The sequence below is a fragment of the Agelaius phoeniceus genome, chromosome 4 (assembly GCF_051311805.1).
Source record: "Agelaius phoeniceus isolate bAgePho1 chromosome 4, bAgePho1.hap1, whole genome shotgun sequence".
Taxonomy (NCBI): Eukaryota; Metazoa; Chordata; class Aves; order Passeriformes; family Icteridae; genus Agelaius; species Agelaius phoeniceus.
The window spans coordinates 14,359,178-14,425,407 of record NC_135268.1 but is presented as its reverse complement, the minus strand read 5'-3'; the positions used below and the strand labels follow the sequence as shown (position 1 = coordinate 14,425,407).

Below are 66,230 nucleotides of genomic sequence, written 5' to 3'. Positions count from 1 at the left end.
GTGTGATGGCACTCCCAACTGCTTAAACCCAGATGGATGATCCCTGGCAATGCAGAAAAATGCATTTTTAGCCTGAGAAAGGCCGCTCCTGTGTCACCCAGTGCAGTTACAGACAGTTCTTGCAGATGCTCAGGTTTGAAAAGGAATGGTGCTGCACCTCCAACAGCACATGGCTTAGGGCAGCACAGGAGCCTGGAAACAAACTGCCCTTCTTTGAAAACCTCTCCCACCAGGGCTCTGGGCCTGGAGAGCGACTGGGTGGGGAAAGGTGAGGGCTGGCAGCAGGAATGAGGCAGGGAAGCTGCCATTGTGCAAAGCTGCGCCTAAGCTAGCATTTGCTCTGTTAGTCAGAGGGAGCAGAGGTCATTTGCCAGAGCACATATAAAGCATGAGAACCAGGAAAAGGAGACGTGTCTGCTGGGACAAGGACAGCTTGGAAAGTACGTGTGGCATGGCTTTGCTTTGGTGATGGTATGGAAGCTGCTTGTGGCTGAAGTGGTGATGCTGGGCAAGGGGAAAGGGTGGAAGCAAAGGTGAGGTTTTCTACCTGGAAAGCTGCTTCAGGGTTAACTACGGTGTGGTGGGTGCTGCTGATGACAGATGTGGGGAACAGAGGTGGAGGACAGCAGTTTTTGCACTGTGTTGCTCATATAGTGCACTGTATTTGTGCACATACAGTGCCTATAGATACAATTTTATGACCTTGGCTGTTGGTGAAATGTAGCTGCATGCACCTCAGGATGCTTTTGTCCCCATCAGTCATTCCAGCATGGCTGGTGATGCCGTGGGGGTGTGAATTGTGAAATTGTGATACATTTTTTTTGCTGGGCCTGGCCCATCTCTCAGTAGGTGAGTGTGTGGCAGAGGTTTCTCCTTGCTGCTGCCTGCTCTGTACTGCTGCCACCACCTGTGCAGGAATGTGGTGTGCTCGTACCTGGGGAGGGGAAGGAGAAGTCTGACTGGAGGAATCCTGTCCCTAAAATTTCTCTTGCTGCTGCTGCTCCTGTGCACAATTCTCCCTGTGGTCCCTGTGGTCCTGCCTGCTGCTGAACATCCCTGTCGCTGCATGAGAGCCCCATGCTGGGCTCACCACTGCACAGCCTGTCCATGGTCTGTCTCCTCCCCTGCCCCTCCTGGTTCTTCTTAAATCATTGTGTACAAGGCTTCCTGAAGGGGCTGCTGCTTTGGTGTGCCGGGAGGTGTTACATTGACTGCAGCGGGGATGGGAATTACCTGAGATCTCACAGGTGAACAAACAGGGACAGCTGGCCAAGGCAGGGCCAGGAGGTGTCCGGAGAGGGACAATGGATGCAGTGTCCCCTGCTGCACTCACAGTGTCTCAGATAGGGACAGCCTAGCCATGCTTCCACTGCCTGCAGAAAGCTGCAAAAAGTCAGGAGCAAATCATGTGGAGATTTTTACCAGCTTTCTTCCATCTTACACCGTAATTCAACAACCTTCTTCCTCTTCCTGGGACTGCCAGGAACAAGGGCTCATCCTACAGCAACAGGCTGTTTCTGACAGCTGGGATGTGTCTGTTACGCTGGGGAGTCACAGGAGCTTCCAGCAGAGCCAGCAACCCTTTGCCACCTGTTGCCATTAGTCAGTGCAAATGCAGTGCCACAGCCGGTGCCACTCTGATTTAGGTGATGAGCTCGATGGCATAGTCTGAGTGCTGGGCATAGTAATTGTTCCACCCCATTTCTTGGGTCATTTAATACTTAACTTTGTGTAACTGTGCAATTCTGGTGTGAAAACAATCTTCTTAGAGGTGACTCTCTCAGTCACCTCTAAAGTGGTGCTGAGCTTGAGCAAAGGGCAGGGAGTGTGTCTGCATGGGAGTTCTGTGGGAGAATCCTCAGGTTTTTTTTTTTTTGTTTGTTTTAATGAAAGCTCCAAAACCAAAACTGAGAGTGGCAGAAGCTGGTCCTGTGCCTTGCAGGGGTGGCAGGGAGGGAAGGGGCCACTGATGGAGGTGCAGGTGGAGTTGTTACTTTGGTCAAGTGATTTTGGGGATGGTACTGTGGAGCAGGAGCTTTCCTACTCTCAGAGAACACAGCCCATTGCTGAGGAAGGATGGGATGGAGAGGAACTCCACAGGCCATGGTGACCCCACAAGAGTGAGGAAGAGGAGGATGACGTGTTGGCACAGACAGTTAAGTGGAGGAAGGATAGGAACTGGCGGCAGGGCTCCTGAGAGCTTGGGGAGACTAGAACTGAGCAGTAGTAACTTTGGGAGACTGTGATCATAAACAAAACAAAACAAACCCCCCAAAACCAGCCCAAAATGCAGACAATTTTACACAGACAATTTTACACAGACAATTTTACACAGATATTTTTATGTGATTTTACGCAGGCAATGATGAAAGATGACCTGGAGATGAAAAGACTAGTTTGAGGTGTTGAAGCACTGCAGTTCTGAAGCAGAAGGACCTTTGTTTTTACAGACTTGTTTTACTTGCATAGGGATGATGTGCTGCTGCCTTTGGTGGAAGACTGGTTTTAGAGAGGGCTTTCCTTCAGAAGGTAGTGGCAGCTTCTGGCAGAGCTGTGCCCCCCACTTTGTGGTGAGAGTGGCATTACCCTGGCAGTGGGGACTCCCCAAGGAACTCTCTCTGAATGCAGCAGCCTGAGCAAGACGCCCACTTCAGAAACACCTGCAGAATCTTCCTCTGATGGCTTTTCTTTCCAGACTACAAACTGCCTGGAGGGACCTGAACCCGTGCTGGCAATGGCCTCTCAAACTGTGATCACAGTCCAACCCCAGTTTTCAGCTGTCCAACAGCCAGGGGAGTGGCAAACAGGGCTGCTGGACTGCTGCTCCGATTGCGGTGTTTGTGAGTACATACATAGCCCTCATTCCTGCTGTTGCTTGTGATGTGTTTCCTGCTCCTCCTGCAGCATTACCCCTGCCACAAACCCCACTCCCATGGGTACTGGAGGCAGAGCAGCTCTTGCCTGATGTCAAGAGCCACAGCTCTCAGCTGGCTTTTCCCCCTCTGTATTTGCACCTGTCAGCCAAGTCCACGTCTCACTGTCCCACAGGTCTTTGTGGGATGTTCTGCTTCTTCTGCCTGAACTGCCAGGTGGCTGGGGACATGGATGAGTGCTGCCTGTGTGGCTCTAGTGTGGCCATGAGGACCCTCTACCGCACCAGATACAACATCCCAGTGAGTGACCAGCTTGGGGGCCTGTCCCAACAGCGACAACAGCCATGGGATGGGTGCTGAGGTGGGGGCTCAAGGAAGGAGAAAGGGGTGCCCAAGGGGAAGGGCAGAGGCGAGGAGTTGCATGAGCATCCCAGCTGGCCAGGAGTCAGGGATATATCTGCCTCACCACTGTGAGCTGGAGGGAATCCCAGCACACACTGCTTCATCCCAGTCCTTGCTGGATATGAGCAGCAGGATGCTGCAGGGCCCGGGTGAGCTCTGATGGGGTGCTGATGTAAAATAGAAAGGCTGAAAAGTTTAATGTTTGGTGTGGGAAGGGGTTTTCCATGCAATGTCCCTTGCTCCACAGGGCTCCATCCTGCAAGACTTTTGCTCCATCTGGTGTTGCACCCCATGTGCACTCTGCCAGCTGAAGAGAGACATCAACCGGAGGAGGGCAATGGGCATATTCTGGTAAACTGGGGGTGCTGGCGCTACTTTGTCTCACTGCTGCACAGCACCACTGGCTTCCCGGGGTCTCCCTTTCCTCTGACACCTGACTCCAGACACAGGTTTGCAGCAGTGCTGGAGCAGTAATGGCTGAGTAAAGGGTGATCCTGCTCTCCTATCCCGTTGCAGATGCTGCTGTCTTCAGTGCACCCTGTGGAACCACTGCAGGCAGGAGCTGCTGCTGCCCCAGATGTTGGGACGTGTGCCATGAGGAGTTTGCCTTCACTGTGCTCGATCCCCTTTACTCTTGGTAAAGCCAGCAAGAAAAGCACTGCCTGTCTTCCTGCCTGTGTGTTGTTATTTATGTCTCTGCATCTTTCTGCAGCATCAGAATGGGTGCTGTACTTTTCTAGGCTGTGTGGCCAGAGGTACGATGAGGTTGTCAGGTAAATAAGGCTTTCTCTTGCCCACCCACACTGGAATGAGGCCAGACCAGAAAATTCAGTGAGAAGATAAAACAAAAGCCAAATCTGCTACGGGAATGGAAAAGATAAAACAAAAGCCAAATCTCCTACAGGAACAACTTCTCTGTGTACACCACCAATGTGCAGAGCTGGTGACAGCATTGCCCTCTGCTCAGGGAGGCCCAAGAGCACTTACCCCATCCCTATGGATGCCTGGACTGTCCCCAGCACTAAGACACAAGTGGGGAGTGATGGTGATAGTGTGGGATTCCCAGCCACTCTGCTTTCCCCACACAAACATTGTGAAGAGACCATCACACGGGAATGGCTTCGCTGTGGGTCAGCCCCCTGCAGCTCGTGGGTGTTGGGTGGAAGAGCTGGGACTTGGGGGTGCAAAAGTTTATCCACTGCCTACCATGGTGACAAACAGGGAAGAGATAAGTCTGGGACTGGGGTTGTTCTGGCTCAGATTGGTTTAAAGTTTATTGGTTTGAACAGAGGAAGGTGGGGCTTTGCCCAGAGAGGGCTGCAGGGCGCCCGGGGGCTCTGTCATATCTGTGCTTCTGTGCTGGCACCTGCAGGACAGGACGGGAATTTATTAAAAAAATGCCTTTTCCACTTACCCGTTTCCACCGTCACAACGCCCGCTGCATTTGCCGCCGGTGTGAAGGGGCGAGGCTGTGCCGCTGCTGACGGCGTGTCCCTGTGTGCTCGCACACACCAACATGCGCACAGAGAAGCAGGGGAAAGCGACTGGGCTGTGGTGCCAGGCGGAGCTGGGAGCTGGCAGTGTCCCTGCTGTGGGAACAGATGTCACAGGCGTGCTGGGTCACCTCTGCTTCCTCCTGGCTGCTGGTCCCAAATCCCTGCCGCGTGCACCCTGCCAGCCAGCAGAGCAGGGCTGAGGGCTGGCTCTGAGCCCCCGTCCGCAACACATGCCGCTGCTTGAGGTGGCCAGTTCAGTGACAGCCCTGCTGCTGCAGGAGCCCACGAGTGTGCTGAGAGCACCCAAGATCCGGGATTCTAAGTCACACAGCCAGGAGTGCTGAGGTCCCCTCTTTCCAGGGACAAGTGAGCCCTGTGTCCCCAGAATGGGGCTCCCTGACTGATAAATGCTCCTTGTCCCCATCCCTCCTCCCACAGTGATGGTTGTTTTGGGCTTCCCTGACAGTCATTCCCACTTGGCATCCTTCTACGCCCGTCCTTGATCATGGAATCTCTTCCCTGGGTCTCTGTCTCCTCCAGTGCATGCAGAGTTTGGTCCATTGGGATCAGGGGCCAAAGTCGTGAACTTCCACAGTTACCCATGTCCTCCACAGTGAGCCAGAAGCAGCCAGGAGGCTGCTGAGCAAACACGAGGACACAGAGGTTTTGTTTCTGTGAATTTCTTCATTAGATGTAACTACAAATGACCACTACTAAAGCAAGCATGTACTTAAGATCACTCACCTGTATTCATTATTTAGGGTGCTACCGGCACGACCCTCGCCAAACTGCTGCCAGCAGCGGGCAGGAAGGAAAAGCCTCTTGTGGCAGGTGCTCCACATCATGGAGTGGTAAAGCCTGAAGCTGCACCTGCCCGGATCCCGATCCCGATCCCAGATAGGGCGGTCCCTGGCTGTCGCACGGCTCAGCCACTTGCTGCCGGTGTTCCGCCCTCCTGGCGCACACAAGGAGGCGCAGCAAGCTTGGTATTTCCTCAGGGATCCCGCTTCTCCCGTGAGAGCCCTGCAGGCTGCTCCAGCGCCGTGTGCCAGGACTCCGCGCCTCCTCATCTGTCCTGCCCCAGGAGCACCGGAACTCTCAGGCTGAGCGCTATTGGGATGGCACCACGTCCCAGGGATATCAAGGGACATGGACCTGCCCACAGCACCCCCAGGGGAGGCACCTCCGTGTCCGCAATTCCCGATCGGAGTCACCCCTGGACTGGCAGCAGTCCCCGCGCCCCGCGGCTGCTTACGGCCGAAATAGGGACATTTTCCGGGTCCTGAGGCGTTTCTGTCAGTAATGCTGAACGTTCCTTTCCTGCTTGAGGAGTCCTGCATTGTGCTTTTCCACCTCCCTTCAAGCTGCTGCCAGCCTGCTGGGGCCAGGATGGTTGTGGTTTTCTTGTGATGCCTCCCTCGAGACCAAGATGCTTGTTTTCCTTGCTGATGCTAAGACAGGTCCTTCTTGACACAGCTTTGCCCTTGTGTCCTCATGGGGCTTTGTTTGCATAGGCCGTGCTGTGGAAATGCAGCAAGGAGCCAGGAGCCAGCCCCAAGCCCGGGGGAGAGGCAAAAGTGTCTACCTCATCCAAGGAGTGTCAAGGGACTCAGGAGCTGCAGGCAATGCCTGGTGAGTGCCCAAAGTGATGACCAAACAGCCCCACACCCAGCCATGCTGCCGAGGGGGTTTCTCGCTGCTGGCTAGGCTGGGAGAAGCCCAGCATAACCAGGAAAACCACATTGTGGGTGGTGGATAAGCACTTGAGATCCCCTCTGAGGGCTGGCTGGGTTGGTTCTGTTCCTGCTGACTCTCTTGGCACTGTATGAATATGGGTGGGGGGCAAACAATGCCAGAGGGGGGTCAACACCATCTGGGGAGCTGTCACAGCCCCCCAGACCAAAGCCTCTCCTAGGAGGTTTGTGCCTAATATTTGGGGGCCTGGGATCTTGGAAGGGAGCTCAGGAAAGGTGAACCAAGAGTTGTTGGGGTCTGGCCCAGCTGCACCCCATTTCCAGGAGCTCTGTGTAGTGCTGGGGACAGCCCAGTGTTTGTGGGTACAGCTCCTGTGCACACGGTCAGGGCAAAGTGCACCCTGCTTCACTGAGGGGTTTGTGCAAATGCCCTTCCTGGAGTGCCCTTCTGGGAGAGATGTGACTGTTCTGGATAGGGAGGGGGACAGGCATCTCCTGAGGGTCTCTGGGGTGTGCCACCAGGCGCTCTGAGTGACTGATGTCTCTCCTTTTTTAGCTACAGAGGGGACTCCACTGCCTTGTGCTGCCACCTCACCTGCAGCCACAGCCGGCGGCCCCTCGGAGCAGGGCTGCCCAGAAGAGCCTGGCTCACCCTCATCTCACTTCTGCTGTCAGGAATGGGACTGAGAGAGACCCTTCATGCAGCGAGGAGCATGTGACATGTATTTAATCCACAAGAGAAGAGGCCAGGCTCCTTGCTGGGTAGAGCTCCCTGTAGAGGACAACCCATGTGGCGCCTGGGTGACAGACACCCTGGCTCCAGTTGGTAGACACCCCAGTTAGTTTGGATTAGAGATGCTCCTGTTTCTCACAGCTCTGACTGATAAATGCTCCAGCTGCTTAAAGCTCAAGGTATTTGATGCTCTAAGTGATTTCGACTCCTGCATCTTCCAGCTCCAGGTCACAGTTCTGGCTGCTCTGCTGTTGAGGTCTCTCTTGCCAGCAGACCTCCTCCCCAAGTGTTAGGGACACTTGGGTTCCTCTTGAGTTTCAGGTCATTCCAGCTCCTGGACATGGTGTGCTAATTACAGGCAATGGGTGCTCCACCTCAGGTTATTTGAAACCCTGAGCTATTTTGGCTCCAGCACACACCAGAGGAGAGGTGCTCCCACTGCTTCCGGAGGCAGAAATTAAGTTGGGGGATGTTTGCAAACAGTCTGAAGGGCTCCCAGAAATGGGAGACAGCCTGTCTCACAAAGCATACTGATAAGGTTGGAAAGGCCTCCAAGACTGAGTCCGACTATCAACCTAACACTGCCATGTTCACCACTAAACTACATCCCCAAGTGCCTCATCTACACATTTTGTTAACACTTCCAGGGTTGGTGATTCCACCACTTGGGCAGCCTGTTCTGATGCCTGACCACTCTTTCCATGAAGAAATTTCTCCTAACATCCAATCTAAAGCTCCCCTGGCACAACTTCAGGACATTTCCTTTCATTTCTTTTCATCCTGCCACTTGTTTACCTGGGAGAAGAGACTGACCCCCACCTCTCTACAAACTCCTTCCAGGTAGTTGTAGGGAGCAATAAGGTCTCTCCTGAGCCTCCTTTTTTCCAGGCTAAACATCCCCAGCTCTGCACTGATCCCACAGGGACACGAGATGATGTAGTGGGGCATGACCCTGAGCATCAGATCAGACACTCTCTTCTCTCTTCAAAGCTAATGCAGTGTGAATAGTGATGTAGTGGGTGGTGGTAAAAGCACAACAAATGCAAGCCTCTCCTGATACAGCCTTCCTACATTTCCAGGGTGGTTCTCTATATTTCCAAGAAGCTCTTTTGCTGTTCCTTCATTTTTGGCGCAGAGCTGTGGTGGTTCTGCCTGCATGAACTACAGGGAAATAAACCAGACCACCAAGTTTCACATCCCACACTGTTACTAATGGACAAAATCGATACTATTTCTTTTCTTCCCCAAGGCCTGGCCCCTAAGCTGGTTTGTGTTTCAGGATCATGTGCAGCGTGAGCTGGGAGAGCAGTGTCAGTCACCAGAGGGCACCAGGGAAGAAGGATGCTGAGAGCTCCTCTTGTTTCTCTGCTTCACAGTTCAGCACATGAAGGAGGGACAGTTCTTCGGCACTGCCCTGCTGCTTCTGCTGCTGCTGTTTGTCCACAGGCAATTTCACCATGACAAAACATTTCTGCTCTGGCAAAAGATCACAACAAGTTAGCAGTGAGAAGGAAACATCTCAGTCACTGCTACATATCAGAACAGCCATGAATGGGTGTAAAACCTCTGAGAGTATCTATAAAGTTGTCCTTGCCCTTTGTTTGTGTTCAGGACATTTCACAGAGGGTGCAGTGCTTGCCATTGGGGTGCTTTAACTCCCTCCCTGGGACTTGCTGTCTCAAAGAAATCAGAGAGCTGGGGAGAAAAACATGACTGCAGACATGGAAAGATGTTAGAAGAATCTGGTGTTAACAGCTTAAGAGACTGTTGTGTTCACTGAGAGGAAACAGAGGTCTTAGATATCTCCCAGGTGTGTTAATTCTCAACTAAGCCAGGTTTTGGCCTGCAAAGCAAGGTAGAGTCAACACACCTGTAAGACAAAGCAAGGTTGTGAAGGATTATGGCTCTAAGCCTAAATTCAGGAGGTTGGAATACATCAGTAAAATGCAGGTCACTCTGAGCAACAGGGAACATGCTAAGAAATCTCCCACTCAAGTAAAATTGTGATGTTAATGTCACAGTGATTTAACTGGTACTTTTCTGGGCCACAGTTAAAGTCATTTGTTATGGGAATGTTAAACATTTGTTATGGGAATGTTAATCAACATGCATGTGACATGCATGAAACATCTAAGGCACAAAAGCATAGTTTATTTTTGACTCTAATATTTATAGATTTTTTAAAGTGACCATGGATTGGAGGATGAAATTGCCACTTCTCCAGCTACACTGGTCAAACCAACAGTTTATCAAATTTCTCCTCCTCCAGAAAGGAAAGCAAAACAATCATTATTTACATGAAATGTGCGTGAGAAACTTCATTACAAAAATGTAAACATCAGAAGGCTTAGAAGAACTTAGGAGAACAGGGAGACACCTGAGAGGTTTGACACCAAGCTGGAAATACGGCACAGTATCATGCCAGCCTGATCTGCAGCTCAGCAGAATTCCTGGTGAGCATCATGTTGATCAACATTAGATTCAATGTCTACATCCCTTCCTTGAGGTTTATCACCTTTAGTCTTTCAATAGCAATTACTCATACAAGATGTGTTTTCTTCTCCTTGTAATAAAACTTTATCATGTTGTTAAACAATGCCTCCCAGTGCTGAGGTAAAAGCTCAGAGCTTCATTCAACTCCAAACAAAGGAGGGGCACAGCTCAGGACACACCTTGGCTGGTGTTGCTGCCGTGCAGATTTACCCTTTTATTTTGGTTAATGGACAGCTGGTGGTGACCTTCAGCCAGATTTAATAGTTAAACAGAACATGCAAGCTGCTTGGAAGGACTGTCTGATAAGGTGATACCTTACCTATCAGTCCTGATACATAAGTGATACCTCACTTACGTTGTGTTTAACATCTCAGGGTTTGTGTGTTGTGAACTGACTAAAACTCTCATGCATGTTTGTGGATGTGCCTCACATTTGACCAAGCACAAAACAGAAGTGTGAAAGGTTGAACTCCATATTGAATCCATTGCTAACATTAAGCAATCCTGTGATATACCACAGGTTTGCCCAAAGATAGATGAGGGAAAATTTATGGTAACTTTTTGTGCATTATCTGACAAATAGGCACCTGGGGCAGGCATGGCCTTGGAAACAGTAAGATAGAAAAAGATTTATTAGGGTAGGATTCATTACTGAGTTTTGCACTCCTGAGGGCACAGGTTTCAAGCCGTGCAGCAATTCATGAACCTTGATCCCTGTGGGAGCCCTGCAGCAGCAAAGCTGATGAGACACCAAAGTGTGCTCTGTCTCTCCCTAATGAAATATGTAATCTTATCTCTGAGGAATCATGTTCCTTCAATGCATTCCTTTTATTGCTTATTTGAATGTGAATGGCTCTGTACTATCTTTGTACAGGACCACTAAACATCCTAGCAGCTACCAGAGTTGATAAGATAGTCCCTTCAGACTGTCTATACATGTGTCCTATACATGTGTCTAAGAGAAAAAACTTCCCTGTGAAGTTAAATTGCTCCTGGCCAGCTGCTGAAACTGCAGAAAGGCTGAGCTGCTTTCATTCAATGTTTCAGACTCGAATGCATGCATCAGTTGGGGCTTTCCTTCTCTGGAGTCTGCTCCACTCCTGAAGACAGGAACACCTGTGAATTAACACATTCAGAAACAATCCCAAGGATACCTGTGCCCACAATTAAAAAAAAACCCCAAGTCATATTGGCTCTTAATAGTAGAGCAAATATCTGTGCAAACAAAATAACCACAGTTTTTCATCTCCTTTTGTTGTTGTTGTTGGTTGGTTGGTTTGAGCTGGAGCACCAGTCATCCTGAGAGCAAGAGTCACCTCTCTCTGCATCCTGTGCAAGTGCTCTGGTTTTTCCTAGCTCATGGAAGAATATCCTGAGTTGGAAGGGACCCAAAAAGGATCATAAAGTCCAACTCTTGGCCCATCATAGGCCAGTCACAAGAACCACACCATGTACCTAAGGGTATTGCCCAAAATCTTCTTGAACCCTGTCAGGCTTGGAGCTGTGACCACTTCCCTGGGGAGCCTTTCCAGCTCCCAACCACCCTCTGGGTGAAGAAACTTCTTTCTAATATCCAGTCTAAACCTCCCCTGACACAACTTCATGCTGTTCCCTGTCACTGTCACCACAGAGAAGAGGTCAGTGTCTGCCCCTCCTCTTCCTCTCACAATGAAGCTGTATCTGCAATGGGGTCTCTCCTCAGCTTCCTCTTCTCCAGGCTGAACAGAACAAGTGACCTCAGCCACTCTGGTATGGCTGCCCCTCAAGGCCCTTCACCATCTTTGTTGCCCCCCTTTGGATGCTCTCTATAGTTCATACTTTCTTATATATTGGCACCCCAAACTGCCCCAGCACTTGAGGTGAGGCCAGATCAGAGCAGGACAATCCCCTCCCTTGCCCAGCTGGCAATGCTGTGCCTGATGCCCCCCAGGACAGGGTTGGCCCTCCTGGCTGCCAGGGCACTGACTCACATTCAATTGACCAGCACCCCCAGGTCCCTTTGCACAGTGCTGCTCTCCAGCCTCTCAGTCCCCAGTCTGTCCATACATCCAGGGTTGCCCTGTCCCAGGTGAAAAATACAGCACTTGTCTTTGTTTAAAATTCATGTGGTTGGTGATTTCCCAGCCCTCCAACCTGTCAAGGTCTGTCTGCAGGGCCTTCTAGGGAGTCAACAGCTCATCCTAATGTAGCAACTTATTACACCTTTGAGTCCTGCATCCAAGCTGCCTGGGGAAAAGCAAGATCTGATACTACAAATTGTCTGCTGAGGTTTCCAGCCCAGGCTGCAGATACACTCTCCCTGAACAAGATAACAGTATTTCTGCACCTCTTTGGAGACACGTGCACCTTCTCAAACGCCACTGGGACTATGCAATGATTTTCACTAGCTGGTGGCATGCTTCTAAGTCTTATATAAATACAGTAGAGAGTTAATTATTATAAAGTCATTGATAAAGGAAAGAACAAAGTCTCAGAAGCATGGTTCATGAACAATTGTATACTTACCCCAGGTTACAGCTACACAAAAAGCTCTTGCCCTGTGATGTTTGGTCCAGGAGAGCTCTTATGGGCAGCCTTGATATTTAATAATTAGTGATGAGTCTTGCTAGGAAAAAGAGATGATTTAAAAAATCATGATTTTAAATGGAAACCATCCATAACGTGTACTCTTCTGCATCATCTCCCAAGGAGAAAGATTGTGACTCCATGGGGCCATGCATTTGTCAATGCTCTGGCAGAGCCCTCATGTGGTATAGCACCAACAGAACTGAAGGACTTCCTTCAGTATCCCCCAGAGTTTGCCCAACCTCATCTTTGGGGTTATTGGAAGCTACATTTGTCCTGGAAAGCAAAACTGCATCAGGGAGCACATAGGAGAAGTGGCATACCTGTCAGTGATCCTGCTCCCAGTTAGCACAGCTCCTGGAAATCTGTGGCTGATGCTGTCCAGTAACCTCAGCTGGGGACCAGTGCTCCTACTTTAACAAGGGCTGCCTTACCTTTGGTTCTTTCCACAGCATCAATGTCATACCCACATACTGTCCTGTGAAAACCCCACTCTGATGGGCTCAAAAAAGCCTTTGCATTTTTGCAGGTATTTGGAACCGAAGGAAAACATATCTGTCTCCAGCACACTGGGTGAGAAGATATCACAGCCAACTGAGCCTTGTCTGACACGCCGCACTGGGATTCATCCCACCCTGCCAGCTTTGCCAGCCCTGCTCATGGCTGCAAGCCTTGGGCAGGTGCAGATGCTCTCCCTCACTGACAGTGCCACCACGACCGGCGTGGGCGGGTTGTGGCAGCTTACGAGCTGTTCAGCTAAAAGGAGAAAAGGTGAAAGCAGTGGCTCGCCCTGGCCCTGCCCTCCCCACAAAGGGAGAGGGTGGAGACTCGCCGGGGTGATGGAGCGCAGGGTACCCAGCTGCCAGCTCGTCCCGCAGCAGATGTGAGATCTGCGTGGCACTGCCCAACCCTGCAAGCCGAGCGAGCCCCCGGAGCTGTGCCACACTCCTCCCTTCCCTGGATCCTGCATCCCCCCCAGCGCCCCTGCCACCTCCTCAGCAGCCCTGCAGCGCCGACCCGGACCTGCTGCTGGTGAGTGAATCAGAGGCAGCAGTTCAGCCCTTTTACTCAGATTTAGCTCGGTGTAGTAGTGGCTTGCTCCCTCGTCCGTGAATTGCTTGCACTGCCATTGCTGTGGAATAATATTCAGCAGCTGTTTCTCTCCAATACCTAAGGAAACCACAGCAAAACGCTCACCTGCCTTCTCCCAGCTTTTCAAGGGATTTCACTGGGAAGGCAAAAAATCAATGAAAATATGCTTTATAAAAGGTGGGGGTGTGGAAGCTTCAAGGCATAAATTAAAACCAGTAAAAAGGTGAAAAATGAGAAAATTTTGCGGGAGCTGCCATTCTCAGTGCTCCCTCATGCACGTTAACATTTGTGCTCTTTTCATTGAAGGTAGATTACAAATCCATGGTAAATAGGCTGGCAATTAATTTACAGATTGCCTCAATTGCATTATCCTCATTTACTCAAACAGTTTTGATTTCCTGCACATGTTCCTGAGAAAGAGGAATGTGTGGTCCTGCCCCCTTTGCATCCCCATAGCCATTCTCTGGTCAGTCCACACCCCTGGAAATGGCTAAAGAAGGAGGGGAGAAAAGGTTCTGTGAATTTATATATATTGAAAGGTTACAGCTTCTCTGAATTTATATATATGTCTCAAAAGTCCAAAATGCACGTACAGTACTGTTTCAGCTTGGAGGCTGCAAGACTTAACTTTGTAACCACTAAAAATAAGAGAAATAATAGCACACTTAACTGTGGTTTCTCTGGCATGTTCAAGTATTCAGAAAAAGGAAAAAGACTGTTTTTAAAAAGGGTTTAGGGCATCTTCCTTTAGAAAATTATGCTGAAAGCTGCTTCTGTCTCTAAAACTCTTCCTCCTTATGCAACTTCAATACTTATTCTCTATAGAGATAAAATCTATTGCGCATCTACCTGGATTTTATAAAATGCAAATCTGAATTTTGCTATTCATAATTTTACTACCCCTCCTATAGTATTGTTCTTTATTGTGGGGGTTTTTTTTCTATTTGAACTGAAAATCCCCCTGGTGCCAAAAGCTCTGAAGGAAGACTGACAAGAATAAATGTTCCTTAGTGTTTTATATAGACAATGTATCTTATCCTTCAAGATACATTGTCTACATAAATTCAAACATTTACTGAAACTGTTTGAAAGACTCCACTTTGTTGTGGAGTCAAGCATGTTTGAATCAACTGAACTTTGTAGCACATTTTGTTGTTGTTTGATGGTTTTGTTTAGCTCCCTTTTGTGTGTGTAGGAAAAAATGAAACTTTGTACTTTACAAGAATCAGAAATATACTCAGGAAAATTACTGTACTGAGACATAATTTTATCTGTATTGAAACAGTGGGCAAAGAGATTTCTTGGTTGTTTTAAAGAAAGTAGTTTCAGTTTTCCACTAATAAAAGGTTAAATCTCTACATCCAGTACTTTGTCTCCTGGCAAAATTTTTTGAGACTACATATCTCTGAAGAAAATTATTTTCTATTTGAGCTGAGCTGAAATTATGCTGAAATCAGTGGCAATAGAAATATTTCAAAGCTGTTTGGCAAAACAAGCAAAATTTGCAAAATTTCCAGAGAGTTTATAAATTTTTTATTCTGCTGATGCAAAGTGTACTATACTCACGGCTGATATGATGAGAATATGAAACACTTTATTGAGATTAACAAATACTTCTGAATACAGCAGGAAGTATACGTTGTTATAGAATCTCCTGCTCATATCTGATCTAAAGTAAATATTTGTAAGCCAATGGCAATGAAATTGGAGAAACTTAATTTAAAATTTGCATAGAAATTGATTTGATTAACATTCGTCTTGATTGTTTCTTTGTCCTGTAAAAGTTCTGACTTAAAATGTTTCATGGCTGTATGCCACATTAAACTTAAAGAATTATTCTTTAACAGATAGAATCTGCAATATTTTAAGGATTCCATTTCTGAGCAGTGATTGCAAACAGCTGACAATTACATTAGCTGTGAAGGAGTAGGACCCTCTGATCCTCTGGTGAAGTTTATTGCTAGATCAGAAATGGGAAGGTTGTTTTGTGAAATACCAAACTGATTACCTCACTGCAACTTTTTACACCGCAGCAAAAAAGAGGCACCCAAAAAAGCAAAGCAAATCAAATGCCTAATTTTAGCATGAGTGCATATTTTCTCCTGTTTGCACTTCATCTTCTCCGAGCACACTGTTAGCTGAGGTCCAAATGGCCGCTCTCAGAGGCTTCCACGGATCCCTCAGGCAAAGCCACAGCTGACCCAATCTTGTGTTGATGCCAGACCTGCTCTGAGGGAGAAGCAGGAGTTTGGGACTTCCCCAAGCCCCTTCCCACCAGAGGGAAGGAGAATGTCCAGAGCCCTGTCATTCTGCTGGATCAAGGAGCTGCTGTAGTGGAAATCTTGCAGTGGTTATGCCCCTTTCAGAAGAGAGCAGCCAACACAGATTTCGTACAGCAGAAATAACCACACCAGCTCTAAGTGAATGAGCATTCTGCATTTTTTCTGCAATAAATTTTAATAGCTCTGAAAGTGTGAAATGCTATTTTCAGTATTAATGTGGCATTTGAAACAGATAGAGTTTTTTACTTTGATAAATGGCATGTCCCCAACAATACACTTTTTTTTCCTGAAGGGAGGAGCAGAACACAGATAAATCCATGTACCAGGTGTTCTGCCTGCTGCACCCTACCCTCTCCCTGCAAGTGGCACAAGCACCCTGCAGCCAGGAAGGGCTGTGACAACTTAAACCAGAGATCCAGTGAGACCTGAATCCAACCTCTGCTCACAGCTCCCAGTAGTTAATGTTTTCCCAAGGGACAATAGCAAAGAATGTTGTTTTTCTCTGGAAATTTGGGTTATCAAGCCTTCCTGAACTGGAAGTTTCCTGCTGATAGCTGTATTAAATAGCCATTTTAATGTTAGACTGTTAATTTAGAGACTGTTTGCTATGGATATATGTAATTCTTCCCATACCTGATTTAATTATATAGCTTCTACACACATTTTTGCAAGGAAGTGTACAATCTCATCCTATCTTGATTGATAGACTAAATTTGACTACAACAGACTGTCTGTTCTTAGGAACAACACTGTAGAAGCAGTATGATCCTTCACTTGTGAAAGCAGTTTCTGATTCTCTGCTTATTGTCTACCTGTCTAGTTCACTCTGGAAAATGAATTTCTTTAATTCCTAAAAAAAATTTGATTCCCGAAGAGCATTTCAGAAATTTCAGTGCAAGTAGTGAGCTAGGTTCTTATGCTGGTCCTTGGAAAAAAAGACCAAAAACCAACAAAATCAAATTAAACAAAGAAAAATGTAACCATTCTGTTGATTATGTCTGAGGTCAAACTCTACCCCATTTTTTTCCTCATTTGGTCATAATGTTGCATCTGTAATACTGAAATATTAAGGTGAGCAAAAAATGTGATCAAGCAAAATACTGATCCAAATACTTTATATATGTAGTGATATATCCAGGTCATAGTCACACTGTCTCCTGGTTTCTGCACTCGGTGCTGCTTGGTTATCCAACAGCTCAGGGGATTTTCCAATGCCTACATGTGGTGTTGCTGCTGTGGTTGTGTAATTGGTACCTAGCTCAGCAAATATCTGCTCAGCACTTGGTGAGACTTTAACCGACAAGTTCCTTCTGCAGTTCTGAATGCACATCTCTAATTTACCAAAGCATCCTTTCAAAAGGCAGTGACTGATGTCCAGACAGATTAACCTAGAAACTGCAGGAAAAATAGCCATATAAAATTACCTGTCCTCCTCCAGGCAGGTAAATCTTCCTTCTCTGGCACCAGTGAGAGGGTATGCAGTTTTTCAGTAAAAGGCCTCTATATTTTAAATCTTGCACATTTGATTGATGTTCAACTTATTCAAAATGCCTTTTAGCTAAAATTAAAGCATAGATCTATTGTAATTACATTTCAAACATGGTTTCTTTGCCCTGGGCCAAGATTACTGGCTACTAAAACATTAAGACCTTATATTTTTGTCAGCACAGAAGACTGCAGCTTTTCCAGAAGAGGCAGATTTGGGCTAGATTTGAGATAGTATCACTGGGAAACAGATGAACCAGCCTTTATGTGGATATAGGCTGGTTGCTGAATGTTGAGCTTCCAGAGGTTTCACTGTGCTGATAGCCACCAAGGAGAGCTCAGCTGTCTGTCAAGCACCCTGAGCAAACTGACAAGATAAGGGCTTGCATTTGGGTTTTTATATGACCATATGAGCTTGCTAGATTAAATGGCTTTTTTTTTTTCCCCCAGTGCTCTTTTTACTAATGGCTCTCAAATTCATTCAGCATGTCTGAAATTGTGTCATAATTTGCCTGCTTTCTTGCTGTAAGCAGTGTAACTGTGCTGAGGTATGGGACTGGTCACCCCAGAGCTCCCAGCTGATCATCTACCCTCTTGATTCCCATGAACTATTGCATTGTTAACATTTCCCATAGTGATATTTAGAGTAACTAGACTCTGATGAGTCAACATGTTATATAGAGAGGCCAGACTCTACCTCTCCCCCAGATGACCCTTAAGGAAGGGCAAAGGCGACAAAGGTCTGCATGCACAGGGACAGCCAGGGATGCTCCACTGTGCAGGTGGATGGCTCACAGGCAGAAGCCTGGCTAATGAGAGGTGTGAGATAACTTTAATTATTCCACAACCACCTTCTAGTTTTCACATGGAAAGCAAACCCAAGGAAGAGAATTACTTGGCAGCAGTGTCAGTTTCCATGTTGCTATATCCTTTGCAAAATTATTTAGATTAATCGAACAATCGCTGCCTGTGGCCAGGTGCTGCTGCTGAGGGGTAGTTGGAGAGGGAGGATTCCATGGGAAAGGATTCGGGGGTTGTGCTGTGGCAGACACAGCCACTTCCAGCTGCTGAGGCAAAGTTGAGGGTGTCAGGGATGCTGATAAATCTTCTCTGGAAACATGTAAGGGCAAAAGAGGTTGTTCAGCAACTGTGAGAGACGAGTGAGAAAATGTGGGAGAAACAGCCCCTAGAGAAGGAAGTCCAGGTGCCAGAGTAGATATTCACCTCAGAGGGCAGCTGGGTGGGCAGCTGTGGTCTCCCAAGGTCAGCCCACCCCCACAGACCATCAGGGTGGAGGGAAACTCTTCTATCTCCCTGCCTCTGGCGGACCCTCATCAACTTTGTGTCATCTCCAGGTCTGAGCCCGCGGGACCAAACCTTCCTATCCAAAAGAGATACTCCTAGATGGGCCTCTTGCAGGCCCACCATGGGCCCTGTGCCAAACACTGAGCCCAAAACACACACCCTTCTTCTTCATACCGAATCAAATCTTCTCTTTCCTGTGTTTCATGTCCAGAGGAAAGATGGCAGAAGACCAGCCACACCTGTGTATTCAGATGTCAGAATCCAGTACAAATGGCATTCCCAGTAGAATGCAGTCCTTGCCAGATTTGGCTGGCAGGGTAGGAAGCGTGCTTACCTTCCACAACATCTGCTACCATGTGAAGACAAAGACTGGGTTCCCGTGTTTCCGAAAAACCACCAAAAAAGAAGTTTTGAAAGATGTCAAGTACGTATTTAAACACCTCATTAGAGTACGTGTAAGTTTTATTTCTGTCCAGAGAGTTGACTTCACTCATGTCACTGAGATATACGGCACAACATGCAGACCAAGATTTAAAAATATTATTTATATGTGTGGTTGCTTCGTCAGCTGTGCTTAAGCCCAGGTCCTGAGTCCCTGGGCTGAGCCTGTACATCAGAGAGCACACTTCCTTTGGCCCTGGGCATACAGTCCTCCTGGCTGCTCTCAGCCCTGGGCACGCCAGCCAGCTCTGCTTGCTCTACACTCCCTGGCAATCCTCCCACTGTGCCAGGGCGTTTAGCTGAGATACCAGCAGCCTGTCCTTCGTGGTTGTCTCCTTCCCTTAGGTGACCTCGGGAAAAGTTGATTTTTTGGGGGGTTAAATTTAAAACATTTAACACATTAGTATTAGTGAGGGTTAGGTTAACTTTGAAGAGATGTAAAGGTTTCTGGAGTTTCGGCATTTTTTGTTGAGCTGTTTTGTGTTTTTTTCCCCAACAGTGAACACTACTGCAGTAAAGCAGTCATGTCACTGTGGTCTTTGTTCAATAATCAGTGAATAAAACTTGCCCATTCACAGTTCAGTAGTTAAACTCAGTGGCAAGGCATTGGCATACAATATGCCATTCCAAGTCACCCATGACTTTCAGCTCCCTAACTCCAATTTCTATCATAAATATTTACCCTTTTGTGTAGCTCTGTCTATCCTACTCTTTGCCCAGGGAGTTTCCACTAAACATGAGCTCTTAAAGGCTTTATTGCTTTCCTCAAAAGCCATGTGTTGTGGTACCTCAGTTGACTAACATGGGTCATTTGTGACATTTTCCATCTGACTTTTGAGTTTCATGGGGCTTTAATGTCAGATAAAGAGAAACTATCAATTACATTTTAAGTGCAGACCAATCCCTAGTTTATGCTGCCTACAGGGACTATTATTGTCTCTGTTGAGAGAATAATACCTTTAGAACTGAGTATGGTTAAAGCAAGTGTGTGCTTCTCTTGTAGAGACCTGTGTGGTAAAAATACATGTACAGATTTTGCTACATTTTAGTCATGTTTCTGTTCTGTCTTATTATATGATTTTTAGTTTTTCTTGAATTAGGAATAAAAAGTTAAGGTGAAGTCTGATCTTAAATATTGCTTGTGATTAGGCAGCTTCATTAGTTCCAAAATTATTGGCGTGCAGAAAGTAGTTGTACAGATAAATTACACTGGCCTACCAGTTGAAACAGGCAAAGAAATAACCCCACTCTAACTATTCCGTAAAACTTATCCATTTTGTCTTACAGTGGCATCATGAAACCAGGACTGAATGCAATTTTGGGACCCACTGGCAGTGGTAAATCTTCGTAAGTGCCCCCTTCACCCTCCACAGAAATTACACCAAGGGGAAAATGAAATTGTACACATTTAGTAGTAGTGGACTTCTCTTTCAGAGAAAGATTGAGTTTTTATTTAGAGCTGTGTAAGTCTCACTGTTTTCTGAGAAATACTTGAATTCCAAAAGACAGATTATATGAGAAAGGTGAAATTCAGTTTTAGTCCACAGTTTACTGATAGTCACTCCTTACACACCATTCTGCTAATGTGTAACCAGTTTGAGGATAAACTCAAATTATTGAAAAAATGGTCATGGACCTGCATGGATCTCATTTCCTTAGGAAACCAGGACAAAAGAAACTCAGTCCTTGAAAGTTGCTGGGGGTTTTCTAGATAGCAGAAATTGAATTTGATCTGCTTTTATGTAGCTGTTCTTTCCATGAGCTGGGTTTGAAGTTCAGAGAGCTTTGCCTCCTCTACATTCATCTGACAAAGTAACCAACTTTTCCTTTAGGCTGCTGGACATTTTGGCTGCAAGGAAGGATCCTCGTGGACTCTCTGGTGACATTTTGATCAATGGAGCTCCTCAGCCTGCCAACTTTAAATGTACCTCTGGGTATGTAGTACAGGTAAGTAATATTTATCTGTGGATTCTATTGTAAGAAATTGCTGCTATGTTGCAAATACCTTGCCTTCATCCAAGAATCAAGGAAAACTCCTTAAAGTTACTATCAACACGTTACAGAAAGGTGGTCTCTCAAACTACATGTAAATCTCAACTTCCCACAACTGACAGATTCCCTTTGCAAGAGACAAGCAAATAGTATCTTAAAACCTCCCCTTCGTCCTCCTTTGACAAAACAAGTTTGGATGCTGAACACAATCACCCTAACCCACATGGACCCAACCTCTCTTTACCTTTCCTCTTTTCTCCCTCTTCTCACCTGCGGTGGGCTGAGGCTACATGGGCAAACACACTGTGAGAATGATCTGAGCTGTAGCTGCTCCTTAAGTCCCTTCAGCCCCCGAGTCTCTCCCTCAACACCTCCAAAAAACTGAATAAGGTAAGAATACATAAGGGACTGTTTTCAATACTTGGCTGTTTATATATTTTGATATCATGCATGATGGACACTGTTCCTATGTGGCATTGCTTTATGAATTAAGGCAAATATAACTAGGTGCATGAAATCCAAACTCTTCTATGACATGGGCATTGAAGATGCACCCTACTGCATGTTCTGGCTGCTGCTACTGTCCCTCTGCATGCAAGGACAGCATGAAACACAGGTAGATACAGTTCTCAGAGGAATAAATAGAAACTGCTGAGCAACCACCAAGTATCTACCCTTTTTTTTAAATGAAGGATGATGTGGTCATGGGAACCCTGACTGTAAGAGAAAATCTGAAGTTCTCAGCAGCGCTCCGCTTGCCAAAGTCAGTGAAGGAACAGGAGAAAAATGAACGAGTGAATCAGATCATCAAGGAACTGGGTTTGAGCAAAGTTGCAGATTCCAAGGTAAGGCCTGTAAACATGTTACTTAAAATGTAGTAAGTGGTTTATTAATTAACCAAATGAGTCATCATGGCAGATTTAAAAAAAAAAAGTAAATTTCAACAGGATGTTTCAGTAATACAATAATTAGTGACATTTCTGTATGGAGACCTGTACAGACTGTGCTGATGCTGGCATATGGTACTACATTGCAGGTAAAAAGAAAGGGAAAGGCAAAGGTGAAAGGGAAAGTTAGTGGTTGGAGAAAAAGACAAGACCTTAATTAATACTAACATTAAGATCAAGGATGTGTGTAAGATAACATTTACATCTGCTTCTGAGTGTAGGGCCAGAATTTCTTACAACTCTCCCAGATACTGCCATGTTGGTACAATACTGTTTGTTCAAGGATTTCTCCTTGGGCCAAACAAGACAAGTTTCTTGGTTTTTTATTAGGTTGGTACCCAGTTCTCTCGTGGGGTGTCTGGAGGAGAGCGAAAAAGGACCAATATTGGGATGGAGCTCATCACGGATCCTTCCATCTTGTTTTTGGATGAGCCAACCACGGGACTTGATTCCAGCACTGCTAATGCTGTCCTACTGCTACTGAAAAGGTGGTGGCCTTAGAAACAGCTTCCTGTTTTCAGCACTCCTGCTAGACTTCAGTTGTATTTGACTTGAATTACAGTTCAAATGAGCAAACAGGGAATTCAGACATGTAATTATTTAATAGTGAGCCAAGGATGTGAATAGAGTAGGAAAAAACTGAATGAATTCTCTCTCTCCAAAGTGAGAATTCTTTTCTCATACAGACACTGTAAATACAACCTAAATGTTTTTTTCTTTTTTTTTTTCCTTTCTTCTTCCTTCTCTGGCATACCAAGTTAATCAGACTTCATAAAGACTTAACTGAACTTTCAAATGCTCTTATCTAAACACTGAATCAATTTGCAAAGCTGACATCTCTGTCATTCTTCACATTCAGGATGTCAAAACAAGGAAGGACAATCATCTTCTCCATCCACCAGCCTCGGTACTCCATATTCCGACTGTTTGACAGCTTGACACTGCTGGCTGCAGGGAGAGTGCTGTACCATGGGCCAGCCCAGCATGCCATCGAGTACTTTCAGTCCATTGGTGAGCACTACTTCCAGCATTTTAAATACTTCCAGTATTTTAACAGGCTGAGCACTTCTCTGGGTATTTCTCCTCTTGACCCACATGTGGATTTGGGTGAGCTGTTCCTGGTACATCTTAATTAGAGAAAACCTGGGCTAGGGCTGGGAAGAGCACGCTGCTAGCTGTCACCTCACTTTTGCTGACGGTGCTGCCTGGCAGTGCCGCTCATCCCTCAAGAAAGTGTTGACTTTCCAAAGGCTGCCATGCCTTTGGTGCAGGCTGCTCCATGGCAGGATGTGTGGCTGTGCTCTTGACAGCCAAGCACAGTCCTTGGCCAGTCACACAACCCCACGCAGGGTTGAAAACACTGTCACCACTGTGTCAATGTCACCACAGGCTACCAGTGCGAGCCCTACAACAACCCCGCCGATTTTTTCCTGGACGTCATCAATGGAGACTCCACCGCTGTGGCAATGAACAAGACTGATGAAAGTAACACAGGTATGAAACCCAGAGCTGAGTCAAGTTATCCTAACATGTGCGGTAATGGGAATTTAAAAAACTGTTTCGGTAACTCTCAGCACACAGAAAGAGCTTCTTTCATCTTCAAGGCAAACCAGCTGAAATCCTGCAGAAGCAGAGATGATAAACCAGGATAATTGTTCCTGTTAAGGACATAATTTGATGCAGTTATGACTTGACTATTTTACCTAATGTAACAACTTTTCTGTTAGGAAATAACTGTTTTCCTTCCTCTGAGCAGGGTGAGAAGGGATAGACATAGGGTACCACTGCTCATCTGATGTTTATCTGAAGTTGTGCTAAGGCAGAAATTATCCCCAAACTAACTCATCAGCTCTCACCTATTTTTTGGAGCATGCTTTCTCATACTTTTCTGCTGCCACTCAGCAATAGCTTACTCTCTTTTCAAAGGAGTGAAAAGGCAAATGAAGTAATGAATATGCTGAGTGCCCAAACACATTTTCACTATACCTTTACCAGAGGAGCAGACATCATTTTACAAAAGTGCTCTGATCAGGGTCTAGCAAATATTATAGCTGGCAGATATGACACATTACATCTGTCATTGCAACAGCACACACCATACCACGGTTAAGAAAAAAAGGAGGTCCAGCTGAAATTTATATAGGACCAAAGTAGATACATGCAGGATTACCTGGATCTAAAAGTCTGGAAAGTCCAGGATTATGTCATTATCTGTGAAACAGATCACTTACAGAAACCTTTGGGGACAAAGGGGATGTAAAAATCACTTTTTGAGTAAAAGTCATGTTGCAACTCCATGGGCAAACAAGGGTTTTCCTTGTCAGAGAGCTGAGAGGCTGCTGCTGCTTGTGGGACAGGTTGCACAGGCAAAAACAGATTTTTTATCTTATTTATACCAACTCTTTTGAGCTGTGTGATATGGGACAGAGTGCAGTGAATCACTGGAATTATGTGCGCATCTTAATTCTTCTGGTTTTTTAATCTTTCCAGCAGAGAGAACTGAAGAACGCTCTGAATATGATAAGACCTTGGCTGAGCAATTAGCAGAAAAATATTCCAACTCTGCCTACTACCGAGAAACACGAGCACATTTAGAGAGCATTTCTTCAGGAAACAAAAAGAAAACCAAACAACTTTTCCGGCAAATCACATATGCCAATTCCTTCCTCCACCAGCTGAAATGGGTGTCCAGGCGCACATTTAAAAACCTGATAGGAAACCCTCAGGCTTCCATAGCTCAGGTAAGGCTATTTGTATCTATAGTTTTGGGATATACACTGAATTTATTTGGCTCCTGGATTATTAGATGAGTCACTGGGATGGTTTTGCCTCTTGATATCTTGACTGCAGTAAGCATCTGAGGAAACAGTGCTCAAGGTCTAGGAATCTGGGGAGAAAAGGTGTTCTGAATGCTCCCAAATGTGGGACTGTTCAGTAATTAATTTTGGACTACTGAAAGACTTTAGGAGGTAAGACCTGTCCCAGCAGGGTATTCTGCTGCTCCCAGCCAGGAGCACATTATGTCCCAAGAAGTTTCACACGTTTGCTCGAGAGCATTCTTCAAATTTGACTCTAATTGCCCAGGCTTGGCACTGTGGGGTTTGGCCCCAAATCCTCTCCCCCGCCAGGAAAAGTTAACAGACTGTATTTGTATACTTCATTAAACTTCAGCACAAAATTAAGTCCTGGCAGTTGGCTCAAGTGCAAAAATATTTTTGGAGTCTCGTAATGTGTGTGCTGTTTGGTTATTTGACTGCTCACACTGGTGATGATGTCTTCTGGATAAGGTGTCATGAAGTCCACAATGGAGTTCAGCACACACCATGAAAGATAATTGCTGGCTCTGTTAGTGCTGCTTTTTCTGAAGGATCAGAACCAAAAGTGTTGACTCCTTCAGAACTGCACATTGATTTCAAAAATGAAAAATGTCCAGCTGGCCTCTGCAGAGTGACTAATCCTAATTCATGGGCCAAACTCTGCAGCCACAGCACCATCAAAACTCCCACTGCAATTCTCAGCAATTCGGGAGAGGCCAATAGAAAAGTTGGCCTGTAGCCAGGGGTATAAATTATCTTCATCATGTTTTATATAATGAGTGAATAAATGGCTGGTGTGGAGGTAAAACAAGTCCAGAATCCCTGAGGTTAGAAGGCTTTGAGTATGTGTGTGTGCCTGTAGCTTGATACTATGGAGATCCTTAATTGCTTTGTAAAAGCTTGACCTTGTGACAAGAATTAGACTCTCAAGAACCTCCTTCATAGCCCAAGGTTAATGGTCCTGACTTGTTTCTCACAATCTTTTTTATCTCCCCACCCTCATCAGGGGTGGATTTGTCCAGCATTCTTTGAGGGGTCCATGGCTCATTAAGCCTTTTTTTCATTAATCTGCTCCAAATTGGTCTTGAAATGATCCCTGCTTTCCACTGCAACTGGCTCAGGAGCTGAATTATCCCTGACATTTGCTCCTTTTGGCAGGATCTTAGCAAGAGAAGGTACCAAGGATTGAGTAGTTTATGGTGTTAAGACTCATGCATTGCTCAGGCTTAAAAGTGACAGAACTGCCTGATACCATTGTTTTCCTGAGATTTTTTGTCATTTGTATTTAGCATTTAAAAACTGTGATGCACACACTTCAGTCTTTTAAGTGACATCCTGTTATCTCTGCTATTTAAATAGTTACAGACTGCAAATATCAGCATATCTGTAGCCCTGTTGTAGCATCTCATTAAAAACAATCCCATGAGTAAGATGTATGATAGAGCCCACACTGTGGAGCATGAGCATAAACTGTCATCCTCATCCTGGCAGTCAGGAAAACCTTTGAAGCAATGAGAATGATACTTTCCCTCCTCTTTTCTCTTTTTCCCATTTAGCTTTGTATTACAGCTTTACTGGGACTGGTTGTAGGTGCCATCTTCTTTGGGCTTGAGGAGAACTCTGCTGGACTACAGAACAGGTCAGTCAGTCTAGGTAATGGATATTCGAAAATTTGGTAAAGCTCCCTTTAAAGGAGCTTAATACCTCTTTAAAGCAAATGCTTCCCTTCACATCAGTAAGGCCAAGCCTGTGTGACTTGGAAGTGAGGATGTGATCTTGTTCCTCTAGCAAGGTCCCTGCAGAACTGAGAGTGTTAAATTATACAAGACTTGCGGCTACATAAACCTAGGTAACTAAAGTTGTAATCTTGCAACTGTTTCTACTCACACACTTGAATTTACCAGCAGTAAGAGATTTTCAAATTATGCTGCTCTATGTATTATTTTGACAGCTCTATGACCTGACCTGACCTGACACATGAGTCTGCCACTATGAAACCTCTGGGTTCTTAATCCTGTAAGACTTCATAGCATTTGTTTAAAAACAGCCCAGTTTTAAATTGAGTAGGAAGTGCCTTAAATTTTTGTGGAAAAGGTGAAAACTACTTCTCACACTGTTTATTTGGTTCTTCTCTGTTTGCAGCAGACAAATGCTTCACCATCTGAGAATCTTTAATTTGTCAGGAAATTACATCAAGGAAAAAACCAAACCACAGCCCCTTAAAAAAAAAACCTCAGTTGATTTTCTATATTTTGACTGCATCAGAGAATGTGCTATCATTGCAAGCCAAAACCAAATAATGACTGTACCACACCTATGTCAGGCTTGTTACAGATTCAGACTCATAGCCAAGACGTTTTCCATGGATTTTGGGATGGAAGGTCAAACACTGCTAAACTTCAGGAACTGCAAGTGGATTTATGTACTCTGTTGTGGAAACACTACGTTTACATCCCATTTTAAATAACAGCTCACTGTTTTGCTATTTTGCAGAGTGGGTGCAATGTTCTTTCTGACCACTAACCAGTGTTTCAGCAGTGTCTCAGCTCTTGAACTCTTTGTTGTAGAAAAGAAGATATTTATGTAAGTAAAACATGCAAAAAAGATACCAGACTGCTGTTAGACTATGAGTTTCTCTGTCATGCTGTAAATGACATTTAAGTACAGTTAGTGCAGAATTTTCAAATTATTTCAATGATAGTGCTCATTGCAAATATACTCTCTTAGTCTATTAGTGAGTTGTCTGCAAACCCCTCAAAAGGTACCTATGATTACAGCTGGCTCACAGTGTAATATTATTGATGCAGTTGGTAAAAACCCCTTGAATACTCAGCGTTGGCATTGACTGATAATGTGTGACTTGCTAGTGAGGGCAATAAATGTCATGTAACTGGATTCTTTAAAGCTAGCCTGTATAAAATATGAAAATTATTCAAACATTACACTCTCTGTCTCAATGGCATGACACATAAATTTACTAAAAATTAGGTGCACAAATACCCATGTTCGCTTGCATATGAAAATGTCATCAGTTCTGTACTGTATAGGCTTACTGGACAGCTGCATTATAGCCCAAGTATAAAAGATTTTCTTCCAGTTTGAGCTAGAATACATTTGTCAAGGGGTGAAAATCAAACTGGTTTTTAGTGGTTAAATTTGTAATGTACTGTACCTATCTCTGTGTTCCAGGCATGAATATATCAGTGGGTACTACAGAATATCTGTATACTTCATAGCAAAGCTAATGGCTGATTTAATACCCATAAGGACTATGCCCAGCATCATCTTCACCTGCATAGTTTACTTCATGCTAGGCAAGTATGGTCTCCAACAGCCTCATTCCAACCCTGCAATAAATCATGGCATGTGCATCTTATAGATGTGTATGCATACATGGATATTTATATAAGCTAAATCCCTACACTGGCGTGGGGGTTTAGCTACTGAGCTTACTTTTAGCACACCATGTTGTTTTCTACAGAAAAGACACAAAAATTAAAACATTCATCAGAGAATCTGTGACATGTCTCATCTTCGCTGTCCTTAGAAGGAAGCCATAACCTTTACAACATTGTTTTTTTGATTTATTCCTTTTCATCTATGGCCTTCTTGGCTTCTGATGACTCTTACAAGATACTTTCCTGATCCTTGCAAGAACACCTAAAAGAAAAGGTTTTGTTTTAAGATCTCAATTCTGTGTGAATTAATACCAGTTTGTTGGCTTTGGTCTGAGTTTTTACCCTAAGGAATAGGAAACAAGGCCACATCAGCAAGAGGCTCTCAAACTGTGAAACTGGAGAGAAACAGACCTTGCTACTGAATCCATAAACGCCTCACAGCTGCTAGGTTTTTTAGGAGAGCTCTCTGCTGGAATCTAGTGAAATGATGTACAGCTGCTTCTCATGGAAGTGCACTAGAAGTTTCTCCTTTGATGGACAATTTTCAGCCACTTTGGATGTGTGAAGTACAGTACTTCTACACATTCTACTACCTTCAGTCTTACTGCAGTTTTGGGCATACTACTTATTCATCCTCTCTTCCACGGTCAAGACAGACACATACGGGCTGTCACAAGCACCACAGCAGTCTTGGGTCCCAGTGACACAGCCTGTGCTGGCAGACAAGATGTAATTTGTAAGCAGGACACACTAGGAAAATCACGATAGTGTTCAGGTTATGGCAGAGCTTTCAGCAGGATCATTCTGAAACCCTTCTTGTTCTGATCTTTAAGGTTTGAAACCAACAGTAGAAGCCTTCTTTATAATGATGTTCACTCTTATGATGGTGTCCTACACAGCCACTTCCATGGCACTTGCCATTGCAGCAGGACAGAGCGTGGTCGCTATAGCAAACCTTTTCACGACTGTTGCATTTGTTTTTATGATTGTGAGTAGCACTTTTCAGTTCTCTCGTCTGGATCATGAAATCCCAGAAATGCTGAAATCCAGAAATCCTTCTGCAAAAAGTCTGTTGGGGTTAACATATCCTGATTTGTTCTGGTTTGAGTATCCTGACACTGTGGGGTGGAATATTTGTCCTTTGAAAGCACAAGAAGTGAGGGGCTGGAGGGTTGGGTGTGAGGAGGAGAGTGGTTCCTCTGACTTCTTCTCTGTGGCTCTAGCAGACAGAAAACTGCCTGGAAAGTAGGAAAGCCACTTTGAGCTACATTTCCTTCTCTCTCCCTTAACTTTGTGAAAGGCAAATGTGTCTGGCTGAGAGCATGACCTGCAGCCCCCTGTTCTCTGAGACCACTAGCCCAGCTGTCCTCCCCAGCTGCAGGGCCCACCTTGGGCATGTTAAACTGGGCAACACACAGCCACAGTCAGGAGACCGGCACTGAAGATGAGGCAGAGCTGAACCTACAGCCAAAATCCACATTGCCTCAGACTCAGGGCACACAGGCAAAACCCAGAGCAGTTCCACACTGAGGAGCAGCAGAGAGTTCATATGAACCTATGTGGGACCCCTAGACAGGAAGCCTGTGGGTTTACTGCACAGGGGAAAGCATTCCTTGTTAGTTGTTTTGGGGGAAGGACCTGAGGTTATGGCCCAAAGCTTGATAACATATAAATCCTTCCCTTTTGTTCTTCTGCTGGAAGAGTTCCTTCCTCTAGGAATACTTTCCTTTTTCTCTGAAGAAGAAAAGTCAAGAGCTAGAGAAGGACACATGATAAAAGCATGTAATTTATAATCTGTTGTTGGTTTTTTGTTGGTTTTTTTTTGTTTGTTTGGTTGGTTTTTTTTGTTATGGCTTTTTTTTTTTGTGAACATTGCCTCTAGATTTTCTCTGGGTTGCTGGTCAATCTCACAAGCGTCATGTCCTGGCTCTCTTGGCTCAAATACTTTAGCATCCCTCGATATGGAATGACAGTAAGTGCTCTGATTTCCTGTGTACAAACCTGGAAATGGTTTGCTGGAAAGGAATGTCTTGAATCATGATAATGAAATCTTCACACTTGGCCTAAGGAGCAAAAGGAAAGCTAATTAGGTACAACAACCTTGGAGTATTGTGCAGTATCTTGAAACAAGAAGGGCTTCTCATCAGCTAGCACCAACTGCTGTTTAGAAGAGCTCATTTCCGTAATTTGGAAATACCTCCTATGAGAGACACAACTACTACATTCGCTGGACTTCAGCTGGACAGAAACGTTTCAAAGTAAAGAACAATATTATCCCCACCCAAAAAAGTAAAAATCTCCTATTTGTCTTTTCCATCAATCAAACAAAAACTTGTCAGGCTAAAGCTTTTCTCCTAATTAGCAAAAAATTTAAGTGAGAGTGATGTTTTGCAGAGAAATTTGGGCTTTACTGTGCCTGTGCAGAAACAGTCTGGCCTGGGGGAAATGGTAAAGCCTGTTGTGGTACATGCTTCACCAGGTGTGTACAGGCTATATACATTCTTCTCTTAAAAGAAAAAAAGAACTCTGCTACTTTGCTAAAAAATGGGGATTTGGCAAATATAATAGTGATACCAGCACATTTTTAGAATTACTTTAATTGCATTATATCTCATCTTGTTAATGTATCACTCCTTTACCTACTAATTTCTGTTGTCATTGTTTCTTTTATTTTAAAAGGCTTTACAGATCAATGAGTTGACTGGTCTGAACTTCTGTGGCAGCAGTAACAACACAGTTTTAAACAGTGACAGTAGCTATCGACAGACAGGTCAGATGTAAGTATTTTGGTACACTGAAATGAATCCCACCATCAGCAGCTTTAGAAGTCCTAGAACATCAGTCTGAGTATCAGAAATACTCACTGATGATCAGAGAATCTGTGAGTTTTTACATGGAAAAGGAACCTTTGACTGGGTTTTTGCATTCTACTGCATGGAAGATTCTGCTTGTTGGCATATTTAGTATTTATAACAGTAGAAATAAATTATGCTTTATAATGAAGCATTATGCTTCTTACCTTTCTTCAGACTGTATTTAGTGAGAGCTATGCACACACACACAATTGTACAGCCTCACAAAATCCATTTCAGCTTCCTATGTGAAACTGGAGCTACAAGAAAAGCAAATTCACAATGGAAAATTAACCACTGACATATAGCTGGTGTTTGCCTGGCCTACTACACACACACAACCACATTAGAACTTCTAGAGATCTTCCTAGATGCTGCTGAGTGGTTTATTGAGTGACTAAGCTTACCAATGTGTGTGCATTTATCTGTAGGGCATGTACTGGAGAGCAGTATCTGGAGAGTCAAGGCATCGATGTGAGCACCTGGGGCCTGTGGCAGAACCACCTGGCTCTGGCCTGCATGACACTGATCTTCCTTACCATCGCCTACCTCAAACTGCACTTCATGAAGAAGTTCTCTTAAAACCAGAGGGAAAGGTGCAATTCCCACTGTTCAGCAGTTTGCTGAACTGATCGTGCAACTGACTTGCTTATTTTTAAGGAGAAATTTCTTTGTACTTTTATTATTACCCAAGTCAATAACATGAATGCCATCTTGTATATTAAATATTTGCTGTTAATTTACTCTGCCAAAATGTCTGGCATGGCTCACTCCTCTGTGCCACAGAGGAAAAGAAAAAGTGTACAGCTGTTCATTTCTTCAAGAGACTGAATCACTCTTTCTGTATGTTCCAGCTATGATCTTGTCAAACACTATATCTAATATTTAGTGGCTTAACCTGAAATAAATAGTTCCATACTTTAATTAGCACCTACCTTCACCAGGAAGAAATTAAGTCTAAAATGATGCTTATCAGGACACCAACACAATCTCAGCTGCTTATGTGGTCACAGGATATGTGAGACAGGGACAAAATTCCTTTAATCCCAGTGCCTTTTTCTATTTGGGAATCATTACTGCTCTAGAATGTACTTATTGATGCCATCAAGCCTTTCTTGCCTCAGTCAAGTGGTAGAAGCACTGTGTTTTTAAATAAAGGTGTTGTTCTTACAGGGCCAGTTCCCATAGTACTTTCCTGAGATTTGTATTTCCTCTGCATAACTGCAAGTTATCTTCACTGTCTCATTAGTGCTGCTACCAAGAGTAGTTCTTAGAAATTTTTATGGGGACCAATTTCAAGTGCATGACTAAACAGGATGGTAGCACCTTTGTAAAAGTCCATAGATTGGAGCAATCTCTTCCTGGCAGGTCAGCTTTTCCCTGGCCATGTGCAGCAATGCTAGATCATCTCTTTTTTATCTGCAGAGTCATGCATAGTAAATGCATAAAAATGCATAGAAGACAACTTTACAGCTCTTTCTTGGGTTGTTACTGTTCATCTTGTTGCTCCTGCAGTGTTTGCCCCAGCTTGCGTAGGCCACAAAAAAAATCTTACAGGACCTTATTTCTGTAAGAGACTTAGAAACATAGAATACCCCGAACGAGAAGGGACCACAAGGATCATTGAGTCCAACTCCTGGTCCTGCACAGGACATCCCCAAGAGTCACACCCTGTGCCTGAGAGCATTGTCCAAAGGCTTCTTGGACTCTGTTGGGCTTGGTGCTGTGACCACTTCCCTGGGGAGCCTGTTCCAGTGCCCAAACACCCTGTGGGTGAAGAACCTTTTCCTACTATTCAGTCTAAAACTTCCCTGACACAGCTTCAGGCCATTCCCTCTGGGTTCTGTCATTGTCTCCCCAGAGAAGAGATCAGGGCCTGCCCCTCCTCTTCCTCTCATGCAGATGCTGTGGACTGAGTTGGGACATCCCCTCAAGTCTCTTCTTTTCCAGGCTGAGCAGACCGAATGACCTCAGCTACTCCTCACATGCTTCCCCTCCAGATCCTCCACACTCTCAAGGCCTCTCTACCTTCAATTACACCACTCCTCAAGAATGGGCAGCTTACATATGTTGTAAATTTAACATCTTCATACATAGGACATTAGGATTCACTAATTATTGTATTGCTTTGTTGGTAAGATGTCATGCTGCTGGGGAAAGTAAAAGCTTCAGAGCACAAAAAATTGGCAGAGTGTGTTCTGTACCTTTAGTTTAGCCCTTTTTAAGCCAAAGGAAGCAGTGAGGAGATAAGAGTTATGTTGTTATTAAAAAAAAAATACAGGAACTCCTGTCCTGGAGTACCAGGTCTTGGTACTACAAAGAAATGAAAGTGGAATTTTTGCCTTTGGAAAAAAGAAAATCATCCCAGATTTTAAAATGTAGAAATCTACAGTTGATTGAATTGCAGCTGGTCCTTGTAGTTTCAACAAGTTATAAACATGATCACACAGACTGTGTTCCAGTCATAAAAGAAAATAATTTCTGTATATAGCAGTGGTTTCTGAGAAAGGAAATAATCAAACTAAGTTGAATTACTCACATTTTGAACAGGCTTTGACACCTTATTGCACAGATAATATTTACCACAAAAGTCATATACTTTTCTTTCTTTCTACTACTTATTTCAGCAGCTGGTCATCTATAAGAACATATTTACATAACAGAAATGTTTCTTCCAGTACTTTCCAATACTTTATTCTGTAAACTTGTAAAATTCTATACCTCAGTTGCATGGGCAGAAATTACAGTAGTAGTAATATCAGACTTCTCTGTCACACTCTAGGCTTTAAATTAAGATTTTATTTTTCTCTTTTTGTCCAGCACCGCACATGACATATTTTAGTGAAAGGTGCCCCTGCCCATGGCAGGGGGTTGGCAATAGGCAATCTTTGAAGTCCCTCCTAATCCCAAAATTCTATTATTCTATAATATATCTGGTTCTTCCCTTTAGTTTGGGGCAGATTAGTGCAAGTACAATTACAGATTAATACAACTACAACTACAATTTCTTGCACAAGCCAGGAGACACATCATTCCTACAATTACTCGAACGCGTATTTTGCAAGCAGTGCAAGCAGGGGGGGAAGGACAATTAAGAGAACGGAAATGAGTCCAGAGTCCCCGAGGTTAGAAGGCTTTGAGTATGTGTGTGTGCCTGTAGCTTGATACTATGGAGATCCTTAATTGCTTTGTAAAAGCTTGACCTTGTGACAAGAATTAGACTCTCAAGAACCTCCTTCATAGCCCAAGGTTAATGGTCCTGACTTGTTTCTCACAATCTTTTTTATCTCCCACCCTCTTCAGGGGTGGATTTGTCCAGCATTCTTTGAGGGGTCCATGGCTCATTAAGCCTTTTTTTCATTAATCTGCTCCAAATTGGTCTTGAAATGATCCCTGCTTTCCACTGCAACTGGCTCAGGAGCTGAATTATCCCTGACATTTGCTCCTTTTGGCAGGATCTTAGCAAGAGAAGGTACCAAGGTTTGAGTAGTTTATGGTGTTAAGACTCATGCATTGCTCAGGCTTAAAAGTGACAGAACTGCCTGATACCATTGTTTTCCTGAGATTTTTTGTCATTTGCATTTAGCATTTAAAAAGTGTGATGTACAGAACTTCATGATTCTGATTATATCACTAACTCAACTGAAAATGTGTTTTCATGTATGAAAATTCCTCTTTAGCTTGCTTGCATTTTGACAGCAAGTGATTTAATCTGTACTCTTGGAAAGTAAAAGACTTACTTTTATTTAGGTTTTAGAGTACTCAATCTAGTTGAAGACTTTTCTTTACATCCTCTGTCTGAACAACTTAAAATAAATCACAAGCTGAAGGTTGATACTTTCTAAAGAGCTATTAAACTCACTTAATTCAATTCCTTTAAATGAAACTTTATGATAATAATCTTAAAAGATAACACTTTTAAATTTTATTGCTTTCAGTACAGAAACTAAGGTTTTGATATTTTCTGTGCCAGTAACTGAAAGTAATTGCTTTTTCCTTGCAGTGCATGTTCATGAAGGCAAGAATAGACAGCAAACAGGCTAGATACAGCTAATATATCACCCAGTTGAAATGGTCATGTCCTAGGAAGAACATTTAAAACTTACACAGGTTTGGAATGCAATAATTCAGAGCTCTATATTTATTTATTAAGAAGAAGAAAAAAGTAAACTGCAGCCTAATGCTAAGAGCAGCCTAAGGAGTAAACCCGTATTAATTGAGAGCTTTTAATATGCAGAAGGGCACTGGCAAAACTGATATCACTGGTATTCAATTCTACTCTTTTAGCTTCTTCTTTGTGCTAAAAATATTTAATTATCAATAGTTACAATTGTTGGAACAATTCTTCTGGAATAAAGAATTATTTCAGTGAATTGTGAAGCAGGTTAGTAAGCTTGGTGGCAGAGCAGTAGGAATGGCTTTTGATGAGGAGGCAGAAGGTTAGACAGTATGGAAAATACACATACTTGGACAACTGCATGATATAGGCTGCTGACTTTTCAAATGACACATGTAAAAGGCCCATGACACTGACTTGGGGATTGTTACTTATTTTTCACAGTGTACCAAGAGTTTATAAATTGTATTTGTTCAAAAGCAAAGATTTAACAAGTGTCTGAGTGCTTGCTGACCCTCTAGTTCTCAGCATGGGCCTACATGTTTTACTGATGAAGCCACTACCACTGTCTGGATGCTTTGGGCTGCATAAAAAAATGTCATCATCTTGACTTCTGTGCTGGTGGATAAAATAAGAGCCTTGTAGGCTGCATACTAACCACCTGTGAGGAAAAACATTTGTTTCATTTGGGTTTTCCAGAGGCATTGAGAAATGTACTTGTAGGTAAGCACTCCACTAAAACAGAGAATCAATCAATAAAAAGGTTTGCAGTTCTGTGTTTTTCCAGTAGAGAGCAAGAATTGGAAAAAAACACCATAAAGGACAGAAAGAATTTATGTCAGGTGGACACTGGAAGCTGTCAAACAATAATGATAATGAATATATCCACTGAAAAGGAAGAAAGAAAACAATTAGGATAGCAACATCAGAAAAAAAATTAAATTATGTTTGTCCATCTCTTGTCTTCAGAGACAAAATAGTTATAGATTAAGAGCTCAAAACAGCAATTTTTTTACATGTGGAAACTCAAGGGCAGCCCAGCCTACTAAAATAAGTAAACTCAGCTTCTCCAGTTTCATATATTTCCTTCCTATTTCAAGAGAAATAATCTTTGCCTCCATAAGGTTTTGGGTCATATCTGGTTCATTCTCAAGAAAGCTGCCTTGCCAAAATCTTAGTCACCCTGCTTCTTTAAGAATACAACACTGCAATTACTCCCTCACTCCCCAGTATTATGAAATAGCCACCTGCCTTCTGATTACTTTTCCACTGTTCCAGTGGGCTCAGAGTCAAGTTCTGAGGATGAAACACCCTGCTCTGTAGGGCTGCAGACAGGCACTGCAGGGAACATGATGGACACTGTTTCTGGACACACACCAGCATCAGTACAAGGTAAGTCAAATGTACTCAAATGATCCTTGTTATGGATTTGTAGTTCAGTTTGCAAATTTTCTCTGGGATGCTGATATACACTACAAGTATTCAAACTTTCATTTCCTGGATGAAAATTTTCAGTATTCCTTGCTACAATGCCAGGTTTTCTGAACACTTTATACAAATGTTCCTCTAAAAGAGAACATCATAATTTAGAAAATTTTAAAAAAGATGAATAGCTTTCTCATACTAACTGGTAAATGCCATTTTTATAAGCATCAACTTGCTGTCTCTTGAACATTCAGGGAAGTGCAAGTGCTCACTTTGTGTTCAGCTGTGTTTTTTTACACAAAAGCTACATAGCAGGAGGAGAGAGTATAATCTGATAGTGTAAATAGCAGCAATGCCAGCCAAGACTCCTGGAGTTGCTCCCCTGGATCTTCCATGTGACACACTACTATTTGCTAAATAATCTGTAATTATGGTTCTTACAGACATGAACAACTTCTTTCAACCCAAATATTTCCCTTCTTCTTTTAAAAAAAATTAGTTCTCCTGTCAGATAGATCTTATTTTCATCTTCCTGTGCCATAAAAAAGGGAGAAGTATCCTGAACATAAATGCTTTTCCTCTCCCAGTCGACATCTCCCTCTTCTTCTTGCTGGGCATGAAATTACAACCAGTTAAGACAGTTAAAGCCCTTGTCAAACCTGTTTCAAATAACTAAGCCAGGAAACACAGCTGGCCTTTATTACACAGCTGTGGCATCACAGGAATACTGAGAGAGATGGAAATTTCTTTCCAGTGCTTGCCAGCTCTGCCTTTCTGCAGCACAAGGTTTCTCGTGGCTGCATCTTCTGCACACAGACATCTGAAACTGAGGAGTTGGGGAACTCAGTCTGACAGCATCCACCTCAGCTCCAGGAAAAGCTAGTGGCAGTACAGAAGTGTTGTTACCTCAGACTTTGGAATGAATTGGTAATTTCAGATTTAGCCTGAAAGGAGCATTCTTTTCCTTTGAGTGTTTCTCAGAGTCTACATCCCACCATTCTCCATGCAACAGTGAAAAGCAGCAGCCTGAGCAGCACACACAGGCATTTTTAACAGTGTTTTTATTTAGAAAACACCTCTACTGTGACTTCCCAGAAAACAAAGCCTAACTCTTCTCACTGGAATTTTTTTTTTTTTTCAAAACTAGAAGCCTTAAAACCTGAACAGGACTTAAAACAAATTCTAACTCTGAAAGAGATGAATATTGTTGATTTGTTTTTAATGAATAATTCCTTAATGAGCACTTTGTCCCCTGTGAGTCTCTGCTAATCTTTAACTCTTTCCATGACTTTGCAAATGAATGAAATTACTGGTCTCAACTTTTTATCAAAATGTCACCAGCAAAACTGTGGCTGATGCAAACTGTCATGATCGGTCCTTTGGCAATCTTACTGCATTGACTACTGATGACTTTTTGAAAACCACACAAACCCAGTACACTCTCCACATCTCAAAACCCTTCTTGCTCCCTTCCTGGTACCCCACTGCTGGTAGGCCTGCTCCAAAATACCTGAATATCTGGCTGTAGGATCTGCTCTCACATTTCATCCAAATTCAGGCCTGTTACAGAAGGCACAAGTTTGCTGCTCTTTGCATCGTGGGTTGCAGTTTCAGTCTCCCTGACTATTCCTTGGAGTAGAAACAAATCAGAAGAGCTGCCAGAATCCCCAGTCCAAGGAAAATCTAGGGTTTTAGCATTACTGGTGATTAGGCAGCATGTTTGTAGCAGCCCTTTAATCCAAGCTGGAAGCAGCTGAGTGTGTGTTAAGGCATCAGTGTGAGGTGGCACAAATAAAACACAACTCTTTGAATGCCAGTCTGTCACCTGAACCATTAAGCTGTCACTCCACGTTTCTGTACCTATTTTGCATGATCAGTGCTTAAAACCTGGAAGTCCTTGTTATACAAGTGACAATTTCTTGCAGACCTTTAATCATAAAGGTCCCCTTTTCCTCAGTTTTTTGACCAAATTTTTCTTCTTGTTTGGATTTACTTGGACTATACAAGACATCCAAGTAATGCCTGTGGACATGGAAGAATTACTCCAAAAAGCTCTTATTCCAAATATGCACCTCAAACTGCACTTCCTGAAGAAATCTTCCAAAATCAGCAATATTACAGCATACACACAATATTAAATAAATAAATAGATAAATAAATAAAGTTCCCACTCCCCACACACTGTGACTTTTATAGTGCACTTACTAAAGGCTTAATATACTTAATAAATTCAGTATGTATGTATTTCACTAAAGATTGAGATGTATTAATAATTCCATTTTCCTTAATACAGTTTCATTAATAAAGCTGTCCAGGGAGAACCATGGGTTTTAAATGACAGCCTGGGTTTTCCAAGCTCTGTTCAAACCCTCCAGATGCTGTAGTATTCTCTCCTGAAAGAAGGGGGGGAGGGAAGGGGGAATAGAGAAAAAAAAACACTTAAATTACACAGCAATTAATGAGTAGACAGTTACTAGCAGTGGGAGCTGCTGCCTGAAGTAGCAGAGAGCAGACCTGTGCATTTGGAGAAACACAGATCTGAAATAAAGTGTTAAAAAAGGACTGCTTGGCAATGAATCAGTAGGATCAGCCCAGTCCACTGCGTTCATTTACACCCTCTACTCCCTTTATTACGTAATCTGAGAATAGGATATGAGCTAAAAGTAACACAAATAAAATGCAGGATTCTTCATGTTCCATTATAAACAAACCAAGTGTAGGCACAATATTTGCTTTGTAGGTTATATAAAATGTTTATTAGGAAATAAAGTGCTCATTCTTGATCATTGTAGAAGACTTGCATAATTAACAGCTTCCTAATAAGACCAAACACTGTACATTACTATGCAAAAAACTGTACCTTTTTAGTAAGTGACAAATGATATTATAATCTAAAACTGAAAAATGCATCAATATATAAAATGTTTGTAACATTTATCAAGTGGCAATGCACTTACTGCAAGGCCCACTGTCCACGCACATGGGTACCCCATGGAAACTTACTGCACTTCAAGATGAAGTTTGTTATCAAGTAACGACATGTTACAGAAATATACCCCAACAAATACAGATATTAATGCAAACATTTTCATAATAAACATATAGTACAAATGAAAGGTGAACTGAGTGACTGAATTTACATTTTGAAAGACACGTTTTGGATATTAATATAAAGACAAGGCTCTGTATATTTAAATTGCTTTGGTATAGTATTTTCTATTTTCCTTGCACACCTGATGGCCATGAGTACAGCTGGTGTTTCTCTTTGGTCTGTTTACAGTCAGAAATGCAGTTCAACACTGAAAAGCTTCCCTCAGAAAGGCTTCTGAGGTGTAAAACCCTTCAATCAAAGCAAGTGAGACTTTAATCTGAATGCCCTCACCCTACACAAATGCCCTACCCCCACTATGCTCTGCACTGTTTTCGCAAGTTCATGAGGACTCTTGTGAAAGGGTATGAATTTCTTCCCAATACAGGACCAAATAACCCATACAAGGACCACAACCTGTTCTCCTACATAATTCTGTTCCCAAGACACAGCTACTAAGAAATTCCAGTACTGAATTTTGTCCTCTACCAGCTTACATTAATTAGGTTTCTGTGCATATGGTTTCTCATAAAATCAAAAATGGAAAGGTGTGAATTCTATTTAGTTTTAGCAAGTTCCCTGGTTAGAGGAAAGGCACTCCACACATCCAGGCAATGCCATTGCAAGAAGGTATGGAACATGGAAGCTTTGCCTAAGCAGCACTCCCACAAGAATGAAGAGGTACTAACTGCTTGTTGAAACAGAAGGCACCAACATAACACGTGCCACTTATACTTTGTTAAACTGGCCTTTTCTCCTCTGCATACGCTACTAATAGCTAAGATGTGGTTGATTATGTAGCTTTCCATTCTCTTTTTCACCAGCTCTCAGTCTTTAAACACCAGAACACTGCCATCTTCAGGAAAAAAGCACAACTGACTGCCTTCCTCCTAAACCAGCATGCCACATATGGAGATACATTCCTAGGCAAAACTGCAAACGCTGCCTCGGCGCTCTCTATAGGAAACCAACAGAATTTCAGCGTTGCATGTCCTTTCAAAAATAAAGCTTCCATGACACAGAGCAGAGGGAATACTAAAAATACTAAAAATCAGCGATTGTAATATAAACACCTTCCCAAAGGAATCCTGTGTTGCACCTCGGCAGAAAAGTCTATGTAGAAATGTAGCTAACCATTTCACAAGCAGTTTAGTTAAATGTAAATACAGACCACATAGTTGAGATGTGATTAGAACTTCACATGGCACAAGATCAGATTTTCCCAACTGTCAGAAACTTCTCTGCCCCTTTCCCTGTCACACCCTAGGAAAACTCAGTGGTTTTCAATTTTGTGTGCTTTTAAATAATGTATTTTCTGCAAAGTAGCTGTACTTATCTAAGAACCTCTGGAATGTTTATCCTAGAAACACTTAAATCATTAAAAGATAGCTTTAAAAAACGGGCACTTTGCAACTTAGCTGAAAATTATTATGTTAGTTGGGTGTGAAGAGGAAGTTCTCAAATATTTCTTGCTAAATGCTACTTATAATGCATTCAGTTTCTACCACAGAATGATGCAATTTACAATTGTACAAACTAAGTGCACTTTCTTCTGCTTAAAGAAATGTACCTCTCAAAACAGGAAAAAATATTTTAAATTAAGTAAAATACTAAGTGTACCAAGAATAACTCAGAAAGACAAGTAGAAACTCATATTTTTTTTAAAAAGTGCTGTTTCATCTGTCAGCTGTTATAATGAATAAGACAAACTGATGCCATATTATTTTAAAATTTGCTTTTGAAAGCCTTTAAAAATTGTAGTTTCCAAGAGGAAGCAGAAAATTAATAGCCTCTTAGTATGTCAGCCACTGCACATTATTTCGTCTGAAGCTTGCTGCCCTTGTGCAAGTGTTCCCAATAATATTTTTATGGAATCAGATTTCTGTCCTGGTAGATGTTTTCCCACTTGCTATCCATTCAGTTTCCAGCATTTTTGTTTCCAAGGGTGACACGCTCTCACTGCTGGCATTACACATGGCTTACGCAGGCCTGAAAATGATTTATGGAGTGAATATTTACTTTTTCCCACCAGTGAAAGATGGCCTCAGGGGTCTGATCAGAACGATCCCCTCATGCTGGGGAATTTGCTGACTGAATACTGACCTGAAACCTGGGAATCACCTACAAAGCTCAAGCTACACATGGATGTTGTTCCCCCCGTTTCCTGCTCCTGCATCAACACCATCTGACTGGGAAGAAGACGGCCGCGAGTTCCTGGAGCGCGGCTGGCCGTTCAGTCCCAGCGGCGTTCCCAGCCGATGGCTCATTTGAGAGGCCGTGTCGTCCGACTCCCAGCGCTCCAGCTCCTCTCGCACCAGCTGCTCCATTTGTTCCCTGTGGATTTCACTGTTCCGGCCCAGCCTTTCATCCTAAACACATTAAAAGACACAAGCTGGAAGTGCAGCTTCCAAACTAAGTCTAGGCAAAACCCTATACAACCACAAGAAATTCTTATACCACTTGAGTACTTCCATAGGCTAACGGGGATACAGCTCCCACAGCAAACTGTTTTATTTCCAGGGATGAAATTAAATGCCCAGGTTGCCACCTAGATGCACAACTTATATTCCACTTCGCAGATATTAGCATCTACAGAAATAACACATTTCTCCCACTGGCCATTTCCAAAGGGCCCTCAAGGAAAGAGAGAGTGAAAGGGGAAGCAGCAGAAGTCTCAGGTAACCCTCCTGACAGAAGTGACCTCCCCCACCTGCCACACACAGTCCCAGAAGTAACAAAAGAGAATAAGAGCAGACTGGGCTGGATCCCATAGACTCTAACAGACTAGTCCACAAAAAAATACTGTATTAATCCCAACAGACACCAAGGGATGGAGGGGCTGCTTCAGCAACTACTGAACACCACTGCTCTCCAGATCACAGGTTTAAATGGTGACACAGGGCTGCTGTAAGACATGTTGTCATATCTGAATCTTGAATCATGTTCCCAAAATTTCATATTTTAAATTTCATGTTTTCCTAACACCTAACTGAAATCATTCACCTACTGCCAAAGAAACCACCTCCTCTTTACCACCACTCCTTCAATCCTGCCAAGCCAGGCAGTAGGAAGAACTGCCAACAGAAAGGAAGACATTCAGGTTGTGACCAGATCACAGAGAGTTTCTTACCTCTGTCACTCCATCCAACAGCCTTCCCAACACATCTCTCCTTTTTAGCTTGGCCCTCTCCATGGCTTCCAGCTTCACAATAACAGCATCGATCTTGGAGACGATACTGCCAATGGAATGCTCCATGCGATCCACCCTCCTCATGAGTCTGGGGGCAACAAGTGGGAGCTTCAGTGACTCGGACATTGCCCAGTCAGCACTGTTCTAGCATGTCAACACCTGAGACATCACTGTTATCCAAGCACGCCTCTGACTTCCCACAAACCTACCATCCAGGAGGGATAAGGTATACCAGAGCAAGCAAGTAAAACAGGGGCAAAGCACATGGGGGAAAAAAGTACATCTTGCACTCTGCTTTCACTGCTCTTAGGCCATCATCATGGAAATTTGTTGGTTCCAGTTATGTAATTCTTTATTCAGCCAGTGTTGCTGTAATTAATTAATATGGAGTTCTATCACTTCAGACAAAATACACACTCATGAGTAACTTAAATCTTATCAGAAACAACCATTAAAGCTCTCACTGAACTTAAAATAAACTCAAGGATTTACTACTTAAAAAACCACAAAAGTATTTTCTGGCATTATTGTAACATGACCCTTTTCTCTGACTTTTCAGTGACATGGTTTTAAGGGCAGGGGTTTTGTTGCTGTTTTTTTTTTGTTTATTCTGATTTTCTATATTCTAACCAACTCCCATGAGGCTCTCTAAGGCACTTCCAGTTCAGATATTATTTGAAAGCTACTAAGAGGAATGACTTATGCACAACAAAATCCTAACACTTGCTTTTAAAAATAATTTGATTAATATCAAGGAGAGAGTACTATATAACACAAAGAAGAAAACCCACAATAAAAAAAAAAAAAAACAAACCAAAACTCAACATGCAGATTTGTCCCCCTCAGAAGGATAAACTTACACTTGGAACTCTTCATAGGAAACCCCACTAGAGCTGCTGCCCCTCCTCCTGGAGCTGTGTCCACTGTCTTCATCCTCATCCTCCTCAGAGTCATCCAAGCTCCGGGGGAAGCTGCGGCTGCTCAGAGGACGTGGTAGAGAGCTCCTATCCAGGTCCAGATCCTCCTTTGTGAAAACAAAAGCCAGAGAGAGAGAGAGAAGACGTAAAAAACCTTCACCTGTACATGGGGGATGGTGGTGTCAAGGTCAAAGAGCTCCTGTCCTCTATCAATTCCCCTGTGCCTTTTTACAGTTCTGCTCAGCCAGCCAGGAATGACAGCAAAAGTGAAGGGAGAAAAGAGGATTTTTCTGAGGCAGGAAACCAGCACAGGGAGCAGACTGGCAGACAATGCTGGCAGCATCCCACTCCTAATGCTGAGCTCACCCTCTCTTTCTCCAGGTCATCTCTCATCTGCTGATGTTCATGCTCTGTCAATTCCTGGTCCCCATCCTGATCATATTTGGTAAATATTGCTTCAATCTCTGCATCCGTGTGCCCCTTCCTGAAAAGGCAGTAAAAGCAGTTCCTTCACTTTCCATTTTTCAGATGCTGAAAGAACTCTGTGTATTAGAAAATATTTCACTTCAAATAGACTTTCATCCTCAAGACAAAGACATCCCAGTGTTGCCTATAGATTCACAACACTGATAAAAACCCCTCAGTCCTTATTCTTCATTAGTTAAAGCATCAATCTTCCCGACATTGAACACTTCTCCTTCACAACTCCCTTCTATATCTCCTTGATTTGTACCCTTGCCTTGGACTCCTGACTGTCCACAAACTCCTGCAGTAGTCTGACAGAAACATTACCATTTCCTCAAAGGTCTCTGAGGAGACCTTTGAGGAAATGGTAATGTTTCTGTCATTTCTGAGGAGAAATGGTAATGTTTCTGTCATTTCTGAAGAGATTTCTGAGGAGAAATCTCTTGTTCAGAGATTTCTGTGTTTTTCTCCCCAAAACACAGAAATTCAAGGAGGTTGGGCCCCAGAGCCCCAAAAACCTTTCTCTGGTATGCGATGCCAACACCAGCCATAATGCAGAGAAAAACACTCTGGTGTGTGTCTTTATCCACATTAGTGTGCTTCTGCTAGAGGAAAATCACACCAAAAAGTTAGCATCACAAGTCCCTGGGTATACTATTCAAGATAAGAAGTAACAACTCCCTTACCCTTTGAGATCCTGCCGGAGTTCATCAAAATTGAGTTTTCCTCCACCTTGTCTCAGACTTTCTGAAATGTCATCAACAGTAGTTTTCTTCAATTTAAGTTTGATCATGGCTTTGTTGTAGCCCTAAAAGAGAAAGTAAAATTCTGTTGTTTCTCATGAAACGAGATTTCTAGTAAGTTTATTGATTACAGAAATCAGCTACTGTATAATCTCATTCAGTGTGTTCAGTGTGATCATTCAAGGCAAAGTCTCAGATGACTGAAATACATTGTGATGGGAAGTTTTCACTCATTTAATTTACACTCAGCTCAGATTAATTTATTTTAACTGAGATGTGTACTCTCACCAGCTGCTGCCAGCTTTACTTTGTACAGTTTATATAGTATTTTATGAAATAAGTTCAGATGTGACAAATAAGATGTCAAACAAACAAAGCATTTACCTTCCTGATAAGGTCAGACAATTCCATTTCTGCCTTCTGCTGTGCCATATCTGATTTGACTTCAGAGTAGGTATCATTGATAATGGCCAAAAACATGTTCTGTTCATAAGAGAAAACAAAAATGTTGAAATTTCAAATTTCAACAGGACTGAGCCCTACTAATCCTATGACCTTGTGCTGCAGACCTTAACATGGATTTTGTTTCAAAAGGCCAGAAGAAAATGATGATCTGTTTAAAATGAAACTAACATCCAGAGCTTGATATTGAAATATGATGTGCTGCAATATAACAAATTTTAATCAACATCACTGGTTATTAACAGAACTGAAGAATTCCTTTCCAGAGACAGTTCACAGCTACACACAGCAGTGGCAGTAAACCCTGCAAAGCAAAACTTACACAGGTAACAGCTGTGAATTAATCCAGGCAAAACGGCTGGCAACAAAAATGCCTGAAGAATCAAGTTAACTACTCATCCTGTAATAATCAGCACAAAACAAACGTTCTTATCTAGTTACAGCTCTGCTTGCATTTCAAACTAAAGATAAAATCAAAAAGCTTAAAATCAGGCCCTTGGCATTTATGGCACCAGCTCTGGAAAGAGCTCTTTCTTGTACAGAGAAAGGAGAAAATATTGGTCTTGCTAACTCTGTGCCAAGCATGTAACTTAATCAAACCATGCTGTCATTGCTGAAAGGCTCCTGCTAGACATGGAGTAAATTGAATTTGAATGACTGAATTACAAATGGCATATTCAAGAAGAGTTACTCAATTTACTGGCATGCTCAATGTAGAAAGGCAATGTTATCCTCTGTTTCCTCATGGACTTAAAAAAACATGCTTTGGAACAATATTTCAGTGCCGTATCTTTATGCATTCATGCCCAACACCAGAGAAGTAAGAGGTAACTTGACAATTCACTGTTGTGCTATTTTCTGCTGCTATTTTGCCCAGCTTTAAGAGTGGGTGCTTTCTGCCCATCTTCCCTAACTGAATTTCCAGGTCTCAAACTGGTCTCAAGGGACTTGCATCAACATTTCATTCAGACAAAATGATATTAAAAACCACACAAATTATAGTGAGTATTTTGGATAACCTGCTCTGACTTCACCTTTCAGTGCTTTTCTGTTGCCCCTTAGAAAAAAGAGATTTCTTTCCCTTGCTGGACACTAGACTGTTCGTCTGGAACACTTTAGGTGCTACAAAGCAAATAGGAAACCTGCTTTATGTGAACCTTTGGTACATAGTGACACATTTGTTATTTTCCCATTGAATCCTGGTCCATCTCACCAAACACTTAAATTCCTCACAAAAGATTTAAAATTCTCTGCATCCTTATCAGTGAACTTCATCCAAGACAAAGTATTTTCCCACAAATAAAATCTGAATGCCATTCCTCCTCATCTCAAACAGTAACAAAAAGCTGCACTAAGTATGAGGGTCACTAAATAACACTAAAAATTATGATGATACAGAACTGCTGAAGAACCATGCTCTTGCAGCAGGCAAAGCTGTGTGTGGCATGCAAGAACAAAGCTGTTGTAAACCCAGCCAGCCACACATTAGAGCACTTTATGAATCAAGAGACTGCATGGAACAGTACAGCTACTTTTCACCAAAAGAGACAGCCTTGCTGTATCTGACAACCAGGCACTATTCAGATTTTAGAAATAAAATTAATAATAATAATAATAAATTAAAAATGTGGATCACTACATGAGAATGACAAAAAATATACTATGCAAATCAATTTTAAATGAGGAAAAACAGGAAAGAGTGTAGTGACCAGCCATGCAGCAATCAGGCCCCTTCATGGACCGTACACTCATCATTACCAGAAAAAGCCCCAAAAGTAGCAGGAGGAATCAAAGGACAAGTAATGCAAAAACAGCCACTGACACACCCCATATAAACAAAGTGTACATACCAAAAGAATGAAGAACATAAAGAACACAAATGTAGTGAAATAAACAGGTCCCAAAATTCGATTAGCTTCTTCAACCTCTGTGAAGTTGAAGTCTCCCAAAATTATGCGGAATTGAGTAAATCTTAAAAAACAAAACACATCCAGGAGTTGAAGAAAATATTACTGGAGCTGTGCGATGATTTTCAAACTATTTTATTCTAGCAGTGTGACTGATAGGCTGCAGAGAGATCTGCACTCTTGTAACACTTTCTCAGGGTCTTCAAAAACAATTCATCAAGCACATCTTATAGGCATAACCCAACTCACAGTCAGGTGCCACACACAGAACAAAACCATGGGGGTTATTTCTCCTTTTTGGTCACAACAGGAAGCAGAGCAAACTAACAATTACTACTGTGAAGCTCTTAGACCCACTCCCATCTTCCCCACACACATACAACCCCAACCCTCTCTCTCTAAGCTGGAAGAAGCTTGGTAATTTATGGTACCACCAGCATATTTCCAGTTCCTTCACTTCTCTGCAAGAAACTCCTTGCAACACTGCCCCAGTGTAAGGGAGCAGGGGAAATCAGTGACTGAGCAACCTATTAATTTCCTCAGTTACAATCAGGTTGTGTTGCACCAAATCAATCAAGGAAAAATTGATTAGCAATCTTATATTAAGTCCTCTCTCTCTCTCCTGGATTCCTGATACTTATAAATTTTGTGGTTGTCTAAGATGGACTCTGAGTCAAGCAACTATGAACACTATCAGGAACACAACCTTATTATGCATCCAGTATTTCAATAAGCATTTAACCACTGAACATGGAGTCATTGTTTTATCTAGGAATGTAACCAACCCCTGTAAAAATCATATCACACCAACCCAGCCCTGCCATTTTTAGCTTACTGCTCTGACAGCAATAACACAGAGATAAAAATGTTATAAAAATGTGTTTTCTATCAGGTTATATCAACAGCAGTGTGCCTGCAACTTATCTGCTTAGATGGACATCACAGGATTTGCCTCTGATAAAGTAACTGATTCACCAATGCATCAAAATCTTCTTTCCATGTTTTATACCTGTACTTACATGCAATCTTGGAAAGTGCTGAAGTCATCAATTTGAGTGCCAAAGACAAGATAGGCCAACTGAGCATATGCTAAGAAAATAATAAAAAACATAATGGCAAAGCCAATTACATCCTTGACACAGCGAGACATTGTGGTGGATAACTGACTCATCGTTCTGTTGAAGTTAACAAATTTGAAAAGCTGTTAAAAGAAAAAAAACAAAGAAAAAAGCTGAAAAGTGAAGGAAGACAATTTCTTAACATAATTGCTCTCCACTCTTTTACATGAGATGTCTTGAACATGGCTAGAGACAAAGCAGTACCCAGTAAGAATTACTGACTTATCAATTGAGGAATAATAAAAACATTTCTTAACATGTCTGCTGACAAAACACAAGGACTGACTACTTTTTCTAGACCGAAACAAGAGCTGACTACACCTGTAGCAAATTACAACTTAGGTTTTCATCTGCAAGAAGTTATCACTGTTCTGACTTTCTCACATGATTGACTTTGAGAGAAACATGAGTAAACCTAAAATAATGTGTCTCATGAAACTCAGAATACTGCTTACATTCTAATGGTAGAATAAAGATGTGTGTCTTGAATTACCTTAATCCAGACAAAAAACACAGTGACTGCAGCAATGTTGTTAAACTGCATTTGCCAATATGCTAAGGGTTCGAAATTGGGGAATGAGTTCTGATCTTCCAGCAGCTTCTTCAGAAGCATATCGACAGCTGATGTCCTATAGATGTTAATTCCTATAGCTACCACAGACAGCTGAGGACAAAAGAAACACACAAATTTACAAAAAGTAATTAGGGTTTTAAAACAAATTGTTTGAGACATTTATGTCAGATAAAGTTAAGATATGCAGAACTTCATGCATTTCACAATAAAACCATTATAGTCCTGGACAACAGACAAAAAGTCTGGGAGTAAGAAGATTTAAAAGTCATTTCCTTGCCACTGTTTGTGAAGAACAAGATGACAGTGGCACCTAGCAGGATTACAGAAGTGATGTTGTCGCAGAGAAGAAAATGTAAGGAAGAGAATATGACAACTCAAACAGACAAAGGTGAAAAAGAACACAGAACAGAAAGACAGCAGTAGCCAAAAAGGTACTACAGTTTCTCTAGAGCACAGACTGAGCAGTATTGCCCAGAACAAGCAACAGCAGAGAAGCTGCAGTTTTACCACAGTTTTCTTGCTTTCACTTCTGCAAATGTGCTCTTCATTACTGTATGTGAACACTTCACCACATATAGAGAGTCATAAGTACATAATCCTACATTTAAACAATGCCCTCAGGCAACGCATAAACATAGAATTCTGACCTCTTGTGTGAACTGAATTTTACACTCACACTTGAATACTCTTCACTGACTGTAACAGCAAAGCATTTTTTCCCTGCCCAACCTTTAAGTGTAAAAAACAGCACACAGTTCATGTAAACATCCTCCTAAGCAGCCCTTCATTTACAAAGCACTATGATGCAAGTAATATTTCCCTGGATTACAAATACTGGCTTCAATACTTGAAACCTCTGATTAATCCAAGCCTGAAGATACAAAACAAGTATGGGGCTGGAACTGTTTCAGCATTTCTGGCTTTGTATACTTTTGGTAAGCACAGCTTGATCTGAGTCCAGAGAGAATTATATTATGCAGCTTTATATCCAAAGCTCATATTTTCTGGCACACTAGGATTACTAATGTGCAACACTGTCCACTTAACCTAGACAGCTGCTAGCACTCTACAATTCTGAGGCACTTCTTCAAACTTGGTATTAGCTGGTGAGTATTTAATACCAAGATAAATCTCCTTGTGGTTCTTTGCAAACATATTCAAATCCAAGTCCCATTCCTTGAAATGTAAATCACTTCTTTAAAGCAGATGATCTTCTTATTTGAAAGCCTGTGCAATAGTCTGTACCAGATATGTAGATGGGAGGGAAAGTTTGTCGCCTTCAGTAAAAGTCTGTATAAACAAAAACTGAAAATGCATGATGGACAAATACTCTACCTTTGCACCAGGCTGAAAGCACTGAAGACAGAACAACCAACTTTGTGAAACATACCAACATTGCAACACAGACTAAAATTGTCATATTCAGACTGAATAGCCTAATAGTCTGGAAGTATCCTTCCTAATGATGGTCCTGTACTTTAAAACCACAACAGGAACACTGAGTAATTCATGTCTCCCACAAAGTGCACTTTAGAAAGCAATTTTAGCCTGATTACAAAGGTTGCTTACCACAATGATAAGGATATCAAGGCAATTCCAAACACTTCTGAAGTAGCGCAGTCTATGAATGCGAATTTCTAAGACCTCTTCCACCATATAATACAGAACAAAAAGACAGAAGGACATTTCACAGGCTGCCAGGAAAAAATCAAAAGTGGAGATGTAATGAATCAGCCTCACAGGCTGAAAGTGCCAAGATGTAACCAGGCCTCCAGTGGCTGGAAACTCTATTAGCAACCTGCATTTAAAAAAAGGCAAAGAAAAAAAGAATTTAATTTAACATGAACTGATGAAAAGCACTACTAAAGGACACTTGGGTTTATTTGTATAATTATCTAAATAATAGAAACTAACCCACATATGATTCTGATTTTTCACACCACACAAAAGTTGTAAACGTAACCACACTCACTTTTGGCTAAAACTCAAAGCCTTTCAGGAACGGTGAGGAAACAGAGACTGAAAGATTTGTTTTCATCTCTGCCTGTTTCATTCTGTCTAAACCAAAGCCTGATGCTCTATACCCATGTATTTACTTGTATATGCCAACTCTCTAGAAAGGTCTCCTGCAAACTGCACCCAAGGCATTGTGTCACCAGGAAAGCCAGGACAGACTCCATGAGGAGTGTCACTTCTTTGACAGGGAGGTATGGCACTTCAGTTGTCTGTCTCTTTTACACAAAACATACACTCACCTATGTGGGATTCACATTCTCTGAACCTGAGAGAAGCAGTGAGAGAAGCAGAGAAAAGAATGATCAAAACAATTCTTATCTCATTCGCTGCTCCTGTGTTGTGCCAAAGTAGAATGCAATATGGAAATTGTTTACCCAAAGTGATGGTGTTTTGTTCCCTTGGCCTATCAGGGCCAAGCAAACGTGCAGACTGTCAGTCAGCAGACAGTCACAAGATTCCGTGCAGTTGGGTGCTTGTGCAGATTCAGTTTAGATGTAATATAGTGTAATATAATATAGAATAATATAGTATAATAAATTAATTAATTAGTCTTCTGATATCCATGGAGGGTCCTCATCATTTCTCCAGGACATCAGGCAAAAATATCACCGATACACCTATGTCCCCAAAACAAAGCCACCACAAGAAAACCCCAGGTCTACAACCCACACTGTGCAACTGAACACTGTTGTGGTTCTGTTCATACCTGATCACGCAGAACAGGTTGATGTTTGCATTGTACACAGAGAAATCAATGAAGGCTGCTCTGGTCCCTCTGTCCAGCCACAGGTTCTCCTTCAGGCTTGCAATCTGCAGAGCTGTCACTTCTCTGGTCCTCGAGAGGTCTTGGTAATAACCAGCCCCGCTGTATGTGGCAATCAAGCCCCAGTGGCTGCTGCCATTCAAATCCTTCTCATTGGTGTATGTCCAGCTAGTTCAGAAGTGAAAGAGAGCACGTTGGTCTTTCCACTTTCAACTTACAATGAATAAAACAGACACCAACAAAACCTGACCAAAAAACATGCATTAGCTATTAAATATACTTTAATTCGGGGGGGTCCTTGCTACAAAGTTTTGATGTAACCTCTGAGAAAGAAGTTACAAAGTTCCTTTGACTAACACCATAAAATTAAGATAGAAAATGGTTGACAAGTATATAAAAAATGAGTATGTATCTACAGGAACGCTACGTACGCAGTTCCATTCCGGAGTCCAAAAGGAGCAGTATCTTCATTAGCTACAGAATAGACATCATAACAGTCTTTGATTTCCTCCTTTAAATCTTCAGGTATGGAGCACGAACCGTTTCTGACTTTCAGCTGCCGAATGCGAGGCACTCCTAGGAGCAGGTTCTCATAATAAATGAAGCTTTTGTTTTCTGCCATGGTTTTGTTGTTGTACCACATTTCCCAGTAAAGACCATCCAACAAAGGGCCTTCTGTGAACTGAGGAGGATGACAGAACTTCAGTTTGCATGCTGCCAGCACTGTTTTTGTAGATCTTCATTCCACAGAAGTGTTAGAATTGCAGTTAATAATTTCTCTGACATAAGACTTTACTATTACCTGCCCTCCAAAGACATCCCACAAACTTGCCCTACCCTGCCCCACCAACATTATTTGAGCTCTAAATTTTTCACATATTAAAGGCCTACTTTGTTCCATAGCTTTGACATTGTGCACATAGATTTTCATGCACAAGCATGACCACGTTAGGAAAAAAGATTCTAAAGGTTAAATTTAAGGTTCATGACAATACCAGTGAACCACAGCAACAGAGATATAAAAACTTGGGTTTAGATTACCTTCCAGAAGTCATCCATTGTGGACAAAGTTTTGAAATCAGTTTTCTCTGTTTTTGACACAGGTGTTTCCAGGAAGAGCTGTGACATAACCCTTGTATAATAGTACATACTGGAACTCACTGTCCCATAAGTCACTGCAGAAGGTTTGGTAAGGAGTGAGAGATAAAGGAATGAAAGACAGAGGAAAAAAAAAAACAACAAAAGCCTTTATTTGTTTTGAATGCATCAGGTTGAATTTGTACAGATTTTGTAGTGGAACTATTAAGCTCCAAAACAAAATCCAGACCAAGCAGCATTTATCTGTCAACTGTGATTAAAATACAAAAAGCAGTGAAGGTAGACTGATCAATCAATTTATAATACTCTCTTCTCCTTTCCACATCTCATTCTATTATTAATGCTTCTACCAAAGTAAACCTCAAGGAAAAAAAAGGCACAATTCAGCAGCCTGAAGAGAGGCAGGCGGGGCCTTTTCAGGTGGCTTGTGCTATCCAAGGCATGCATGGAGAACTGGCACAGATGGCACAAAGACCTCAGGACAACTATGCTCTGCTTGAGCAGATAATGACAGTCAACCAGGATACTGCAGGGCACTGGGAATGACACGGATTAAGCAATGAACATCCAGTACAGATGTGCAGTGCCTTTAAGAGAAACTCCCCACAGAAAATAAATGACTGTATTACTCCTTTTCCTCACACAGGGCCAAAGGTATGGCTGAGGGCCACAGAGCATAAATTATAAAATGATGTACAAAACTAAGATGGGTTGAGGAAATAGTCTTTGGCATGGGTATTTATGTGGAATAAAACAGAGTACAATGGAACTGATAAAGGAGCCTGATATCCTAGGCCTGATCAAGCAGAAGCCTTGGGAGAGACAAACACAGATAAATTCTCCCTGGGCAAGAAGTGAGCAAGAGACATGTTGTGAAACTTTTGTGATAAGATAATGTTACCAGGTGATGTGATGTCATGAAGAATGTGCAACCAATGGGAAATTGTTACCAAAAATAGAACCTTAATGAAGTGCCATACCAGTAAAACCATATATAAATGCCTTATATTCTCAATAAAATTGGCTTCTGATCCAAGCTCAGATGCCCCTGTCTCTCCACTGCCAATAGGTATTGTTACCACCTGTAAATACTTGAACCACTCTATGGCTAAAACTCAGAGGAATCTGAAAGATTAGGCCTACACTGAACAATCACTGTCAGTTTTGGTAATTGTATAAAATTTATAAATTTTTTGCTTCCCTTAACAACCAGAGAGCAAAAACTATTTTTAATAGAGTTCTGCTGTGCACATGGAATATATCATATGACTGTGCAATACCTGGATTCTCTCTAAACATTACTCTCCAAACAACAAGAGAACAAGAAATGCTCACAGCATTTAGCCTGCAGTGGGAAGCACTCTCCTAGGGCATGCCAAGCCACAGACCAGACTGACCTCCAGTTATTGCTTATGTGAAAAATAAAAAGGATACTTAAAAAATACTAATAAGTTAGCAATATCTCCAGATATTTAACACACTACATTTTTCCTTTATTCTGTTAGCAAAAATCTTTTTCTGTAGCAAAACAAACAGTTAACAGCTTTTTAAGAGTCAAACTTCTCCTGCTGAAACAAATCTCACTTTAAAGCAGACCCCTCACTGCAACACTTCTCCTGGTGCTACAGTGTGCCAGCCACAAGCACCCTTGCACTGCTTTGTTCATAAACCTTCTCTAAGCATCTTAAATTACTCAGGAAGGAAAAAACCATGATATTTAATATATAAACATGCCTGCAGTACAACATCAAAACAGTTGTGTCAATAGTATAAAATTTGGGCTTTTTAGTAATTCTGTTACGTTCAAGCAGAGCAGACTTGCTCTCAGAGACAGTCTACCAGTGTAGTTTTGCCTTTGCTTTTCCACTCTGAGATTCCCTCTCACAAAAATTTAAAACATCACTTTGTTGTATTAAAACTGATCGTAAATGGCAACTCAAGAGTCATCACCAGCATTTCAGCCATTTAGGGCAGAACTGCTCACACTAAAAACTAGAGACTTGAAACATACTGGCTTTCTAAAGATACACTAACTTAATGTGCAATTTTGTTGGTTTTCTCCCTAGCAAACAAATAAAACAGATATTTTGTAACTCCACAAGAAGTTCTTTCTTGCATTGTAAATTTAATATTACTATGTTCTGTGTTCTTTAGTGTTATGATACTTCATATGGTATCAAGACAACAAATGGCACAAACCACAGAAGTCTCCAGCTGTGATCTGTATATAACCTTGCTAATGAACTTCAAATGTGGTGATTCAATTATTTGTCCTGGATGGCTAACTCCTCCTCTTCATTTACCATTTCTTCTCAGTGATTTCAAAAAGTGTAGCAGAAGTATTACACTGCAATGTGGTACTGCAATAAAAAAATGCTCTCTAAAAACAAAGAATAAGTCTATTATCATCCTACCTGAAGATTCTAAGCTTGTTAAGATGCAGAAAGTTGTTGTATTTACAGTCTCAAGCAACAGCCCATGCGCAGAAAAAAGAGAAATATTTGATTCCAAGTATTTGCCTACCTCTCTATTTATTCTCCCACATCAAACAACCTCCTTTCTGGAATCACAACAAGCAGGTAGTACAGAACTGGATGCACTGGTGCTGAATAGTACTTACAGACACAAAGGACCACGAGGAAAACCATGTATGTGATCAGCTCCCGTAAAATACTTTTCAAGTACTGCTCTCTGCTGGTGTTGCTCTCTTCCATGAGTCTTGTCCCCCACAGACCTTAAAAGGAAAAAGATATATATAATGATGTGCACAGATGTCTGGTACACATACACAAGTGACATAGTAAGTGGTGTTGAAAGCTTAACCTTTGTCATTGCTGCAAGTTCTCCTATGGATTTTAAGTTTAAGAAAGACAAGCTTTGTTTGCAGACAGATTGGGGCCTGAGGCAGTATTAACTATCAGTGAGATACCATAATAATTTAGGAACAGTTCAGCAGAACTCTAACAGAATCTTTAGAAGATTTGCAGAAATACTGTTGCTTAGAACCATACGGTATAAAAACAGACACAAGCATACAGAGACATGCACAGACAGCCATCCTTCAAGAAATGGAAATGCAGTGCTTTGGTATGTTATCTTTTGAACATGCAAATCATTGTTCAATGAATGAAAATTCACATTCATGATTCATGGGCCTTTAGAAGCAGTCTTAACTTTCTACATGAAAGGAGGATACTTGAGTCAAATTTATTTTTAAAACACCGTATGATAACCTTCCTCTCTCAGATAGGCAGGGGACACAGCAGGGATGTTGGTGAGCATTTCTGCATGGTTTCTTTCCCTGCACAACAAAGAGTTATCAATTAAACATCAGTAGCAGCCTAAATGAGCAATTGCTGCACAGTCTAGCTGTCAGCTTGAGCAACTGCATCAGCTGAATGGTTTCTGCCTGGTCCTCATTTCACATAATGCTTGACATTCCCAAAAAGACAGGGAGAGAAGCTATTCAACTTTGGTGATCTCTTCCAAGTGGGTAACAAAAAAGCAAAAGGATCTTTTAAATAGAGTCTTTTAAGAGGAACAACCACCTCGAAACAAAATGCAGTTAACAATCACCATCCTTATTTCCTATGCCTAGTACAGAATAGAAAAAAAGCTGGGAACAGCTGCTGTTGCTCAGACTGTTCCCTTCATGGAGCTTCTCTACATTTAAACCTAAAGCAAGGCAATTTGACCTCAGTTTCTGATCAGTGAAAAAGCATTTAAAACTAAAAATTCACTCCTACAGAACTGCAGTAAACTTCCATCCTTTTCAGGTGTTTTAAACAGCTAACCTTTCAAAACATCCTTTACCTTCTCAGTAGATGGAAATGTAGTAACCTTAAACTCCCTAGGAAAAATCCTGGGTCCATCAAACATACCAGAGTAATTTGAAATGGAACAGTAACAAGGGACAGCCAAAATGCATCATAAACCTGACAATGAAGCATGAGCTCAGTCAATCTGCAACCACTGCTGTAAGGCTAAGACAACGGGCTAAGCTGCCTGCTGCACACCTTTGTTTGCTAACAGAGATGGGAATAAGGAAGCTCTTACCTCTACTTGCATAAATGAGAAAAAAATGTCTTAGATGTTTCTTGTAGCCTTTCAGCTACCACATTTTTAAGTTGTGACATAAACCTGGAAACCTCTCTTGCATGGGCACAGCAAGCACAGTTTAAGCATTAATCTCTGTTCACATGGTTTAATTGGTAACTTAGGGCCTTCCCTAGTGTCAGCCCCCAAATAGGAGAGCTTTTCCAAAGCTGTTCTTTAAGGCCAAGTTTGAAAATGTGCAGATAAAGACTGCAACTTTACTACACTGAATGCCAAATCCTCCCCATTACGTCATTCTTGAGGACAAAAACACAAATCCAAGAACATTTACTGAGTCACTAATAATAATAACAATAAATTCAGCCTCTAGCACAGCACTATGTTGCACTATCAACCTTCATAATAAAGGCAGGAAGGTATTATGGAAGAGAGGAAGAAAAGGCTGGAAAAGCCAGTGAGCTAAGCTGGCAAGAAAGCCAAGTCCCGGCTGTCAGCAATTACTCACCAATAAGATATGTGGTGAGCAGAAGCAGAAAGTTTCCAAACTCAAACTCTGTCATATTAGACTAGCATTAGGAATCAAGTCAGCAAAGAACAGAAAGTTACAGCAAAGAAAAAATCCAACTAAACAGCACCAGGGATCACACAATGATTTTTGTGCTTAATGAGCTAGCTTGGAGCTTTCATTAGCTGTAACATTTTTGCAATATAAATATATTATTCCCCTTTTTCCCTTGTTAGAATATTGATTTAGATGCATCAAACATAGTAGAGGTAAGCAGTGCTGGATTTTACATCTGCTGCAAACAACAAAACTGTTTTGTTTTCTTATATACATTTGATATTCATCAACTTTTTGACATAATCTGTGTATTTTTATCAAATAAATCTGCAACTAGCAGTTGCTCATACTCATTCTGTATGTAGCAGTCTTCATGAAAGTATCAATTAATGAATGACTGGGACGGGTATTTTGTACCTTTATATAACAATAACTAAGAAAACCTTTCAAGAAATGCCCAACACACATCAGTGATGACAGACATGAGGACATGGCAGCACTGGGTGACCAAGTACAGCTCTACAAGGCAGGGCTACCTTTCCAGGCTGGCTCTGGAAATACACCTTGTTTTTACCCATCACAACTTCTGGTAACTTCCTCCTTAACAGAGTAGAATAATCAGTCCCTCTTGTCTCAGCATCTGGGATATTTGCTGAAGAGATTTGTAAAACTAGAGGAACTAAAGGCACTTCACAAACATTCATGTTAGAATCTGAACAGAATCCACATAAAGAACCTCAGCTACTGATAGCTGGTTCTATTCACTTAGTAACTCCTGTTACAGCAATTAGTAAAATCCCAATACTTTAAATCCTCTCTGCATTTTTCTTTCATAACTCATGGCAAGTAAAGTGCAATCTGTCATTGAACATCCTTCAATACTAAGTGGAATCTTTTTTGCCATGGTGACTCTATCACTTGTGATATCCAAAGGATTGTTCGCTCTTGTTGAATTCCGTCTAGTGAGATGCAATTCTATTAAATAAATCTATGCCAACTTCCCTGTAGTCCTTGAAATAAAATTGAATGCACCATTTCCAGTCTTCAAAAGATACTCATGGATATCCATGGAATATCTAAAGAACCGTGGAGTATTCTTCACCATAGTAAACCTGCAGTTATCCTTGGAGTGCCCAATAATATGTCAGGCTTGCAATCAGCCCTTTAAACTGTGCAGCACAGGGATCACATTCTTCAGATAAGGGGTTACCTATTCCACAGAAGTACAGCACCCTGCAGCACCTCCAGAGTACCGAAGTCTCACCCAGACATTTACTGTGCCCAGGAATTTATGGCAACATTCTCATCAAAGAGCCAGAAAAGGATCTGTCGACTACAGTAACTTTAGCTACACTGCCTATAGAAGGAGGTCAGGAATCAACAGAAACTGTTTTCAGTACTACTGCACAAATCACAACAGAGATGGAACAGGAGCAACACCTGCCAGGTCACCACCAGGTCACTCACATTCGCCTCATGTACAAACATTGCTATTTTTCACCACAGTTGAAAATATGCACAGGAGGCTCCTTCTTGGCAACAACTAAGATGAAGGGAGCATCTGAAGTATAAAAACTTTGTAAAACTTTTTTTAAAAGGACTTAACTTTCTCCATGTGAAGCAGCTCTTTTCCTAGGCAATTGTACATCTCAGCAATGGACTAAAACAAACACTCTACTGGAGACTCCAAACAGCACAGTGCCAATTCATGCACAACACAATTATTACTGGTAGTTTTTCCTGGTTATTCTGGTTTCTTGTTATGAAGTGACTTGGGTCATTGAACAAGTTCCCAATAAAATCTGCTAAAAAGAAAACATGCTCTATTCCATAATCTCTGCAAGTCTGACTTGCATACCACTAAGATATTGCAATGTACAAGAGGGATTTCTTTTGGTGCAATACAGCCAAAGCTAGAGAAATCATTACAGCAAACAATCTTTGAATGCACATGAAAATCAGAGAAGGTACAAATCCTTCCTTAAAGTCAAGCTTGTTTTCATAGTTCCATTGATGCCGTGGCAGCCAGTAACAGTAGTACTATCTACTATCTTCAGAAAATCCACATTTCAGAAGAAGAATCTTTATTTTCTAAATATGGTTTGCTTTTTCTGCAGCTTTGTGCAGTGCCTTGGTGGCAACCGGACCGCCCGTGCAGTAAAGATTTTACCCGACACTTAAACCAACGCTCTGTTTAAAATCCTTGTAGTTTGAAGCTGACATTTTAAGCTTCTCTGAAAAGAAAGGAGGGTTTTCAATGTGTTCTCACAACCTTAAATCCAAAGGACTCTCCATCCAGCATTCTCTCTGCTGCTGTCAAATCAACCTTGTACAAGGTGAGATCAGCAGGAAGTTACTGCAGTAAGCTTTTAATGACACTTCAAATGTTCAAATGATATGTGCTCAGTTTTGCTTCCAACTCTGTCCCTGGTCACCAGCTGTGTGACAGCAGACAGCACTTGACTGTAAAGGGCAGCACCAAGGCACTGCACAATACTGCAGAAAAAGCAAAGTGAATCAAACACCCTCCCAGCAGCCCACTCTAAGTATCCCACCCCATCCTAACCACTTCTGTAGAATGGGGTATTGCTGAAAAAGAAGCACAAGCATTCTGCCCCAACCTTCCAAAGACCTGGTGGTGGGGCAGAAAGCCAAGGTTGGAAAAGACCTCTGGAGATCATCACGTCCAACCTATGACCCAACATCACCATGTCAATTTCACCGTGGCATCGAGCACCACATCTAGTCTTTCCTTAAACACCTCCAGAGACAATGACTCCACCACCTCCCTGGGCCCTCCATTCCAATGCCACCTTTTCTGTGAAGAAATTCATCCTAATGTCCAACCTAAACTTCCCCTGTGCAGGAGTGTCTTACACGGAAAGCAGCCAGGAATAAGACCTGGGAGGCAGAGAGGTGGGGAAAGCGAGATGGGGGTGCATCTGCGTGTGCTGGGGGCCATAACCGGGACGAGGATCGGAAGACAGATGTGCACGAAGAGATGGGGACATAGAGACAGAGGATGGAAAAGGACACGGGCAGAGGGAAAGGAGGACTACAAGCAACTACAGAGGAGAGACTACAAACAACTCTACAGCGCGCAGGAAGCGGCATCCGCGCCTGAGGAGCCGGGTCAGTGTGCGGGGTGCGCGGCCGGGGCCCTCTCACCTCGCAGTCTCCGCGCCAGGCGCTTGGCCCAGGCCGCTCTGCGGGGCGCGGCCCCGTCGGGCGGCCCCGAGAGGCGGCCCGGCCCCTCGGCCCCGCCGCGCCCCGCGGGGCCCCGCCGCGCCCGCCGCCCGCCGCCCGCCGGGCCCCCCGTGCCGCTGCCCAGCGACGACGCGGCTCCGCTGCCCCACTCCACGTCCATCTCCAGCACCGGCCCCGCCGCCGCCGCCGCCGCGTCCTCCTCAGGCTCGAAGCCCGGGTTGTCCCGGCTCCAGGCCTGCCTCGAGCAGACGGAGAGCGGCGGCGATGGCGGGCAGGAGCCGGCCCGCGCCGCCTGCCCCAGCCGCTCCAGCTCCAGCTGCTCCCGGCCGCGCCGGCAGCCGCCGCCGCCCGCCATCGGCCCCGCCGCTGCCGCCCCTTCCCCGCCCTCTGGCGGAAAGCCCGCGGTACAGAGGGAGATGTAGTCCCCCTGGCTCGCGGCGGGAGCGGCGGCCGGGACCTCCTTCCCGCCGTCCTTCGCCTCCTCCCACGCCTCCCTCCACTCTCCAGGGCTGGCCCAGACCGCCCGTGCGGTAACGGTGCAGGGGCCGGCGCTGGGTGTTTGGAGTCCCGCTCATCCTCGGCGAAAGTACGAGGAGGCCTCGCGAAGAGGTTGTACTGGTTAAATTTGTGAGGAACAGCCATTTCACATCATTTTAAGAAGAAGTATTAAAGCTCCCCCGGCTCGGTCCAAGCCCCAGTGAATAATAATGCAGGTACAGAGTTTTGAGCTTTTATTTAATTCCATTTACAGCAAAACACCGCTCGGCAGCGCAGAGAGCAGCGTGCCCGAGAGGCGACGCTCGCCCGCCGTGTCCCACCGCCTCCGCCGGCACAGCCCAGGGGCCATGCACCGCCCCGAACCCCAAAAGTCACCACGCGAACTACATTAACAAACAGTTCCCCGAAATGAAGCTACTCCCTGCTTCCCTTAGGTAGAGATTGGAAAAGAAGGGAAATACTATTTTTATCTCCTTTTAAAGGGTGACTTCGTTACTTTCGATGCTGTGACGATCTTGAGAATCCTCGGCACTTTGCAGCGTTTGGCGGCTGATATGGTCAGAGAGCTCAGCTGACACGCGGTCCCAGCTCTCCCTGCTTTCCACACTCGGGTGGCTGTCCCCTCTCTCCCTGCTTTCCACACTCGGGTGGCTGTCCCCTCTCTCCCTGCTTTCTACACTCGGGTGGCTGTCCCCTCTCTCCCTGCTTTCCACACTCGAGAGGTTGTCCCCTCTCGTACCAGACTTGCTACTGTCTCTTTCTGCCTCGTGGCTGTCGGATTTGGGCCTGCTGTCGTTTTCCAAGCTCCGGTCATGCGGGTCGCTGTCGTGCTCGCTGCTGTCCCGCCCGTGGCTCTGGTCAGACCATACCACGACTCTGGCGTGCTTCCTCAGGGACCTGCGGGAAGCAGAATCCTCTCGGGAGACAGAGCGCTGGCTGTCTGCATCCATGTCGCTCTCATCTTCCTCAGTCGCATCGTAGATGAGCTGTGTTAGAGAGCAGAATAAGAGCCATTGTCACTGCTGAGGAGGAGGTTCATCAAGTGCTGCACTAATGCAGGCTGCTTGGACTGCAGGGATGCTCAAAGCCTGCATGATGAACCTCTGCCTGGAGATACTCTGGTGTTTTATGGAGTTACATGAACCTTTCACATGAGAAACTCTCATTTGCTCCTGGCCTCAGATTTCATGTGTGCAAGTAAATCATGACAGTGCAAACTGCTGTTTTGCACAGCTTGCATCAGCAAGCTGCACTCCTGCCCCAGTGCATTGGCAGTCATCAAGACCCCTCATCTGTGGTATCCAGAGAAAGGAAATGCATTCCTTCACTTATGCCTACTTTCCCCATATCAGTTTTCAAAACCAACCCCTATGAAACAAAATGCCATGTCCATTTCCAAGCTCACTCCCCATTTCCAAGGACATGAGCACCACTGGTCAATGCTATTCACCTTTTTGGTAGCTTTGTGGAGTTTGATAGACTTCAACAGTGCAGCTTTTGCCCTCATCCTGTAGGCCACACTGTCACCTCTGCCAGCATTGTCTCCCCGGGTGAAAGGGAAAGTGGGGAATGGTTCGGTTACTGGAATGTCTGTGGGGAAAATCGTGACAACCTCTTCAGATTCATCCGTGTCATTGGAATCATTGTCATCATCATCATCATCATCATCCACATCTTCATGGCTCTTGCTTGACACATCAGGAAAGTGCTGGAAAACATTTATTACACATCAGGCAAATGAACATGGATGTGAGAGGTGCAGACTGGTACCTGTCCTATTGGCCCAGGGCATAGGCACTGTTGAGGAGCTATGTGCAGGCACTGCACTGAGTTCACCTCCCCCTGCCTGGAGCTTTGTTTTATTTCAGGAGAGATGTTACTGCAAGAACCACACTTGAGTGAGGAAAATGAGAGCTGCTCCACACTGGCTGCCTTACAGCATTCAACAGACATGCTGTCCTTCAAAACTTACCAGTTGTTCTGGGACATCCACACTTTCTTCTGAAGAGTAAAGGGTCTGAAAGCAACACAAAGCTCAATGTTAGTACACAAAGGCACAATACAGTAGAGCTGATCAGCATGTTGACTATTCTTTAAGCACTTAATCATAACTTGCAAATATTGGCATGGAAAGATGCTCTGCTTTCTCTTCCAGTTAGGTGTCTGTACCTGCTGAGATGATGCCAGGTCACTCTGTGGGTGCTGCTGACTCTCCTGAGACTGAGAATTCACATAGTCATTGTGATACTTATGCAAGTGATGGCCCCTGGAGTCCTTAAAGAAAAAATAAAAAGGAGGGGTTAATCCTCAAAGGAGCAGGAAAAACTGCTGCATCCCAACCTGCTCTTTCAGGCAGATGTGGCATCTGCAGTACCTAATCCTTCTGTATGGGATGTGTCCTCAGCTGTTCATTGCAGTAGGAAGAGGACTCAGAACAAGCCATCATCCCAGATGAACATTGATAGATAGATAAGATAGAGAGATGTGCCTCTCTCACTGGCAGAGCCTGGGCAAATTCAGATCAGTTTCTCCAGCTTGTTTTTATTGAGTTTAATTTGGAGTTATATCTAACAATCATTGCTTCTTCTAATTCTTAGGCCCTCTCTGGAGGGTGATTTATCTCCCACCTCATGAAGACTCTAAACTAAATGCAGTAGTTGGCTCTCAGAGCCAAGAACTGATTTTACAAGGGTAACAGCTAGCAATGGGGAATGGATCAAAGAGCTATATAACAAGACTAAATGCAGTTCACTTACATCACTCAAAAAATAAATAGGATATTGGATTAAGGTGCTCCTCCAACACCAAATATTGACATCTGATCCACAGTAATGAATATGGGTTATAGTAATTTTGCCATACTGCAGTCCCTTTCTCTTTTTAATTAACAGCTAACACATTTTTCATTAAGAAAAAAGACTTCCAGTGCTGGTCTGGAGATAGAATAATGAAAGTCCACAACAGACACACGATACAGGAAAAAGTCTGTGGACATCAGTGGCTCTCTGCTTTAAAACTAGCTCATAACAGCCAGGTAAGGACATGTTCTGCAAGCATCTACAATCATAGAACAAGTACCAGAAAATGTGTTTTGGAGGAAAACAAACAAAGAAACAAAAATCAAAAAGTACTTATCAAAGAAAATTAACAGAAAGATAAAATGACCTTACATATTTTTCCTTGGAGCTGGCAGAAATGGCATGCTGCTTGGATTGAATCACCTTGAAGGGAGAAAAGAGAAAAAACATTTATCAGTGTTTCTCGCTGATGTGCAAAGGAAATAATGCAAGTGCTGGGGATAGTGTTTGTGATTTACTCACTGGCCATGCAGCTGTGATGCTGATAAGGCATAAACACAGAACTACCACCTTCATTGTGATATTTTACCTAGAAAATATTTTGGAACAGTAAGTCAATAAAGTAAAATACCACAAAAACACTATAGGCTTTTCCTTTATCTTTGTATACTTAACTATGCCAAGACCAGGTCCCTGCTATGGATTCCACTTGCCCATGCTAATTTTATTTCTTCTATCCTCCATCACCACCTCCCACCCACCTTGTAATGATTTAGCAACTCAAAAAGCCACAAGAATTTTGAAACTGAATGCTAAAAAGAGCTGAGCAGTGGTGAGAAAAACCACACTGAAAAGGTGAACTGACTCCTGTTGTCTACTGACTTGCATAGGCAAAGGAAAAGCTCTGTGAAAAACTGTTATAAATACCAGCTTTGGTTTATCTTCATTCATTTAACACAATTGTTTTGAAAAAGAGGCAGGTTAAGACAAGCAATTTGTATTGTCTTGTCAGCTATTTTGAAATTAGGTTTTAGGGTTATTAACTTGAGTTGCTGAGTAAAGTCAGTTTACATGAACATAAACTGCTTTTTGGATAGATCTACATTTCCCCATCCAGAAGTTAGAACAAAATAACCTGTCTTTCCAAACAAGAGATCAGGTGAAATAGCTGCTCCCATAGCAATTTAATAAATAACTGATTCCTGCTGAAATTAGGAGAGCTGCAGTAAACTTCAGTGCTTACTGACCAGTTCCCAGAATAAGGAAAATCACTGAGAATTCAAACCAATTTACTGATGAACAAGAGTCATTCAGAATTTTGGTAAATCACAGCAGAAAAGAAAGCTGCTTGGGACATTTAAATGCATTAGTAAGGCTGGCCCTGAGACAGGACACTCTAATAGAGGTATTGCAATTTCAGGTTTCACAGAGAAGTGTATCCCATTCACTGTCCCATCAAACAGGATTGTGCAGCACAAACCATGAGCCTGTCAGGAGAGACAAGGACACTGGCAGGCAGTGATTACAGGAGGGAGAAAGCTTTCTGTGTTCAAGCACTAGCTCTGAGTTTCTGGTGCATGATTCAGTGGCAGGGTTTTCAGTAACCTTCTCCCAACATCTATCAGTACACAAATTTAAAACCGTGATTATGTGCAATACCTGGCATTGCTAAACAACCTTGCTCCTATAAAAGCACACCTTTTTCCACAGAGAAATATCAAACATCCCTGCCCAGTGAAGCAGTTTTCAAAGATCTGCTCGGTGTTTCCTAGGCTAAAGCTGCAGATGGACTGGGACATGTCAGGTAAAAAAAGAAATAAAAAATTACCTTTTTTGGTGCTGAAGGAGTCAGCCACAACAAGAGCACTCTTAGGGATCCCAGCAGCAGCTCCAGACAGTTGGCTCCCAGCAGCTCTGCCTTTCTCCCCTCGTCCCCTGCTGCCTGACATCTCTGAGCTCTGGGAATTTAAACTCTGTCCCAAGCACAGCCACCAATCCCCGTGTGGCGGAAAAAGATGAGGTCATGAGGCTTGTGGCCACTGTCCTGCCCACGTTCTCCTACACTTCCTCCTTGGCTTTGTGGCTTTTGAAGCAAACAAAAATCATTCTAAGGTTGAAACATTACTTATGAGCAAGATCATTAACCAGCAGGTCTGTTGAATGCACAGGGTTTGTTTGGTATCATGTAGGAGGGCTTCAGGGCATGCCTGTTCTACTTCTGTAGAAAGCCCAGCTTTCCAGAAATCTTTTCTATCCTGTTCTGTAGGGGGTAGGAATATCTAATGTGTGCTGGAAGAAATAAATCCGAACATAAAATTCACCAAAGATGTGTTAATGTTTCCACAGAATTGCAGACTTTC

General features: G+C 43.0%; 3 protein-coding genes across 6 annotated transcripts; 1 reads left to right on the top strand and 2 right to left on the bottom strand.

Moving 5' to 3' along the window:
- Positions 1-13,109: 13,109 nt before the first annotated feature.
- ABCG2 (ATP binding cassette subfamily G member 2 (JR blood group)) lies at positions 13,110-32,044 on the top strand. Its single transcript, XM_054633031.2, has 16 exons — positions 13,110-13,288; positions 18,632-18,844; positions 20,149-20,208; positions 20,694-20,808; positions 21,546-21,698; positions 22,131-22,288; positions 22,660-22,811; positions 23,190-23,294; positions 24,291-24,541; positions 26,173-26,255; positions 27,110-27,199; positions 27,806-27,930; positions 28,848-29,002; positions 29,897-29,986; positions 30,694-30,791; positions 31,298-32,044. The coding sequence occupies exons 2-16, from the start codon at positions 18,639-18,641 to the stop codon at positions 31,446-31,448; spliced, it is 1,992 nt and encodes a 663-aa protein (XP_054489006.2). The 5' UTR covers positions 13,110-13,288; positions 18,632-18,638; the 3' UTR covers positions 31,449-32,044.
- A 7,092-nt stretch (positions 32,045-39,136) lies between these two features.
- On the bottom strand, positions 39,137-61,033 carry PKD2 (polycystin 2, transient receptor potential cation channel). Of its 4 annotated transcripts, XM_054633042.2 has the most exons (16): positions 60,536-61,030; positions 55,370-55,483; positions 52,693-52,826; positions 52,083-52,333; positions 51,595-51,819; positions 50,442-50,670; positions 48,792-48,962; positions 48,200-48,381; positions 47,124-47,244; positions 45,196-45,294; positions 44,755-44,876; positions 43,970-44,087; positions 43,547-43,710; positions 42,627-42,774; positions 41,600-41,865; positions 39,137-41,485 (listed from the first exon to the last, which is right to left on the bottom strand). In XM_054633042.2, the coding sequence occupies exons 1-15, from the start codon at positions 60,927-60,929 to the stop codon at positions 41,632-41,634; spliced, it is 2,706 nt and encodes a 901-aa protein (XP_054489017.2). In that variant the 5' UTR covers positions 60,930-61,030; the 3' UTR covers positions 39,137-41,485; positions 41,600-41,631. The 4 variants fall into 4 exon arrangements, with proteins under 4 accessions (XP_054489017.2, XP_077033046.1, XP_054489016.2 ...); XM_077176931.1 differs by having other exon boundaries at positions 39,137-41,865; positions 43,547-43,707; positions 60,536-61,033; XM_054633041.2 differs by having other exon boundaries at positions 39,137-41,865.
- Positions 61,034-61,308: 275 nt separating this feature from the next.
- SPP1 (secreted phosphoprotein 1) lies at positions 61,309-65,805 on the bottom strand. Its single transcript, XM_054633732.2, has 7 exons — positions 65,699-65,805; positions 64,393-64,459; positions 64,243-64,293; positions 63,242-63,346; positions 63,045-63,089; positions 62,523-62,780; positions 61,309-62,058 (listed from the first exon to the last, which is right to left on the bottom strand). The coding sequence occupies exons 2-7, from the start codon at positions 64,444-64,446 to the stop codon at positions 61,549-61,551; spliced, it is 1,023 nt and encodes a 340-aa protein (XP_054489707.2). The 5' UTR covers positions 64,447-64,459; positions 65,699-65,805; the 3' UTR covers positions 61,309-61,548.
- Between the last annotated feature and the right edge of the window lie 425 nt (positions 65,806-66,230).

Coding starts and splice junctions, on each gene's coding strand:
- ABCG2 (XM_054633031.2), top strand. CDS start 18,639: ATGGCAGAAGACCAGCCACACCTGTGTATTCAGATGTCAGAATCCAGT. Junction 24,542..26,172: donor CTCAGGCTTCCATAGCTCAG/GTAAGGCTATTT, acceptor TTTCCCATTTAG/CTTTGTATTACAGCTTTACT. Junction 30,792..31,297: donor TATCGACAGACAGGTCAGAT/GTAAGTATTTTG, acceptor ATTTATCTGTAG/GGCATGTACTGGAGAGCAGT.
- PKD2 (XM_054633041.2), bottom strand. CDS start 60,929: ATGGCGGGCGGCGGCGGCTGCCGGCGCGGCCGGGAGCAGCTGGAGCTG. Junction 55,484..60,535: donor CCTGGCGCGGAGACTGCGAG/GTGAGAGGGCCC, acceptor TTTCCTTTTAAG/GTCTGTGGGGGACAAGACTC. Junction 50,671..51,594: donor AACCTGTTCTGCGTGATCAG/GTATGAACAGAA, acceptor TTTTAAATGCAG/GTTGCTAATAGAGTTTCCAG.
- SPP1 (XM_054633732.2), bottom strand. CDS start 64,446: ATGAAGGTGGTAGTTCTGTGTTTATGCCTTATCAGCATCACAGCTGCA. Junction 64,294..64,392: donor GCATCACAGCTGCATGGCCA/GTGAGTAAATCA, acceptor TCTCCCTTCAAG/GTGATTCAATCCAAGCAGCA. Junction 62,781..63,044: donor TGGATGTCCCAGAACAACTG/GTAAGTTTTGAA, acceptor AATGTTTTCCAG/CACTTTCCTGATGTGTCAAG.